We start from the raw sequence: 72,089 nt of genomic DNA, 5'->3' as shown, positions 1-72,089 counted from the left end.
TATAGTTCTTACTCCTCTTCTCCTTATTATCCTCAATACCTTTGGTATGAGAGGAAGAGGAGGGAATACATAAACCGATCGGTACACCCACGGTGTTACCTGAGCGTCCACAGCTATCGCCTGCGGGTCTCTTGACCTGGCGCAATATTTTTCTAGCTTTTTGTTTAGGCGGGACACCATCATGTCCACCTGTGGTTTTTCCCACTGGTTTACAATCATTTGAAAGACTTCTGGATGAAGTCCCCACTCTCCCGGGTGGAGGTCGTGCCTGCTGAGGAAGTCTGCTTCCCAGTTGTCCACTCCCGGAATGAACACTGCTGACAGTGCTAAGACGTGATTTTCCGCCCATCGGAGAATCTTTGTGGCTTCTGCCATTGCCGTCCTGCTTCTCGTGCCGCCCTGTCGATTTACATGGGCGACCGCCGTGATGTTGTCTGACTGGATCAATACCGGCTGGTTTTGAAGCAGGGGTTTTGCCTAGAGATGAGCGCCGGAAATTTTTCGGGTTTTGTGTTTTGGTTTTGGGTTCGGTTCCGCGGCCGTGTTTTGGGTTCGACCGCGTTTTGGCAAAACCTCACCGAATTTTTTTTGTCGGATTCGGGTGTGTTTTGGATTCGGGTGTTTTTTTCAAAAAACCCTAAAAAACAGCTTAAATCATAGAATTTGGGGGTAATTTTGATCCCAAAGTATTATTAACCTCAAAAAACATAATTTACACTCATTTTCAGCCTATTCTGAACACATCACACCTCACAATATTATTTTTAGTCCTAAAATTTGCACCGAGGTCGCTGTGTGAGTAAGATAAGCGACCCTAGTGGCCGACACAAACACCGGGCCCATCTAGGAGTGGCACTGCAGTGTCACGCAGGATGGCCCTTCCAAAAAACCCTCCCCAAACAGCACATGACGCAAAGAAAAAAAGAGGCGCAATGAGGTAGCTGACTGTGTGAGTAAGATTAGCGACCCTAGTGGCCGACACAAACACCGGGCCCATCTAGGAGTGGCACTGCAGTGGCACGCAGGATGTCCCTTCCAAAAAACCCTCCCCAAACAGCACATGACGCAAAGAAAAAAAGAGGCTTTTTACTGATATTTGGTGTTTTGGATTTGACATGCTCTGTACTATGACATTGGGCATCGGCCTTGGCAGACGACGTTGCTGGCATTTCATCGTCTCGGCCATGACTAGTGGCAGCAGCTTCAGCACGAGGTGGAAGTGGATCTTGATCTTTCCCTAATTTTGGAACCTCAACTTTTTTGTTCTCCATATTTTATAGGCAGAACTAAAAGGCACCTCAGGTAAACAATGGAGATGGATGGATTGGATACTAGTATACAATTATGGACGGACTGCCACGGTTAGGTGGTATAAAAAAACCACGGTTAGGTGGTATATATTATAATAATAATACAATTATGGATGGACGGACTGCCTGCCGACTGCCGACACAGAGGTAGCCACAGCCGTGAACTACCGCACTGTACACTGGTTGATAAAGAGATAGTAGTATACTCGTAACAACTAGTATGACACTATGACGACGGTATAAAGAATGAAAAAAAAACCACGGTTAGGTGGTATATATTATAATAATAATACAATTATGGATGGACGGACTGCCTGCCGACTGCCGACACAGAGGTAGCCACAGCCGTGAACTACCGCACTGTACACTGGTTGATAAAGAGATAGTAGTATACTCGTAACAATTAGGATGACACTATGACGGTATAAAGAATGAAAAAAAAACCACGGTTAGGTGGTAGGTATATAATAATAAATAATACAATTCTGGTCGGACGGACTGCCTGCCGTGTGCCGACACAGAGGTAGCCACAGCCGTGAACTACCGCACTGTACACTGGTTGATAAAGAGATAGTAGTATACTCGTAACAATTAGGATGACACTATGACGGTATAAAGAATGAAAAAAAAACCACGGTTAGGTGGTAGGTATATAATAATAAATAATACAATTCTGGTCGGACGGACTGCCTGCCGTGTGCCGACACAGAGGTAGCCACAGCCGTGAACTACCGCACTGTACACTGGTTGATAAAGAGATAGTAGTATACTCGTAACAACTAGTATGACACTATGACGACGGTATAAAGAATGCAAAAAAAACCACAGTTAGGTGGTATATATTATAATAATAATACAATTATGGATGGACGGACTGCCTGCCGACTGCCGACACAGAGGTAGCCACAGCCGTGAACTACCGCACTGTACACTGGTTGATAAAGAGATAGTAGTATACTCGTAACAACTAGTATGACACTATGACGGTATAAAGAATGAAAAAAAAACCACGGTTAGGTGGTATATATTATAATAATAATACAATTATGGATGGACGGACTGCCTGCCGACTGCCGACACAGAGGTAGCCACAGCCGTGAACTACCGCACTGTACACTGGTTGATAAAGAGATAGTAGTATACTCGTAACAATTAGGATGACACTATGACGGTATAAAGAATGAAAAAAAAACCACGGTTAGGTGGTAGGTATATAATAATAAATAATACAATTCTGGTCGGACGGACTGCCTGCCGTGTGCCGACACAGAGGTAGCCACAGCCGTGAACTACCGCACTGTACACTGGTTGATAAAGAGATAGTAGTATACTCGTAACAATTAGGATGACACTATGACGGTATAAAGAATGAAAAAAAAACCACGGTTAGGTGGTAGGTATATAATAATAAATAATACAATTCTGGTCGGACGGACTGCCTGCCGTGTGCCGACACAGAGGTAGCCACAGCCGTGAACTACCGCACTGTACACTGGTTGATAAAGAGATAGTAGTATACTCGTAACAATTAGGATGACACTATGACGGTATAAAGAATGAAAAAAAAACCACGGTTAGGTGGTAGGTATATAATAATAAATAATACAATTCTGGTCGGACGGACTGCCTGCCGTGTGCCGACACAGAGGTAGCCACAGCCGTGAACTACCGCACTGTACACTGGTTGATAAAGAGATAGTAGTATACTCGTAACAATTAGGATGACACTATGACGGTATAAAGAATGAAAAAAAAACCACGGTTAGGTGGTAGGTATATAATAATAAATAATACAATTCTGGTCGGACGGACTGCCTGCCGTGTGCCGACACAGAGGTAGCCACAGCCGTGAACTACCGCACTGTACACTGGTTGATAAAGAGATAGTAGTATACTCGTAACAATTAGGATGACACTATGACGGTATAAAGAATGAAAAAAAAACCACGGTTAGGTGGTAGGTATATAATAATAAATAATACAATTCTGGTCGGACGGACTGCCTGCCGTGTGCCGACACAGAGGTAGCCACAGTCGTGAACTACCGCACTGTACACTGGTTGATAAAGAGATAGTAGTATACTCGTAACAATTAGGATGACACTATGACGGTATAAAGAATGAAAAAAAAACCACGGTTAGGTGGTAGGTATATAATAATAAATAATACAATTCTGGTCGGACGGACTGCCTGCCGTGTGCCGACACAGAGGTAGCCACAGCCGTGAACTACCGCACTGTACACTGGTTGATAAAGAGATAGTAGTATACTCGTAACAATTAGGATGACACTATGACGGTATAAAGAATGAAAAAAAAACCACGGTTAGGTGGTAGGTATATAATAATAAATAATACAATTCTGGTCGGACGGACTGCCTGCCGTGTGCCGACACAGAGGTAGCCACAGCCGTGAACTACCGCACTGTACTGTGTCTGCTGCTAATATAGACTGGTTGATATTTAAAGAGATATTAGTAGTATACAACAATACTATACTGGTGGTCAGGCACTGGTCACCACTCCTGCAGCAAAAGTGTGCACTGTTAATTAATATAATTGTACTCCTGGCTCCTGCTAACAACCTGCAGTGCTCCCCAGTCTCCCCCACAATTAATTATAAGCTTTTAATTTATACATTGATGACTGTGCAGCACACTGGGCTGAGCTGAGTGCACACAGACTGAGTCACACTGTGTGACTGACTGTGCTGTGTATCGTTTTTTTTTTCAGGCAGAGAACGGATATAGCAGAGAGAAGTGAACGGATATTATATTATATTAAATAAAAGTTAACTAGCAACTGCACTGGTCACTGACTGTGGTAAACTAACTCTGTCTGCGACTCTGCACAATCTCTCTCTATCTAATCTATCTATCTCTATTCTAATGGAGAGGACGCCAGACACGTCCTCTCCCTATCAATCTCAATGCACGAGTGAAAATGGCGGCGACGCGCGGCTCCTTATATAGAATCCGAGTCTCGCGATAGAATCCGAGCCTCGCGAGAATCCGACAGCGTCATGATGACGTTCGGGCGCGCTCGGGTTAACCGAGCAAGGCGGGAAGATCCGAGTCGCTCGGACCCGTGGAAAAAAAAAGTGAAGTTCGTGCGGGTTCGGATTCAAAGAAACCGAACCAGCTCATCTCTAGTTTTGCCTGACTTAGGGCATTGTAAATGGCCCTTAGTTCCAGAATATTTATGTGCAGGGAAGTCTCCTGACTTGACCATAGTCCTTGGAAGTTTCTTCCCTGTGTGACTGCTCCCTAGCCTCGAAGGCTGGCATCCGTGGTCAACAGGACCCAGTCCTGTATGCCGAATCTGCGGCCCTCTTGAAGATGAGCACTCTGCAGCCACCACAGCAGAGACACCCTTGTCCTCGGAGACAGGGTTATCAGACGATGCATCTGAAGATGCGATCCGGACCACTTGTCCAACAGGTCCCACTGAAAGGTTCTTGCATGAAACCTGCCGAATGGAATCGCTTCGTAGGAAGCTACCATTTTTCCCAGGATCCGCGTGCAGTGATGCACCGACACCTGTTTTGGTTTTAGGAGGCCTCTGACTAGAGATGACAGCTCCTTGGCCTTCTCCTCCGGGAGAAACACTTTTCTCTGTTCTGTGTCCAGAACCATCCCTAGGAAGGAACAGCAGGCGTGTCGTAGGGACCAGCTGTGACTTTGGAATGTTTAGAATCAAGCCGTGCTGTTGTAGCACTTCCCAAGATAGTGCTACCCCTACCAACAACTGCTCTCTGGACCTCGCCTTTATCAGGAGATCGTCCAAGTACAGGATAATTAAAACTCCCTTCCTTCGAAGGAGTATCATCATTTCCGCCATTACCTTGGTAAAGACCCTCGGAGCCGTGGAGAGACCGAACGGCAACGTCTGGAATTGGTAATGACAATCTTGTACCACAAACCTGAGGTACTCCTGGTGAGGATGGTAAATGGGGACATGTAGGTAAGCATCCTTGATGTCCAGCGATACCATGTAATCTCCCTCGTCCAGGCTCGCAATAACCGCCCTGAGCGATTCCATCTTGAACTTGAATTTTTTGATATATGTGTTCAAGGATTTTTAAATTTAAAATGGGTCTCACCGAACCGTCCGGTTTCGGTACCACAAACATTGTGGAATAGTAACCCCTTCCTTGTTGAAGTAGGGGCACCTTTACTATCACTTGTTGTGAATACAGCTTTTGAATTGCCTGTAACACTGCCTCCCTGCCTGAGGGAGTGGTTGGCAAGGCAGATTTGAGGAAACGGCGGGGGGGAGACGTCTCGAATTCCAGTTTGTACCCCTGAGATACTATTTGAAGGATCCAGGGATCCACCCGTGAGCGAGCCCACTGCTTGCTGAAATGCTTGAGACGGGCCCCCACCGTACCTGGCTCTGCCTGTGGAGCCCCAGCGTCATGCTGTGGACTTAGAGGAAGCGGGGGAGGACTTTTGCTCCTGGGAACTGGCTGTATGCTGCAGCTTTTTCCCTCTACCTCTGCCTCTGGGCAGAAAGGACGCGCCTTTAACCCGCTTGCCCCTATTGGGCCGAAAGGACTGTACCTGATAATACGGTGCTTTCTTAGGTTGTGAGGGAACATGGGGCAAAAATGTAGACTTCCCAGCTGTTGCTGTGGAAACGAGGTCCGAGAGACCATCCCCGAACAATTCCTCACCCTTAAAAGGCAGAACTTCCATGTGTCGTTTGGAAGCTGCATCACCTGTCCACTGCCGAGTCCATAACCCTCTCCTGGCAGAAATGGACATTGCACTAATTTTGGATGCCAGCCGGCAAATATCCCTCTGTGCATCCCTCATGTATAAAAGTGCGTCTTTTATATGCTCTACGTTCAGCAAAATAGTGTCCCTGTCTAGGGTATCTATATTTTCTGACAGGGAATCTGACCACGCAGCAGCAGCGCTGCACATCCAGGCTGAAGCTATAGCCGGTCTCAGTATCACACCTGTGTGTGTATATATAGATTTCAGGATAGCCTCCTGCTTTCTATCAGCAGATTCCTTCAGGGTGGCCGTATCCGGAGACGGTAGTGCCACCTTCTTCGACAAGCGTGTGAGCGCTTTATCCACCCTAGGGGATGTTTCCCAGCGTGACCTATCCTCTGGCGGGAAAGGGTACGCCATTAGTAACCCCTTAGAAATTACCATCTTTTTATCAGCGGAAGCCCACGCTTCTTCACACACTTCATTTAACTCTTCAGATGGAGGAAAAGCTACTGGTAGTTTTTTCTCTCCAAACATTATACCCTTTTTTGTGGTACCGGGGGTAACATCAGAAATGTGCAACACATTTTTCATTGCCTCAATCATGTAACGTGTGGCCCTACTGGAAGTTACATTAGTCTCTTCGTCGTCGACACTGGAGTCAGTATCCGTGTCGACATCTGTGTCAACCATCTGAGGTAGCGGGCGTTTTAGAGCCCCTGATGGTTTTTGAGACGCCTGGGCAGGCACAGGCTGAGAAGCCGGCTGTCCCACATTAGGTATGTCGTCAAACCTTTTATGTAAGGAGTCGACACTATCACGTAATTCCTTCCACAGCACCATCCACTCAGGTGTCGACCATGCAGGGGGTGACATCACATTTACAGGCATCTGCTCCGCCTCCACATAAGCCTCCTCATCAAACATGTCGACACAGCCGCACCGACACACCGCAAACACACAGGGAATGCTCGGACAGAGGACAGGACCCCACAAAGCCCTTTGGGGAGACAGAGAGAGAGTATGCCAGCACACACCAGAGCGCTATATAACACTGGGATCCCACTATCAATGAGTGTTTTCCCTATAGCTGCTTTTTTATATATATTACATATATATATATATCTATACTGCACCTAAATTTAGTGCCCCCCCCCTCTCTTTTTTACCCTTCTGCAGTTTCTCAGACTGCAGGGGAGAGCCAGGGAGCTTCCTTCCAGCGGAACTGTCTTCGTGCTTCTGGCTCTGTAAGGGGGACGGCGGCGCGGCTCCGGGAACGAACACCAAGGTCGGGTCCTGCGGTCGATCCCTCTGGAGCTAATGGTGTCCAGTAGCCTAAGAAGCCCAAACTACCACCTGTTAGGTAGATTCGCTTCTTCTCCCCTTAGTCCCTCGCTGCAGTGAGTCTGTTGCCAGCAGATCTCACTGAAAATAAAAAACCTAAATATACTTTCTTTCTAGGTGCTCAGGAGAGCCCCTAGTGTGCATCCAGCTCGGCCGGGCACAAGAATCTAACTGAGGTCTGGAGAAGGGTCTTAGTGGAAGGAGCCAGTGCACACCAGTAGTCTAAAAGCTTTCTTTGTAGTTGTGCCCAGTCTCCTGCGGAGCCGCTAATCCCCATGGTCCTTACGGAGTCCCCAGCATCCACTTAGGACGTTAGAGAAAAGCAGCTACGTGCGATCAACTCGGAATGACCCCCTATATCTGTTTTATTTTCCCTTTCCTTAATGTCTCACATGTCACCACTGCTCCTCTTTACTTCCTCCTTCCCTTACTTACTCCCTGTACCTCTCGTACCCTCTATCCTTATTTAACCCTTTACCTCTCACTTCCTCCTTCCATCTATCACCCCTGTACCTTTCCTTCCCTCACCCATGCTCCTCTCATTTCCTTCTTCCACCTCTCACCCATGCACCTCTCACTCCCTCTCTCACCCTGTCTCACCCATGCACCTTTCACTCCCTCCTATCATCTATCACTACTACACCTCTCCTTTCCTCTCTCACCTCTGCACCTTACAATTGCTGCTTCACTCTCTCACACCTCACCCCTGCATCTCTCCTTCCCTCTGTCATCCCTGCACCTCTTACTCACTCCCTCCTTCCCTTTGTCACCCCTGTACCTCTCACTACCTACTTCCCTCTCTCACCCTTGCACCTCTCACTTCCTCCTTCCATCTATCACTCATGCACCTCTCCTTCGCTCTCTCACCCCTACACCTCTTCTTCCCTCACTCACCCCTGCACCTCTCACTTCCTCCTTCCCTCTCTCACCCCTGTACCTCTCAGTCCCTCCTTCCATCTATCACCTCTGCACCACTCCTTCCTCTCTCACCACTGCACCTCTCACTCACTCCTTCCATCTATTACCCCTACACATCTCCTTCCCTCACCTCTGCACCTCTCAATTTCTCCTTCCATCTATCACTCCGGCACCTCTCCTTCCCTCTATCACCCCTACACCTCTCCTTCCCTCTCTCACCCCTGCACCTCTCACTTCCTCCTTCCCTCTCTCACCCCTGTACCTCTCAGTCCCTCCTTACATCTCTCACCTCTGCACCACTCCTTCCTCTCTCACCACTGCACCTCTCACTCACTCCTTCCATCTATTACCCCTACACATCTCCTTCCCTCACCCCTGCACCTCTCAATTTCTCCTTCCATCTATCACTCCTGCACCTCTCCTTCCCTCTATCACCCCTACACCTCTCCTTCCCTCTCTCACCCCTGCACCTCTCACTTCCTCCTTCCCTCTCTCACCCCTGTACCTCTCAGTCCCTCCTTACATCTATCACCTCTGCACCACTCCTTCCTCTCTCACCCCTGCACCTCTCACTTCCTCCTTCCCTCTAACACCCCTGTACCTCTCAGTCCCTACTTCCATCTATCACCTCTGCACCACTCCTTCCTCTCTCACCACTGCACCTCTCACTCACTTCTTCCATCTATTACCCTTACACATCTCCTTCCCTCACCCCTGCACCTCTCAATTTCTCCTTCCATCTACTACTCCTGCACCTCTCCTTCCCTCTATCACCCCTACACCTCTCCTTCCCTCTTTCACCCCTGCACCTCTCACTTCCTCCTTCCCTCTCTGACCCCTGTACCTCTCAGTCCCTCCTTACATCTATCACCTCTGCACCACTCCTTCTCTCTCTCACCTCTGCACCTCTTACTTCCTCCTTCCCTCTCTCACCCCTCCTCCTTCCGTCTATCACCTCTGCACCTCTCCTTTCTCTCTCACCACTGCACCTCTCACTCCCTCCTTCCATCCATCTATCACCCCTAGATCTCTCCTACCCTCACCCCTGCACCAGGGGTCATAGGAGCAGCAGGGAGCCCTGATGACCCGCAGCACTAACCATAGCACCGATCACCGGGCCCTGGGTAGGGGAGTACGATTTTTTTTAATTTAACTGTGATCAGCTTGTGTGTCCATCTGAAACACATAGCTGATCACACTGTCCGGGTCCCCACACAGTTTTCTCTGCCTAGGGGTAGAGAAAGCTGTGTAGCAGTACAGTATTCACAGTGAGCCCTGTGATTACAGCAGCTAAAACTGGCAAAATGATCACAGGGCACACTGCTGTATTTGTTTACAGTTTTTTTTAGTATATTTAATAGAGATGAGCGAGTTCGGTTCCTCGGAATCCGAACCCGCCCGAACTTCAGTTTTTTTTACACGGGTCCGAGCGACTCGGATCTTCCCGCCTTGCTCGGTTAACCCGAGCGCGCCCGAACGTCATCATCACGCTGTCGGATTCTCGCGAGGCTCGGATTCTATCGCGAGACTCGGATTCTATATAAGGAGCCGCGCGTCGCCGCCATTTTCACACGTGCATTGAGATTCATAGGGAGAGGACGTGGCTGGCGTCCTCTCCGTTTATAGAGATTCGAGAAGAGAGTGAGACAGAGAGAGACACAGTAGTAATTTTGGGGAGCATTAGGAGGAGTACTACTACTACTAGTACTTGCTGAAGTGATAGAGATAGTGTGACTGTATTATCTGACTTGTGGGGGAGACACTGACAGTGGGGAGCAGTTAGAGTCTGAGAGCAGGACTCAGGAGTCAGGAGTACATATAACGTACAGTGCACACTTTTGCTGCCAGAGTGCCAGCCACACTGCCATTGTTTGTGACCACACTGACCACCAGTATAATATATATTGTGATTGTCTGCTTAGGACTCAGGAGTACTACTTGCAAGTAGAGATGAGCGCCGGAAATTTTTCGGGTTTTGTGTTTTGGTTTTGGGTTCGGGTTCGGTTCCGCGGCCGTGTTTTGGGTTCGACCGCGTTTTGGCAAAACCTCACCGAATTTTTTTTGTCGGATTCGGGTGTGTTTTGGATTCGGGTGTTTTTTTCAAAAAACACTAAAAAACAGCTTAAATCATAGAATTTGGGGGTCATTTTGATCCCAAAGTATTATTAACCTCAAAAACCATAATTTACACTCATTTTCAGTCTATTCTGAATACCTCACACCTCACAATATTATTTTTAGTCCTAAAATTTGCACCTAGGTCGCTGGATGACTAAGCTAAGCGACCCTAGTGGCCGACACAAACACCGGGCCCATCTAGGAGTGTCACTGCAGTGTCACGCAGGATGGCCCTTCCAAAAAACACTCCCCAAACAGCACATGACGCAAAGAAAAAAAGAGGCGCAATGAGGTAGCTGTGTGAGTAAGATAAGCGACCCTAGTGGCCGACACAAACACCGGGCCCATCTAGGAGTGTCACTGCAGTGTCACGCAGGATGTCCCTTCCAAAAAACCCTCCCCAAACAGCACATGACGCAAAGAAAAAAAGAGGCGCAATGAGGTAGCTGTGTGAGTAAGATAAGCGACCCTAGTGGCCGACACAAACACCGGGCCCATCTAGGAGTGTCACTGCAGTGTCACGCAGGATGTCCCTTCCAAAAAACCCTCCCCAAACAGCACATGACGTAAAGAAAAAAAGAGGCGCAATGAGGTAGCTGTGTGAGTAAGATAAGCGACCCTAGTGGCCGACACAAACACCGGGCCCATCTAGGAGTGGCACTGCAGTGTCACGCAGGATGTCCCTTCCAAAAAACCCTCCCCAAACAGCACATGACGCAAAGAAAAAAAGAGGCGCAATGAGGTAGCTGTGTGAGTAAGATAAGCGACCCTAGTGGCCGACACAAACACCGGGCCCATCTAGGAGTGGCACTGCAGTGTCACGCAGGATGTCCCTTCCAAAAAACCCTCCCCAAACAGCACATGACGCAAAGAAAAATTAAAGAAAAAAGAGGTGCAAGATGGAATTGTCCTTGGGCCCTCCCACCCACCCTTATGTTGTATAAACAGGACATGCACACTTTAACCAACCCATCATTTCAGTGACAGGGTCTGCCACACGACTGTGACTGAAATGACGGGTTGGTTTGGACCCCCACCAAAAAAGAAGCAATTAATCTCTCCTTGCACAAACTGGCTCTACAGAGGCAAGATGTCCACCTCATCATCATCCTCCGATATATCACCGTGTACATCCCCCTCCTCACAGATTATCAATTCGTCCCCACTGGAATCCACCATCTCAGCTCCCTGTGTACTTCGTGGAGGCAATTGCTGCTGGTCAATGTCTCCACGGAGGAATTGATTATAATTCATTTTAATGAACATCATCTTCTCCACATTTTCTGGATGTAACCTCGTACGCCGATTGCTGACAAGGTGAGCGGCGGCACTAAACACTCTTTCGGAGTACACACTTGTGGGAGGGCAACTTAGGTAGAATAAAGCCAGTTTGTGCAAGGGCCTCCAAATTGCCTCTTTTTCCTGCCAGTATAAGTACGGACTGTGTGACGTGCCTACTTGGATGCGGTCACTCATATAATCCTCCACCATTCTTTCAATGGTGAGAGAATCATATGCAGTGACAGTAGACGACATGTCCGTAATCGTTGTCAGGTCCTTCAGTCCGGACCAGATGTCAGCATCAGCAGTCGCTCCAGATTGCCCTGCATCACCGCCAGCGGGTGGGCTCGGAATTCTAAACCTTTTCCTCGCACCCCCAGTTGCGGGAGAATGTGAAGGAGGAGATGTTGACAGGTCGCGTTCCGCTTGACTTGACAATTTTGTCACCAGCAGGTCTTTCAACCCCAGCAGACTTGTGTCTGCCGGAAAGAGAGATCCAAGGTAGGCTTTAAATCTAGGATCGAGCACGGTGGCCAAAATGTAGTGCTCTGATTTCAACAGATTGACCACCCGTGAATCCTTGTTAAGCGGATTAAGGGCTCCATCCACAAGTCCCACATGCCTAGCGGAATCGCTCCGTGTTAGCTCCTCCTTCAATGTCTCCAGCTTCTTCTGCAAAAGCCTGATGAGGGGAATGACCTGACTCAGGCTGGCAGTGTCTGAACTGACTTCACATGTGGCAAGTTCAAAGGGCATCAGAACCTTGCACAACGTTGAAATCATTCTCCACTGCACTTGAGACAGGTGCATTCCACCTCCTATATCGTGCTCAATTGTATAGGCTTGAATGGCCTTTTGCTGCTCCTCCAACCTCTGAAGCATATAGAGGGTTGAATTCCACCTCGTTACCACTTCTTGCTTCAGATGATGGCAGGGCAGGTTCAGTAGTTTTTGGTGGTGCTCCAGTCTTCTGTACGTGGTCCCAGTACGCCGAAAGTGTCCCGCAATTCTTCTGGCCACCGACAGCATCTCTTGCACGCCCCTGTCGTTTTTTTAAAAATTCTGCACCACCAAATTCAAGGTATGTGCAAAACATGGGACGTGCTGGAATTTGCCCATATTTAATGCACACACAATATTGCTGGCGTTGTCCGATGCCACAAATCCACAGGAGAGTCCAATTGGGGTAAGCCATTCCGCGATGATCTTCCTCAGTTGCCGTAAGAGGTTTTCAGCTGTGTGCGTATTCTGGAAACCGGTGAAACAAAGCGTAGGCCTGCCTAGGAAAGAGTTGTCATTTGCGAGATGCTGCTACTGGTGCCGCCGCTGCTGTTCTTGCGGCGGGAGTCCATACATCTACCCAGTGGGCTGTCACAGTCATATAGTCCTGACCCTGCCCTGCTCTACTTGTCCACATGTCCGTGGTTAAGTGGACATTGGGTACAGCTGCATTTTTTAGGACACTGGTGACTCTTTTTCTGAGGTCTGTGTACATTTTCGGTATCGCCTGCCTAGAGAAATGGAACCTAGATGGTATTTGGTACCGGGGACACAGTACCTCCAACAAGTCTCTAGTTGGCTCTGCAGTAATGATGGATACTGGAACCACGTTTCTCACCACCCAGGATGCCAAGGCCTCAGTTATCCGCTTTGCAGCAGGATGACTGCTGTGATATTTCATCTTCCTCGCAAAGGACTGTTGGACAGTCAATTGCTTACTGGAAGTAGTACAAGTGGTCTTCCGACTTCCCCTCTGGGATGACCATCGACTCCCAGCAGCAACAACAGCAGCGCCAGCAGCAGTAGGCGTTACACGCAAGGATGCATCGGAGGAATCCCAGGCAGGAGAGGACTCGTCAGAATTGCCAGTGACATGGCCTGCAGGACTATTGGCATTCCTGGGGAAGGAGGAAATTGACACTGAGGGAGTTGGTGGTGGGGTGGTTTGCTGAGCTTGGTTACAAGAGGAAGGGATTTACTGGTCAGTGGACTGCTTCCGCTGTCACCCAAAGTTTTTGAACTTGTCACTGACTTATTATGAATGCGCTGCAGGTGACGTATAAGGGAGGATGTTCCGAGGTGGTTAACGTCCTTACCCCTACTTATTACAGCTTGACAAAGGCAACACACGGCTTGACAAATGTTGTCCGCATTTCTGGTGAAATACTTCCACACCGAAGAGCTGATTTTTTTGGTATTTTCACCAGGCATGTCAACGGCCCTATTCCTCCCACGGACAACAGGTGTCTCCCCGGGTGCCTGACTTAAACAAACCACCTCACCATCAGAATCCTCCTTGTCAATTTCCTCCCCAGCGCCAGCAACACCCATATCCTCCTCATCCTGGTGTACTTCAACACTGACATTTTCAATCTGACTATCAGGAACTGGACTGCGGGTGCTCCTTCCAGCACTTGCAGGGGGCGTGCAAATGGTGGAATGCGCATGCTCTTCACGTCCAGTGTTGGGAAGGTCAGGCATCGCAACCGACACAATTGGACTCTCCTTGTGGATTTGGGATTTCGAAGAACGCACAGTTCTTTGCGGTGCTTTTGCCAGCTTGAGTCTTTTCAGTTTTCTAGCGAGAGGCTGAGTGCTTCCATCCTCCTGTGAAGCTGAACCACTAGCCATGAACATAGGCCAGGGCCTCAGCCGTTCCTTGCCACTCCGTGTGGTAAATGGCATATTGGCAAGTTTACGCTTCTCCTCCGACAATTTTATTTTTGGTTTTGGAGTCCTTTTTTTACTGATATTTGGTGTTTTGGATTTTACATGCTCTGTACTATGACATTGGGCATCGGCCTTGGCAGACGACGTTGCTGGCATTTCATCGTCTCGGCCATGACTAGTGGCAGCAGCTTCAGCATGAGGTGGAAGTGGATCTTGATCTTTCCCTAATTTTGGAACCTCAACATTTTTGTTCTCCATATTTTAATAGGCACAACTAAAAGGCACCTCAGGTAAACAATGGAGATGGATGGATACTAGTATACAATTATGGATGGACTGCCGAGTGCCGACACAGAGGTAGCTACAGCCGTGGACTACCGTACTGTGTCTGCTGCTAATATAGACTGGATGATTGATAATGAGATGAAATCAATATATATATGTATGTATATATAATATCACTAGTACTGCAGCCGGACAGGTAGATAATATATTTATTAGGTATTGGTAATGATGACTGATGACGGACCTGCTGGACACTGTCAGCTCAGCAGCACCGCAGACTGCTACAGTAAGCTACTATACTATAGTAGTATGTACAAAGAAGAAAGAAAAAAAAAACACACGGGTAGGTGGTATACAATATTATATATATATATATATATATATATGTAACACCCCTTTACCTGGGCTTTCTGGGTAATGGTGTGTATTTAAACTCTTCCCGCTTTGCAATGCTTCTCAACTTGTACTTCTCTTGGTATTAGTGCCTCCACCCGAATCTTGACGTGACGTGCTCTTCTGGGAAGTGTTCAATTTTGGAAACACCAGAGGGAGACTCGGGAAACCCTCTGCCCACCACGTGCTTAGACCGACCCCACTACAGGAATATATCACACGGATATGTTGCAAAAGCCACCCTGGCACATTTATTAAAAGTGTCTGGAATAGCAATTGCTTTTATGCATTTATATACAAGGGACTATAGTAGATCAATAAAAGAGGACATATACTAAAGGCATAGGAACATGTTGGTCAGTAATGCACACACATATTTAAAGGGTGTATAATGCAGTAATAAGAAAAATGAACATAACACATGAATCTGCTTTCTCCTGTCTGTCTGTCCCTTCCTGAACTTCCCTTTTGTATGCAGATAACACCCTGGCCTTTGCAATCACTGACTGGGCAATGACAACTTAAAACAGCAGTATCACAAGGAATTTCACACATACCACATACAGCATTAGACAATACATCCCCCACTATAGTGCACTGTTATTTCAGAGTTCCTTATCTTCTGCATGCTATAGCTTGACTGAAAAGGTACTTTAACAGCTCCCCCCTCCCCATGCCCTGTTTCTCCACCCCCCGACAGCCTCTGCGTGTCTCTCTGTATATCCTCTGAAACCCAAGGCTGTCTGGGAGATGTAGTCTCTAAACACAAAATGGCCGGTGTCCAATTTCACATTTGCTGCCTGTCATTAGCGCTGGGCGCTACATATATACAATTATATATATATTAAACTGGTGGTGATTGATTATTAAACTGGTGGTCAGGTCACGTTGCAACTTGCAACTAGTACTCCGAGTCCTAAGCAGACAATCACAAAATATATTATTATACTGGTGGTCAGTGTGGTCACAACAATGGCAGTGTGGCACTGACTCTGGCAGCAAAAGTGTGCACTGTACGTTATATGTACTCCTGAGTCCTGCTCTCAGACTCTAACTGCTCCCCACTGTCAGTGTCTCCCCCACAAGTCAGATAATACACTTACAGTCACACTATCTAATCTATAAATATCACTTCAGCAAGTAGTATAGTAGTATACAGTATAGTAGTACTCCTCCTAATAATGCTCCCCAAAATACTGTGTCTCTCTCTTCTCTAAACGGAGAGGACGCCAGCCACGTCCTCTCCCTATGACTCTATAAATATCACTTCAGCAAGTAGTAGAGTAGTATACAGTATAGTAGTACTCCTCCTAATAATGCTCCCCAAAATACTGTGTCTCTCTCTTCTCTAAACGGAGAGGACGCCAGCCACGTCCTCTCCCTATGACTCTATAAATATCACTTCAGCAAGTAGTAGAGTAGTATACAGTATAGTAGTACTCCTCCTAATAATGCTCCCCAAAATACTGTGTCTCTCTCTTCTCTAAACGGAGAGGACGCCAGCCACGTCCTCTCCCTATGACTCTATAAATATCACTTCAGCAAGTAGTAGAGTAGTATACAGTATAGTAGTACTCCTCCTAATAATGCTCCCCAAAATACTGTGTCTCTCTCTTCTCTAAACGGAGAGGACGCCAGCCACGTCCTCTCCCTATGACTCTATAAATATCACTTCAGCAAGTAGTAGAGTAGTATACAGTATAGTAGTACTCCTCCTAATAATGCTCCCCAAAATACTGTGTCTCTCTCTTCTCTAAACGGAGAGGACGCCAGCCACGTCCTCTCCCTATGACTCTATAAATATCACTTCAGCAAGTAGTAGAGTAGTATACAGTATAGTAGTACTCCTCATAATAATGCTCCCCAAAATACTGTGTCTGAGTAGTATACAGTATAGTAGTACTCCTCCTAATAATGCTCCCCAAAATACTGTGTCTCTCTCTTCTCTAAACGGAGAGGACGCCAGCCACGTCCTCTCCCCCTATGACTCTATAATATCACTTCAGCAAGTAGTATAGTAGTATACAGTATAGTAGTACTCCTCCTAATAATGCTCCCCAAAATACTGTGTCTCTCTCTTCTCTAAACGGAGAGGACGCCAGCCACGTCCTCTCCCTATGACTCTATAAATATCACTTCAGCAAGTAGTAGAGTAGTATACAGTATAGTAGTACTCCTCATAATAATGCTCCCCAAAATAGTATACTGTGTCTCTCTCTTCTCTAAACGGAGAGGACGCCAGCCACGTCCTCTCCCTATGACTCTATAAATATCCCTTCAGCAAGTAGTATAGTAGTATACAGTATAGTAGTACTCCTCCTAATAATGCTCCCCAAAATACTGTGTCTCTCTCTTCTCTAAACGGAGAGGACGCCAGCCACGTCCTCTCCCTATGACTCTATAAATATCACTTCAGCAAGTAGTAGAGTAGTATACAGTATAGTAGTACTCCTCCTAATAATGCTCCCCAAAATACTGTGTCTCTCTCTTCTCTAAACGGAGAGGACGCCAGCCACGTCCTCTCCCTATGACTCTATAAATATCACTTCAGCAAGTAGTAGAGTAGTATACAGTATAGTAGTACTCCTCCTAATAATGCTCCCCAAAATACTGTGTCTGAGTAGTATACAGTATAGTAGTACTCCTCCTAATAATGCTCCCCAAAATACTGTGTCTCTCTCTTCTCTAAACGGAGAGGACACCAGCCACGTCCTCTCCCTATGACTCTATAAATATCACTTCAGCAAGTAGTAGAGTAGTATACAGTATAGTAGTACTCCTCCTAATAATGCACCCCAAAATACTGTGTCTGAGTAGTATACAGTATAGTAGTACTCCTCCTAATAATGCTCCCCCAAATACTGTGTCTCTCTCTTCTCTAAACGGAGAGGACGCCAGCCACGTCCTCTCCCTATGACTCTATAAATATCACTTCAGCAAGTAGTAGAGTAGTATACAGTATAGTAGTACTCCTCCTAATAATGCTCCCCAAAATAGTATACTGTGTCTCTCTCTTCTCTAAACGGAGAGGACGCCAGCCACGTCCTCTCCCTATGACTCTATAAATATCACTTCAGCAAGTAGTATAGTAGTATACAGTATAGTAGTACTCCTCCTAATAATGCTCCCCAAAATACTGTGTCTCTCTCTTCTCTAAACGGAGAGGACGCCAGCCACGTCCTCTCCCTATGACTCTCAATGCACGTGTGAAAATGGCGGCGACGCGCGGCTCCTTATATAGAATCCGAGTCTCGCGAGAATCCGACAGCGGGATGATGACGTTCGGGCGTGCTCGGGTTAACCGAGCAAGGCGGGAGGATCCGAGCCTGCTCGGACCCGTGGAAAAAAGCTGAAGTTCGGGCGGGTTCGGATTCAGAGGAACCGAACCCGCTCATCCCTACTTGCAAGTTGCTGATAGTGTGACCAGTGACCTGACCACCAGTTTAATAATCACCAGCAGTTTATGAGTTTAATATATATATATATATATATAATTGTATATAATATATATATAATATTGTATACCACCTAGCACCTACCCGTGTTTTTTTCTTTTTTCTTTCTTCTTTATACATACTACTATAGTAGCTTACTGTAGCAGTCTGCGGTGCTGCTGAGCTGACAGTGTCCAGCAGTTCCGTCATCAGTCATTACATAATAAATATATATACCTGTCCGGCTGCAGTACTAGTGATATTATATATACATATATATTGATTTCATCTCATTATCATCCAGTCTATATTATCAGCAGACACAGTACGTTAGTCCACGGCTGTAGCTACCTCTGTGTCGGCACTCGGCAGTCCATCCATAATTGTATACCACCTACCCGTGGTTGTTTTTTTTTTCTTTCTTCTTTATACATACTACTATAGTAGCTTACTGTAGCAGTCTGCGGTGCTGCTGAGCTGACAGTGTCCAGCAGGTCCGTCATCAGTCATTACATAATAAATATATAATATATACCTGTCCGGCTGCAGTACTAGTGATATTATATATACATATATATTGATTTCATCTCATTATCATCCAGTCTATATTATCAGCAGACACAGTACGTTAGTCCACGGCTGTAGCTACCTCTGTGTCGGCACTCGGCAGTCCATCCATAATTGTATACCACCTACCCGTGGTTTTTTTTTCTTTCTTCTTTATACATACTACTATAGTAGCTTACTGTAGCAGTCTGCGGTGCTGCTGAGCTGACAGTGTCCAGCAGGTCCGTCATCAGTCATTACATAATAAATATATATACCTGTCCGGCTGCAGTACTAGTGATATTATATATACATATATATTGATTTCATCTCATTATCATCCAGTCTATATTATCAGCAGACACAGTACGTTAGTCCACGGCTGTAGCTACCTCTGTGTCGGCACTCGGCAGTCCATCCATAATTGTATACCACCTACCCGTGGTTGTTTTTTTTTTCTTTCTTCTTTATACATACTACTATAGTAGCTTACTGTAGCAGTCTGCGGTGCTGCTGAGCTGACAGTGTCCAGCAGGTCCGTCATCAGTCATTACATAATAAATATATAATATATACCTGTCCGGCTGCAGTACTAGTGATATTATATATACATATATATTGATTTCATCTCATTATCATCCAGTCTATATTATCAGCAGACACAGTACGGTAGTCCACGGCTGTAGCTACCTCTGTGTCGGCACTCGGCAGTCCATCCATAATTGTATACCACCTACCCGTGTTTTTTTTTTTCTTTCTTCTTTATACATACTACTATAGTAGCTTACTGTAGCAGTCTGCGGTGCTGCTGAGCTGACAGTGTCCAGCAGGTCCGTCATCAGTCATTACATAATAAATATATATACCTGTCCGGCTGCAGTACTAGTGATATTATATATACATATATATTGATTTCATCTCATTATCATCCAGTCTATATTATCAGCAGACACAGTACGGTAGTCCACGGCTGTAGCTACCTCTGTGTCGGCACTCGGCAGTCCATCCATAATTGTATACCACCTACCCGTGTTTTTTTTTTTTCTTTCTTCTTTATACATACTACTATAGTAGCTTACTGTAGCAGTCTGCGGTGCTGCTAAGCTGACAGTGTCCAGCAGGTCCGTCATCAGTCATTACATAATAAATATATATACCTGTCCGGCTGCAGTACTAGTGATATTATATATACATATATATTGATTTCATCTCATTATCATCCATTCTATATTAGCAGCAGACACAGTACGGTAGTCCACGGCTGTAGCTACCTCTGTGTCGGCACTCGGCAGTCCATCCATAAGTATACTAGTATCCATCCATCTCCATTGTTTACCTGAGGTGCCTTTTAGTTGTGCCTATTAAAATATGGAGAACAAAAATGTTGAGGTTCCAAAATTAGGGAAAGATCAAGATCCACTTCCACCTCGTGCTGAAGCTGCTGCCACTAGTCATGGCCGAGACGATGAAATGCCAGCAACGTCGTCTGCCAAGGCCGATGCCCAATGTCATAGTACAGAGCATGTAAAATCCAAAACACAAAATATCAGTAAAAAAAGGACTCCAAAACCTAAAATAAAATTGTCGGAGGAGAAGCGTAAACTTGCCAATATGCCATTTACCACACGGAGTGGCAAGGAACGGCTGAGGCCCTGGCTTATGTTCATGGCTAGTGGTTCAGCTTCACATGAGGATGGAAGCACTCAGCCTCTCGCTAGAAAAATGAAAAGACTCAAGCTGGCAAAAGCACCGCAAAGAACTGTGCGTTCTTCGAAATCCCAAATCCACAAGGAGAGTCCAATTGTGTCGGTTGCGATGCCTGACCTTCCCAACACTAGACGTGAAGAGCATGCGCCTTCCACCATTTGCACGCCCCCTGCAAGTGCTGGAAGGAGCACCCGCAGTCCAGTTCCTGATAGTCAGATTGAAGATGTCAGTGTTGAAGTACACCAGGATGAGGAGGATATGGGTGTTGCTGGCGCTGGGGAGGAAATTGACCAGGAGGATTCTGATGGTGAGGTGGTTTGTTTAAGTCAGGCACCCGGGGAGACACCTGTTGTCCGTGGGAGGAATATGGCCATTGACATGCCTGGTGAAAATACCAAAAAAATCAGCTCTTCGGTGTGGAAGTATTTCAACAGAAATGCGGACAACAGGTGTCAAGCCGTGTGTTGCCTTTGTCAAGCTGTAATAAGTAGGGGTAAGGACGTTAACCACCTCGGAACATCCTCCCTTATACGTCACCTGCAGCGCATTCATAATAAGTCAGTGACAAGTTCAAAAACTTTGGGTGACAGCGGAAGCAGTCCACTGACCAGTAAATCCCTTCCTCTTGTAACCAAGCTCACGCAAACCACCCCACCAACTCCCTCAGTGTCAATTTCCTCCTTACCCAGGAATGCCAATAGTCCTGCAGGCCATGTCACTGGCAATTCTGACGAGTCCTCTCCATCCTGGGATTCCTCTGATGCATCCTTGAGTGTAATGCCTACTGCTGCTGGCGCTGCTGTTGTTGCTGCTGGGAGTCGATCGTCATCCCAGAGGGGAAGTCGTAAGCCCACTTGTACTACTTCCAGTAAGCAATTGACTGTCCAACAGTCCTTTGCGAGGAAGATGAAATATCACAGCAGTCATCCTGCTGCAAAGCGGATAACTGAGGCCTTGACAACTATGTTGGTGTTAGACGTGCGTCCGGTATCCGCCGTTAGTTCACAGGGAACTAGACAATTTCTTGAGGTAGTGTGCCCCCGTTACCAAATACCATCTAGGTTCCACTTCTCTAGGCAGGCGATACCGAGAATGTACACGGACGTCAGAAAAAGACTCTCCAGTGTCCTAAAAAATGCAGTTGTACCCAATGTCCACTTAACCACGGACATGTGGACAAGTGGAGCAGGGCAGGGTCAGGACTATATGACTGTGACAGCCCACTGGGTAGATGTATGGACTCCCGCCGCAAGAACAGCAGCGGCGGCACCAGTAGCAGCATCTCGCAAACGCCAACTCTTTCCTAGGCAGGCTACGCTTTGTATCACCGCTTTCCAGAATACGCACACAGCTGAAAACCTCTTACGGCAACTGAGGAAGATCATCGCGGAATGGCTTACCCCAATTGGACTCTCCTGTGGATTTGTGGCATCGGACAACGCCAGCAATATTGTGTGTGCATTAAATCTGGGCAAATTCCAGCACGTCCCATGTTTTGCACATACCTTGAATTTGGTGGTGCAGAATTTTTTTTAAAACGACAGGGGTGTGCAAGAGATGCTGTCGGTGGCCAGAAGAATTGCGGGACACTTTCGGCGTACAGGCACTACGTACAGAAGACTGGAGCACCACCAAAAACAACTGAACCTGCCCTGCCATCATCTGAAGCAAGAAGTGGTAACGAGGTGGAATTCAACCCTCTATATGCTTCAGAGGTTGGAGGAGCAGCAAAAGGCCATTCAAGCCTATACAATTGAGCACGATATAGGAGGTGGAATGCACCTGTCTCAAGCGCAGTGGAGAATGATTTCAACATTGTGCAAGGTTCTGATGCCCTTTGAACTTGCCACACGTGAAGTCAGTTCAGACACTGCCAGCCTGAGTCAGGTCATTCCCCTCATCAGGCTTTTGCAGAAGAAGCTGGAGACATTGAAGGAGGAGCTAACACAGAGCGATTCCGCTAGGCATGTGGGACTTGTGGATGGAGCCCTTAATTCGCTTAACAAGGATTCACGGGTGGTCAATCTGTTGAAATCAGAGCACTACATTTTGGCCACCATGCTCGATCCTAGATTTAAAGCCTACCTTGGATCTCTCTTTCCGGCAGACACAAGTCTGCTGGGGTTCAAAGACCTGCTGGTGACAAAATTGTCAAGTCAAGCGGAACGCGACCTGTCAACATCTCCTCCTTCACATTCTCCCGCAACTGGGGGTGCGAGGAAAAGGCTCAGAATTCCGAGCCCACCCGCTGGCGGTGATGCAGGGCAGTCTGGAGCGACTGCTGATGCTGACATCTGGTCCGGACTGAAGGACCTGACAACGATTACGGACATGTCGTCTACTGTCACTGCATATGATTCTCTCACCATTGAAAGAATGGTGGAGGATTATATGAGTGACCGCATCCAAGTAGGCACGTCACACAGTCCGTACTTATACTGGCAGGAAAAAGAGGCAATTTGGAGGCCCTTGCACAAACTGGCTTTATTATTATTTATTATTCTACCTAAGTTGCCCTCCCACAAGTGTGTACTCCGAAAGAGTGTTTAGTGCCGCCGCTCACCTTGTCAGCAATCGGCGTACGAGGTTACATCCAGAAAATGTGGAGAAGATGATGTTCATTAAAATGAATTATAATCAATTCCTCCGTGGAGACATTGACCAGCAGCAATTGCCTCCACAAAGTACACAGGGAGCTGAGATGGTGGATTCCAGTGGGGACGAATTGATAATCTGTGAGGAGGGGGATGTACACGGTGATATATCGGAGGATGATGATGAGGTGGACATCTTGCCTCTGTAGAGCCAGTTTGTGCAAGGAGAGATTAATTGCTTCTTTTTTGGTGGGGGTCCAAACCAACCCGTCATTTCAGTCACAGTCGTGTGGCAGACCCTGTCACTGAAATGATGGGTTGGTTAAAGTGTGCATGTCCTGTTTATACAACATAAGGGTGGGTGGGAGGGCCCAAGGACAATTCCATCTTGCACCTCTTTTTTCTTTAATTTTTCTTTGCGTCATGTGCTGTTTGGGGAGTATTTTTTGGAAGGGCCATCCTGCGTGACACTGCAGTGCCACTCCTAGATGGGCCCGGTGTTTGTGTCGGCCACTAGGGTCGCTTATCTTACTCACACAGCTACCTCATTGCGCCTCTTTTTTTCTTTGCGTCATGTGCTGTTTGGGGAGGGTTTTTTGGAAGGGACATCCTGCGTGACACTGCAGTGCCACTCCTAGATGGGCCCGGTGTTTGTGTCGGCCACTAGGGTCGCTTATCTTCCTCACACAGCTACCTCATTGCGCCTCTTTTTTTCTTTGCGTCATGTGCTGTTTGGGGAGGGTTTTTTGGAAGGGCCATCCTGCGTGACACTGCAGTGCCACTCCTAGATGGGCCCGGTGTTTGTGTCGGCCACTAGGGTCGCTTATCTTACTCACACAGCTACCTCATTGCGCCTCTTTTTTTCTTTGCGTCATGTGCTGTTTGGGGAGGGTTTTTTGGAAGGGACATCCTGCGTGACACTGCAGTGCCACTCCTAGATGGGCCCGGTGTTTGTGTCGGCCACTAGGGTCGCTTATCTTACTCACACAGCTACCTCATTGCGCCTCTTTTTTTCTTTGCGTCATGTGCTGTTTGGGGAGGGTTTTTTGGAAGGGACATCCTGCGTGACACTGCAGTGCCACTCCTAGATGGGCCCGGTGTTTGTGTCGGCCACTAGGGTCGCTTATCTTACTCACACAGCTACCTCATTGCGCCTCTTTTTTTCTTTGCGTCATGTGCTGTTTGGGGAGGGTTTTTTGGAAGGGACATCCTGCGTGACACTGCAGTGCCACTCCTAGATGGGCCCGGTGTTTGTGTCGGCCACTAGGGTCGCTTATCTTACTCACACAGCTACCTCATTGCGCCTCTTTTTTTCTTTGCGTCATGTGCTGTTTGGGGAGGGTTTTTTGGAAGGGCCATCCTGCGTGACACTGCTGTGCCACTCCTAGATGGGCCAGGTGTTTGTGTCGGCCACTAGGGTCGCTTAGCTTACTCACACAGCTACCTCATTGCGCCTCTTTTTTTCTTCTTTGCGTCATGTGCTGTTTGGGGAGTGTTTTTTGGAAGGGCCATCCTGCGTGACACTGCAGTGCCACTCCTAGATGGGCCAGGTGTTTGTGTCGGCCACTAGGGTCGCTTATCTTACTCACACAGCTACCTCATTGCGCCTCTTTTTTTCTTCTTTGCGTCATGTGCTGTTTGGGGAGTGTTTTTTGGAAGGGCCATCCTGCGTGACACTGCAGTGCCACTCTTAGATGGGCCAGGTGTTTGTGTCGGCCACTAGGGTCGCTTCTCTTACTCACACAGCTACCTCATTGCGCCTCTTTTTTTCTTCTTTGCGTCATGTGCTGTTTGGGGAGTGTTTTTTGGAAGGGCCATCCTGCGTGACACTGCAGTGCCACTCCTAGATGGGCCAGGTGTTTGTGTCGGCCACTAGGGTCGCTTATCTTACTCACACAGCTACCTCATTGCGCCTCTTTTTTTCTTCTTTGCGTCATGTGCTGTTTGGGGAGTGTTTTTTGGAAGGGCCATCCTGCGTGACACTGCAGTGCCACTCCTAGGTGGGCCAGGTGTTTGTGTCGGCCACTAGGGTCGCTTATCTTACTCACACAGCTACCTCATTGCGCCTCTTTTTTTCTTCTTTGCGTCATGTGCTGTTTGGGGAGTGTTTTTTGGAAGGGCCATCCTGCGTGACACTGCAGTGCCACTCCTAGATGGGCCAGGTGTTTGTGTCGGCCACTAGGGTCGCTTATCTTACTCACACAGCTACCTCATTGCGCCTCTTTTTTTCTTCTTTGCGTCATGTGCTGTTTGGGGAGTGTTTTTTGGAAGGGCCATCCTGCGTGACACTGCAGTGCCACTCCTAGATGGGCCAGGTGTTTGTGTCGGCCACTAGGGTCGCTTATCTTACTCACACAGCTACCTCATTGCGCCTCTTTTTTTCTTCTTTGCGTCATGTGCTGTTTGGGGAGTGTTTTTTGGAAGGGCCATCCTGCGTGACACTGCAGTGCCACTCCTAGATGGGCCAGGTGTTTGTGTCGGCCACTAGGGTCGCTTATCTTACTCACACAGCTACCTCATTGCGCCTCTTTTTATCTTCTTTGCGTCATGTGCTGTTTGGGGTGTGTTTTTTGGAAGGGCCATCCTGCGTGACACTGCAGTGCCACTCCTAGATGGGCCAGGTGTTTGTGTCGGCCACTAGGGTCGCTTATCTTACTCACACAGCTACCTCATTGCGCCTCTTTTTTTCTTCTTTGCGTCATGTGCTGTTTGGGGAGTGTTTTTTGGAAGGGCCATCCTGTGTGACACTGCAGTGCCACTCCTAGATGGGCCAGGTGTTTGTGTCGGCCACTAGGGTCGCTTATCTTACTCACACAGCTACCTCATTGCGCCTCTTTTTTTCTTCTTTGCGTCATGTGCTGTTTGGGGAGTGTTTTTTGGAAGGGCCATCCTGCGTGACACTGCAGTGCCACTCCTAGATGGGCCAGGTGTTTGTGTCGGCCACTAGGGTCGCTTATCTTACTCACACAGCTACCTCATTGCGCCTCTTTTTTTCTTCTTTGCGTCATGTGCTGTTTGGGGAGTGTTTTTTGGAAGGGCCATCCTGCGTGACACTGCAGTGACACTCCTAGATGGGCCAGGTGTTTGTGTCGGCCACTAGGGTCGCTTATCTTACTCACACAGCTACCTCATTGCGCCTCTTTTTTTCTTCTTTGCGTCATGTGCTGTTTGGGGAGTGTTTTTTGGAAGGGCCATCCTGCGTGACACTGCAGTGCCACTCCTAGATGGGCCAGGTGTTTGTGTCGGCCACTAGGGTCGCTTATCTTACTCACACAGCTACCTCATTGCGCCTCTTTTTTTCTTCTTTGCGTCATGTGCTGTTTGGGGAGTGTTTTTTGGAAGGGCCATCCTGCGTGACACTGCAGTGCCACTCCTAGATGGGCCAGGTGTTTGTGTCGGCCACTAGGGTCGCTTATCTTACTCACACAGCTACCTCATTGCGCCTCTTTTTTTCTTCTTTGCGTCATGTGCTGTTTGGGGAGTGTTTTTTGGAAGGGCCATCCTGCGTGACACTGCAGTGCCACTCCTAGATGGGCCAGGTGTTTGTGTCGGCCACTAGGGTCGCTTATCTTACTCACACAGCTACCTCATTGCGCCTCTTTTTTTCTTCTTTGCGTCACGTGCTGTTTGGGGAGTGTTTTTTGGAAGGGCCATCCTGCGTGACACTGCAGTGCCACTCCTAGATGGGCCAGGTGTTTGTGTCGGCCACTAGGGTCGCTTATTTTACTCACACAGCTACCTCATTGCGCCTCTTTTTTTCTTCTTTGCGTCATGTGCTGTTTGGGGAGTGTTTTTTGGAAGGGCCATCCTGCGTGACACTGCAGTGCCACTCCTAGATGGGCCAGGTGTTTGTGTCGGCCACTAGGGTCGCTTATCTTACTCACACAGCTACCTCATTGCGCCTCTTTTTTTCTTCTTTGCGTCATGTGCTGTTTGGGGAGTGTTTTTTGGAAGGGCCATCCTGCGTGACACTGCAGTGCCACTCCTAGATGGGCCAGGTGTTTGTGTCGGCCACTAGGGTCGCTTATCTTACTCACACAGCTACCTCATTGCGCCTCTTTTTTTCTTCTTTGCGTCATGTGCTGTTTGGGGAGTGTTTTTTGGAAGGGCCATCCTGCGTGACACTGCAGTGCCACTCCTAGATGGGCCAGGTGTTTGTGTCGGCCACTAGGGTCGCTTATCTTACTCACACAGCTACCTCATTGCGCCTCTTTTTTTCTTCTTTGCGTCATGTGCTGTTTGGGGAGTGTTTTTTGGAAGGGCCATCCTGCGTGACACTGCAGTGCCACTCCTAGATGGGCCAGGTGTTTGTGTCGGCCACTAGGGTCGCTTAGCTTAGTCATCCAGCAACCTCGGTGCAAATTTTAGGACTAAAAATAATATTGTGAGGTGTGAGGTGTTCAGAATAGACTGAAAATGAGTGGAAATTATGGTTTTTGAGGTTAATAATACTTTGGGATCAAAATGACCCCCAAATTCTATGATTTAAGCTGTTTTTTAGTGTTTTTTGAAAAAAACACCCGAATCCAAAACACACCCGAATCCGACAAAAAAAATTCGGTGAGGTTTTGCCAAAACGCGGTCGAACCCAAAACACGGCCGCGGAACCGAACCCAAAACCAAAACACAAAACCCGAAAAATTTCAAGTGCACATCTCTAACCGTAATGCTATATATTATATACTGGTGGTCATCAAACTGTGCAAAACTGAAATGCACCACAGGTATGGATGGATAGTATACTTGACGACACAGAGGTAGGTACAGCAGTGGCCTACTGTACCGTAATGCTATATATTATATACTGGTGGTCAGCAAACTGTGCAAAACTGAAATGCACCAAAGGTATGGATGGATAGTATACTTGACGACACAGAGGTAGGTACAGCAGTGGCCTACTGTACCGTACTGCTATATATTATATACTGGTGGTCAGCAAACTGTGCAAAACTGAAATGCACCACACGTATGGATGGATAGTTTACTTGACGACACAGAGGTAGGTACAGCAGTGGCCTACTGTACCGTAATGCTATATATTATTATATACTGGTGGTCAGCAAACTGTGCAAAACTGAAATGCACCACAGGTATGGATGGATAGTATACTTGACGACACAGAGGTAGGTACAGCAGTGGCCTACTGTTCCGTAATGCTATATATTATATACTGGTGGTTAGCAAACTGTGCAAAACTGAAATGCACCACAGGTATGGATGGATAGTATACTTGACGACACAGAGGTAGGTACAGCAGTGGCCTACTGTACCGTAATGCTATATATTATATACTGGTGGTCAACAAACTGTGCAAAACTGAAATGCACCACAGGTATGGATGGATAGTATACTTGACGACACAGAGGTAGGTACAGCAGTGGCCTACTGTACCGTACTGCTATATATTATATACTGGTGGTCAGCAAACTGTGCAAAACTGAAATGCACCACAGGTATGGATGGATAGTATACTTGACGACACAGAGGTAGGTACAGCAGTGGCCTACTGTACCGTAATGCTATATATTATATACTGGTGGTCAGCAAACTGTGCAAAACTGAAATGCACCACAGGTATGGATGGATAGTATACTTGACGACACAGAGGTAGGTACAGCAGTGGCCTACTGTACCGTAATGCTATATATTATATACTGGTGGTCAGCAAACTGTGCAAAACTGAAATGCACCACAGGTATGGATGGATAGTATACTTGACGACACAGAGGTAGGTACAGCAGTGGCCTACTGTACCGTAATGCAATATATTATATACTGGTGGTCAGCAAACTGTGCAAAACTGAAATGCACCACAGGTATGGATGGATAGTATACTTGACGACACAGAGGTAGGTACAGAAGTGGCCTTCTGTACCCTACTCCTATATATTATATACTGGTGGTCAGCAAAATTATGCACTGTACTCCTACTATATACTGTCTACAATGCAGCACAGATATGGAGTGTTTTTCAGGCAGACAACGTATACTGGTGGTCACTGGTCAGCAAAACTCTGCACTGTACTCCTCCTATATAATATTATACTGGTGGTCCCCAGTCCCCACAATAAAGCAGCACACTGAGCACAGATATGGAGTGTTTTTCAGGCAGACAACGTATACTGGTGATCACTGTCAGCAAAACTCTGCACTGTACTCCTGCTATATAACATACTTGCCTACTCTCCCGGAATGGCCGGGAGGCTCCCGAAAATTGGGTGACCCTCCCGGCCCCCCGGAAGAGCAGGCAAGTCTCCCGGAATCAGGGGACCCCCTGCACGTCTGCCCACTTAGTGTGTAAAGTGGGCGGTCCGGGCAGTTGATGAAGCGATTCTTCCTGAATCGCGTCATTATAGCCACGCCCCCTGCAGTGTAATGCCGGGGATCGCGGCATTATCCCGCCTCCGGTCCACCTCCTCCCCACGTCACAGCCCTCCCCTGCCCCCTTGCTGTGCCGACCTGGCTGCTCTCTCCCGCAGAGAGCAGCCAGAATGTCGGCAAGTATGCTATATAGCAGGAGTACAGCTGCTCCCCAGTCCCCACAATTAAGCAGTGTGAGCACAGATATATGCAGCACACTGAGGACAGATAAGGAGCATTTTTTTCAGGCAGAGAACGGATAAAACTGGTGGTCACTGATCAGCAAAACTCTGCACTGTACTCCTCCTATATTAATATACAGCTGCTCCCCAGTCCCCACAATTAAGATATAAGCAAGCACAAATATTTGCATCAACAATGAATAAACGGAGAGGACGCCAGCCACGTCCTCTCCCTAACATTTCCAATGCACGAGTGAAAATGGCGGCGACGCGCGGCTGCTTATATAGAATCCGAATCTCGCGAGAATCCGACAGCGGGATGATGACGTTCGGGCGCGCTCGGGTTAACCGAGCCATACGGGAGAATCCGAGTATGCCTCGGACCCGTGTAAAATGGGTGAAGTTCGAGGGGGTTCGGTTTCCGAGGAACCGAACCCGCTCATCACTAGTGATAAGATAGGATTTTTAGTCCCAATTTATCAAACAACCCTTGTTGGGACAGCAGGTCTGATTGGAGCCTGTCCTATGAAGGAATTGGCTATAAAGAGATAGCTATTTCTATGTCTTTCTTTACTGATGGTTCTGACACTGTGAAAGCACACGCAATATTACTTATGTTCACCAACAGGGCTGTTTCTAGCCAATTTGGCTCCCAGTGCGAGATTTAAAAATGCGCCCCCCCCCCCCCCATTGACATAAAAATAATGCCCCCCCATAGATATAAAGCTAACTAATTTGCGCACGCCGCTGTCGCGCACTCCCGGTAAGGGTGTGTGGCCTCGTTAAAATGGGTGTGGCCTCGCTGCAATGGGCGTAGCCCCGACTGAAAAGACTACCTTACGGCAGGCAAGAGTCCCCATTTTACACATTGCGGCAGGCAAGAGTCCCCATTTTACACATTACGGCAGGTAAGAGTCCCCATTTTACACATTACGGCAGGCAAGAAACCCCATTTTACACATTACGGCAGGCAAGAGACCCCATTTTACAAATTACGGCAGGCAATAGACCCCATTTTACACATTACTGCAGGCAAGAGTCCCAATTTTACACATTACAGCAGGCAAAAGTCCCCATTTTACACATTATAGCAGGAAAGAGTCCCCATTTTACACATTATAGCAGGCAGAGTCCCCAATTTACACATTATAGCAGGCAAGAGTCCCCATTTTACACATTATAGCAGGGAGAGTCCCCTTCTACAAAGAGAGAGAGAGAGAGAAAAAAGAGAGAGGGTGTTACACTTACGTTTGCAGCGGCATCCGCCGGCCAGAGGTCCTTTTCCATCCCGCTTCCCGCTCTTCGGCACGCCTCTCCCTCCTCTTGGCTTGCCCGCCTTGTCCTGGCTCCCCTTCCTCCCTGTCATCAGTACTCTGCTCGGGGGCGGAGTTTCGTGTAATGACGCGTTTGCGTCGTGACGTCACGATGCAAATGCGTCATTACATGAAACGCCGCCCCCCAAGCGGAGTAGTAATGATGGGGAGGAGGGGGAGCACAAACTGAGCCACCAAGAGCCGAGGCGGGCGCCCCGTGCGAATGCACGTCTCGCCCGCCACAAGAAACAGCTCTTTTACACACACACACATACACACACACACACACACACACACACACACACACACACATCCAAGAGCGACAGATGGAGAGAGAGAGCCATGAGGAGAGAGATGGGAGCATTGGGAGAGGGAGAAAAAAGGAGGCAAGGGGAGAGATAGGCATTGGGAGGGAGAGAGAGGAGGGCAAGGGGAGTGAGAGAGTGTGGGGGCATGGGGGGAGAGAGAGTCATGGGGAGAGAGAGGGGTGCGTGGAGAGAGAGGGAGAGAGGCATCAGCCAGTTCGTAGTGTCCCTGCACTGTCAGCACTGTCTCCCTGGACTACATTTCCCATGATGCACACACAGGAGGAATCAAGGGCATAGCATTATGGGAAATGTAGTCCACAAACCACACAGTGGAATACAGTGAGTGCTCGCCTCACCGGAAGGTACTGCTAACCCGATCCCCTGCATGCGTGACACATATGCCGAGCACTCCGCTCGTGGGGGCGGAGTTTCGCGCTATGACGCGGTTGCGTCATGATGTCACGACGCAACCGCGTCATTGCGCGAAACTCCGCCCCCCCAAACGGAATACTTGGGAGGAGGGGAAAGCAGGGAGCCAGAGAGCCAGAGAAGTGCCGCGGCGAGCGCCCCGTGCGATTGCACGGCTCGCACGCCGCAAGAAACGGCACTGTTCACCAACTGAGGAGAAGCATGGAGGCTGGAAGGTAGGATCATCACATCCCTCTCAAGCAATGGGGGTCATTCCGAGTTGATCGCTCGCTGACATTTTTCGTAGCGCAGCGAACAGGTTACTTCTGCGCATGCGTATGCACCGCAATGCGCACATGTGTCGTACGGGTACAAAGGGAATCATTGCTGGGCGATAGATTTAATGAAGAATCCATTCGCACAGCCGATCGCAAGGAGATTGACAGGAAGAGGGCGTTTGTGGGTGGCAACTGACCGTTTTCTGGGTGTGTTTTGAAAAACTCAGGCGTGTCCAAGCGTTTGCAGGGCGGGTGTCTGACGTCAAATTTTTTAATGGGGTCAAGCTATGCTTTTCGACACTTGGTAAATTGCCCAGACCAAGTATTATAGAGAATAATGGGGAGTGCAGTTTTAGGGTAAATTTACTAAGATGGGAGTTATATTTAAGATGGGATGTTGCCCATAGCAACCAATCAGATTCCAGGTATTATCTTCTAGAAGGTGCTAGATAAATGAGAAGAAGAATCTGATTGGTTGCTATGGCAACATCCCATCTTAAATAGAACTCCCATCTAAGCAATTAGCTCTGATCATTTAAGAGCTGTTGAATTAGACTCCATGGCTATTCAATTGTGGGCAGTTTTCGCCCATTTTTAAGGCATTTTCGCCAATGCCTTTTCACCTTTTTGTTTTACTGTAAGGGAAAAGGTATTTGCGAAAAATGCCTCAAAATCGTCAAAAACAGCCTGTGCTTTCACTGATGCAGGTGCAAAAACACATGGATCCGGCGGTCCACAAGTTTTTTGCTCCTGCCGAATGTTTCACATAGGCAAAACACCGGCCTTGCTATTGCATATTGCGAATCCCCATTCGCCCTAAAAATAGCGAAAAGCTCTGCTTTTTCACCAAGGGGAAAAAAACGGAGCTAATTGCATACCCCCTAAGTGTTCATTTCCCTAATGCCGGAAATAATTCTGATGTTCCTGCACTACGTAATATGAGGTCTCACACAATGTGACACAAGTGCTTTAAGAGGTTACTGTACAGTTTTTATTTTTATTTATTTTTTTAAATGTTTCTAGAATGATTATCAGTTCAAATACCTATCAAGGGAAAAGCAATTTATCTCAGTGGGATCAATAAAAATATTATCAGAAGTTAGGTCTCTGAAGTGTAGCATTTTATACACATTCAGTGTGTAATTTCCAGTTAAATACAGCTGGTTACTTACACAAGAGAGATCAGTTTTGTTTAGATACTAAAACTGTAGACTTTGTCATTATTTCGTCTCTGCATTTAGGCCCTCATTCCGAGTCGTTCGCTCGGTAATTTTTATCGCATCGCAGTGAAATTCCGCTTAGTACGCATGCGCAATATTCGCACTGCGACTGCGCCAAGTAATTTAACAATGAAGATAGTATTTTTACTCACGGCTTTTTCTTCGCTCCGGCGATCGTAGTGTGATTGACAGGAAATGGGTGTTACTGGGCGGAAACACGGCGTTTTATGGGCGTGTGGATAAAAACGCTACCGTTTCCGGAAAAAACGCAGGAGTGGCCGGAGAAACGGGGGAGTGTCTGAGCGAACGCTGGGTGTGTTTGTGACGTCAAACCAGGAACGACAAGCACTGAACTGATCGCAGATGCCGAGTAAGTCTGAAGCTACTCTGAAACTGCTAAGTAGTTTGTAATCGCAATATTGCGAATACATCGGTCGCAATTTTAAGAAGCTAAGATTCACTCCCAGTAACTCTGTAACAGTGTGTAACTCTGCTAAAATCGCCTTGCGAGCGATCAACTCGGAATGAGGGCCTTAGTCACAATAATAAAGCTCATTTCAGCTGAACATTTTGAAAGGTTTGGACCATTTTGTCTAGTTGACACTACGAATAACACAGAACTCTGAGACATGAAATGAAATAAAACTCATATAGGTGGGATGGGCAGATTGTAATGTACGACGAGCCTGATTCAGGTTGGTAAGCAAAGCGAAAAAGCACACAACTTGGAAAAACCATGTTGCACTGCAGGTGCGGCAGATGTAACATGTGTAGGGAGATGTAGGTTTAGGTGGGTTATATTGTTTCTGTGCAGGGTAAATACTTGCTGCTTTTGCATGTAGCCCACAAATGTTAGCTTTTTTTATACTGCAATTTACATTTCAGTTTGAACACACCCCACCAAAATCTAACTCTCGCTGAACGTGTTACATCTGCCACACTTGCAGTACAAGATTGTTTTGTCCAGCTGTGTGCTATTTTACTTTGCTTACAAACCTGAATCAGGCCGTATATGTGGAATTTTGAATAAAGTCGAAGGGAAAAGCTGAGGATAGTTAATGCCATTAGTATACTTGTTCTCTTTAAGATGTGTTGGACAAGGTTTAGAGCACCCCATTTATGATTAGTCTTCTCCTGCAGGTCCATGTGTCCCCAGTTTTGATAAAACTTTGTACACTGTAGTGGTCATGTGACCGCACCTCTGTTTGTGTTTAGCCAGGGGATGGACTGATTAGTATTAGAACCAGCTAGGCACCTTTGCAGGTTTTCTATTATACAGAGGATGCTTCTCTTCTCCACTGGGCCAGAGCTGCCCCTAGCTATAGGCAAGCTAAGCCGTTGCCAAGGGCATTTGAAATGCATAGGGGGATTCAAGCATGTCTGCAGGGAGTAAGGGACCGTCTGAAAATGATCTGTTACTTTACAAATTTATTCAGTCACTACTTGTATACACTGCTGATTACATTTGTCAAGCATTTTGCAGACTGTCCCTTAAACTCCCTCCCAGCATGAGATCCTGCAGAATGCCCCTGACTTGTGAGACCCCAGAGTCAGCAGAAGCCGATAACTGCAATTCTTGGGCCACACTGTGACAATTTACTGACTATATAAGGTTATACTGGATGGCTCCTTAAAATACTTTAACCATGCCAAATAATGTAAAAAGGGGGGAACACTCCCGGGTCTGGGACTCCAGGTCGACACACCTTAGGTCGATGCCAATTGGTCGACACACCTTAGGTCGACATGGACAAAAGGTCAACAGGAACAAGGTCGACATGGAAAAAGGTCGACGTGAGTTTTTTTATGTTTTTTTGGTGTCGTTTTTTTCGTAGAGTGACCGGGAACCCCAATTAGTGCACCGCGTCCCCTCGCATGGTTTGCTTCGCTCACCATGCTTCGGGCATGGTGCCTTCGCTCCGCTCCGCTCGGCACAGATTACCGTTCCAATCGTAGTCCACGTGGATCATTAGGTATGATAAGGTTCTAAAAAAGAAAAAAATTGTGAAAAACTCATGTCGACCTTTTTCCATGTTGACCTTGTTCCTGTCGACCTTTTGCCCATGTCGACATTTTGTCCATGTCGACCTAAGGTGTGTCGACCAATTGACGTCAACCTAAGGTGTGTCGACCTTTTTGTTGTCGACCTGGAGTGCGGATACCACACTCCCTGTAGGCATGTAAAGGGCATAGGTGCTGCATAGTTTATTAAAACAGGGAAGGTTAGGGTTTATAGCAGTGTACGCTATAATACAGTGGAGGAGGGGGAAGAAGCTGCTGGAATGTCCCCGCAGCAACATTATCCGCATGCCGTAGCCAGGGAGCAGGAGTCATGAGCAGTTGGAGAGGAGGTAATAAAAGGGGCTGCTGGTGCGGCAGTTAGCGTGAGTCGGGAACCCTGTGAGGAGTGTGGAGGCCAGAGCAGTGCGCATCGTTCACTTGTCAGTGAACATAACAGCAGCGAGCAGCGGAACCGAGGAATGGCGGAGGACCGGGGTATCACTTACCAGTGACGGAGGTGATTCCCCTATGACATTGGTGAGGTGTTGAAGTGGCTGGCAGCGGGAGTTTGTGTACAGAGGCAGGAGAGCTGTCAGGTTGTTGTCATGGCAGCCCTGCCCGAGGACCTGTGAGGTAAATCACCGTATAAAAAGGTTCAGCATTAGTGGCCTGAGGGAAGGGAGTTCAGACACCTCACCAAATCAGCTTACACATAGCAGGAGTCTGAGAAGTGTCACAAACCACCAGGTAACAGGCAGCTCAAGGGGGAGGATTAGCTATCAAATGTGAGCACACCCCATGTAAATGAATTAGCCTATTAGAGACTGTGAATCACATAGAAAGCCACTGGCTAATGATAGTACCCAGAGAAGAATACTCCCCTAATTCACACTGAGTAATGTTTCAGTGAGACAAGTGGAATAATATATATATGCTGAAGTATCGTATATGTATACTGAAAGTTAGACGTTATTTAAGGAGACGCCTTAATGCAGCTGAGGTGAAGTAAGTGCAAACAGCACCACATACCCCATAGAGACCAGTGGCATGCGGTGAGGTCAGTGGCTGGTGAGGCACTACCATAATGTCCGCCGAATCCTGCCGATGACCCCTACCGCTGCTGAGCCAATGCCCGTTACTGCCTCTAAGCTGCTGCCCGCTGCCACAGCAATGGCTTACAAACTCGGCCACCATCAATTGACCCAGCCCTCCGCCACTAATTTGCATCTCAGTCCGATGCCGCCAATGCCCGCTACCTGCCTGCTCATCATAAAAAAAATAAAAATTAGTGTTTGGGACTGAGAAGGGAGTGGGAGGAGGACATGAATGCAATGTTGTTGTCCAGGGCTTCCATTAACTTAATGGAGAAGGGTCTGAATGGGTTAAAAAAAATTTAAAAAAAAATGTGTGAGGTCCCCCCTCCTAAGTATAACCAGCCTCGGAACCAAAAGATGACTGTTTTGCTCTAAAATACTAAATGGTGCATATATGAATGAAAACTCCTGTATAATATATAACCATCTGATTTATTTATTCAATAAAAAATATACACTGCTCAAAAAAATAAAAGGAACACTAAAATAACACATCCTAGATCTGAATGAACTATTCTTATTAAATACTTTGTTCTTTACATAGTTGAATGTGCTGACAACAAAATCACACAAAAATTATCAATGGAAATCAAATTTATTAACCCATGGAGGTCTGGATTTGGAGTCACTCAAAATTAAAGTGGAAAAACACACTACAGGCTGATCCAACTTTGATGTAATGTCCTTAAAACAAGTAAAAATGAGGCTCAGTAGTGTGTGTGGCCTCCCCGTGCCTGTATGACCTCCCTACAATGCCTGGGCATGCTCCTGATGAGGTGGCGGATGGTCTCCTGAGGGATCTCCTCCCAGACCTGGACTAAAGCATCTGCCAACTCCTGGACAGTCTGTGGTGCAATGTGGCATTGGTGGATGGAGCGAGACATGATGTCCCAAATGTGCTCAATTGGATTCAGGTCTGGGGACGGGCGGGCCAGTCCATAGCATCAATGCCTTCGTCTTGCAGGAACTGCTGACACTCTCCAGCCACATGAGGTCTAGCATTGTCTTGCATTAGGAGGAACCCAGGGCCAACCACACCAGCATATGGTCTCACAAGGGGTCTGAGGATCTCATCTCGGTACCTATTGGCAGTCAGGCTACCTCTGGTGAGCACATGGAGGGCTGTGCGGCCCCGCAAAGAAATGCCACCCCACACCATTACTGACCCACTGCCAAACCGGTCATGCTGGAGGATGTTGCAGACAGCAGAACATTCTCCTTGGCGTCTCCAGACTCTGTCACATCTGTCACATGTGCTCAGTGAGAACCTGCTTTCATCTGTGAAGAGCACAGGGCGCCAGTGGCGAATTTGCCAATCTTGGTGTTCTCTGGCAAATGCCAAATGTCCTGCACGGTGTTGGGCTGTAACCACAATCCCCACCTGTGGACAGTGGGCTCTCATACCACCCTCATGGAGTCTGTTTCTGATCGTTTGAGTAGACACATGCACATTTGTGGCTTGCTGAAGGTCATTTTGCAGGGCTCTGGCAGTGCTCCTCCTGTTCCTCCTTGCACAAAGGCGGAGGTAGCGGTCCTGCTACTGGGTTGTTGCCCTCCTACGGCCTTCTCCACGTCTCCTGATGTACTGGCCTGTCTCCTGGTAGCGCCTCCATGCTCTGTACACTACGCTCACAGACACAGCAAACCTTCTTCCCACAGCTCGCATTCATGTGCCATCCTGGATAAACTGCACTACCTGAGCAACTTGTGTGGGTTGTAGACTCCGTCTCATGCTACCACTAGAGTGAAAGCACCGCCAGCTTTCAAAAGTGACCAAAACATCAGCCAGAAAACATAGGAGCTGAGAAGTGGTCTGTGGTCACCACCTGCAGAACAACTCCTTTATTGGGGGTGTCTTGCTAATTGCCTATAATTTCCACCTGTTGTCTATTCCATTTGCACAATAGCATGTGAAATTGATTGTCAATCAGTGTTGCTTCCTAAGTGGACAGTTTGATTTCACAGAAGTGTGATTGACTTGGAATTACATTGTGTTGTTTAAGTGTTCCCTTTATTTTTTTGAGCAGTGTATATATAAAAAGATTGGGTAACGTTCTCCTTTTACTATATAGAATTAATTTGTACAAGTCATCAAATACTTTTCCTAATTGCTATAACAATGGAAAACACCTGATATATATTACCACATGTAGTATGAATACTTATGCACACTCTAGATAGTATCCAATCTTAAGTATACATCTTTCATTAAAAAAAGTGCAATTTAACTTTAAAATGTTATCCATATAGATATTGTAGAAACAACTGTGTTTAAAGATGCTGTCCGAAATTGTGGTTACCACTCATATGCTGTATGCACACAGCTTATTGTTCCATGATATATATATGTTTCTTAAAATGGTATGAAAACTTTTGCACATTCGTATGCTTTTCAGTTTTAAGGTGCAGTCTCTTGTATATACAAGCAGTGGCACTAAGTATGGTGTCCCACGTTATGTGCAAACGATCCTGAGAGCACTTGTCCCGTAATGTGATTGCTGCTTATGTGCCGTGTATGGCAGCTTACCACTGCAGCCCAACTGGCTGTTTTGCGGGATCTTGCGCTGCAACTCAGCGGTGTGTGGTGCTGTCTCTCACCCGTCTACGTCTGCTCAACAGAGCACGGGAAGCTGGAGCCGCTTGTATACAGACGGCTGTGCAGATCTGACTCTCCCCGTCAGCTGGTTGGCTGCGTCCTCATTGCAGAAGACCCAGCCGGCGGTTTCTGATTGAAGGAGTCATGTTTGGCCGTCCTTGGTTCCCAGCTTATGGACCAGATCACCATCAGTTGTAGGAATTTGTAGAATGATCAGCAAATTCTCCCTCTAACTAGTTTCGCACCGGGGTGCTTCCTCAAAGAGTAAACCATACTCGTGCATGGTTGTTTAAATACTGTGGAAAAAATTGGACAGGGGTTCCCCATATTTAGACAACCAGCACCGGGCTCTTAGTCCGGTCCTGGTTCCAAAAATATGGGGGACAAAAAATGTAGGGGTCCCCTGTATTTTTAAAACCAGCACCGGGCTCCACTAGCCAGGGACATAATGCCACAGCCGGGGGACACATTTATATAGGTCCCTGTGGCCGTGGCATTACCCCCCCCAACTAGTCACCCCTGGCCGGGGATCCCTGGGGGAGTGGGGACCCCTTAAATCAAGGGGTCCCTACCCTCCAGGCACCCAAGTGCCAGGGGTGAAGACCGAGGCTGTCCCCAGCACCCCTGGGCGGTGGGTGCTGGGCTGGTAGCCATATGTGTGTAAAAAAAGACAAATTTTTGGTGGAACTACAAGGCCCAGCAAGCCTCCCCCGCTTGCTGGTACTTGGAGAACCTCAAGTAGCAGCATGCAGGGAAATAACGGGCCCGCTGGTACCTGTAGTTCTACAACAAAAAAAATACCCAAATAAAAACACAACACACACACCTTGAAAGTAAAAATTTATTTTAACACACTTACACACTCACACATACTTACCTACATCCCACACTGATCACATCCACTTGTCCATGTAGAATCCAATAGGGTTACCTGTAAAAATGAGAGAGAGATTACTTACCTACATCCCACGCCGATCACGTCCACTTGTCCAGTAGAATCTAGAGATGAGCGCCTGAAATTTTTCGGGTTTTGTGTTTTGGTTTTGGGTTCGGTTCCGCGGACGTGTTTTGGGTTCGACCGCGTTTTGGCAAAACCTCACCGAATTTTTTTTGTCGGATTCGGGTGTGTTTTGGATTCGGGTGGTTTTTTCAAAAAACCCTAAAAAACAGCTTAAATCATAGAATTTGGGGGTAATTTTGATCCCAAAGTATTATTATCCTCAAAAAACATAATTTACACTCATTTTCAGCCTATTCTGAACACATCACACCTCACAATATTATTTTTAGTCCTAAAATTTGCACCGAGGTCGCTGTGTGAGTAAGATAAGCGACCCTAGTGGCCGACACAAACACCGGGCCCATCTAGGAGTGGCACTGCAGTGTCACGCAGGATGTCCCTTCCAAAAAACCCTCCCCAAACAGCACATGACGCAAAGAAAAAAAGAGGCGCAATGAGGTAGCTGACTGTGTGAGAAAGATAAGCGACCCTAGTGGCCGACACAAACACCGGGCCCATCTAGGAGTGGCACTGCAGTGTCACGCAGGATGTCCCTTCCAAAAAACCCTCCCCAAACAGCACATGACGCAAAGAAAAAAAGAGGCACAATGAGGTAGCTGTGTGAGAAAGATAAGCGACCCTAGTGGCCGACACAAACACCGGGCCCATCTAGGAGTGGCACTGCAGTGTCACGCAGGATGTCCCTTCCAAAAAACCCTCCCCAAACAGCACATGACGCAAAGAAAAAAAGAGGCGCAATGAGGTAGCTGTGTGAGTAAGATTAGCGACCCTAGTGGCCGACACAAACACCGGGCCCATCTAGGAGTGGCACTGCAGTGTCACGCAGGATGGCCCTTCCAAAAAACCCTCCCCAAACAGCACATGACGCAAAGAAAAATAGAGGCGCAATGAGGTAGCTGACTGTGTGAGTAAGATTAGCGACCCTAGTGGCCGACACAAACACCGGGCACATCTAGGAGTGGCACTGCAGTGTCACGCAGGATGTCCCTTCCAAAAAACCCTCCCCAAACAGCACATGACGCAAAGAAAAAAAGAGGCGCAATGAGGTAGCTGTGTGAGTAAGATTAGCGACCCTAGTGGCCGACACAAACACCGGGCCCATCTAGGAGTGGCACTGCAGTGTCACGCAGGATGTCCCTTCCAAAAAACCCTCCCCAATCAGCACATGATGCAAAGAAAAAGAAAAGAAAAAAGAGGTGCAAGATGGAATTATCCTTGGGCCCTCCCACCCACCCTTATGTTGTATAAACAAAACAGGACATGCACACTTTAACCAACCCATCATTTCAGTGACAGGGTCTGCCACACGACTGTGACTGATATGACGGGTTGGTTTGGACCCCCCCCAAAAAAGAAGCAATTAATCTCTCCTTGCACAAACTGGCTCTACAGAGGCAAGATGTCCACCTCATCTTCACCCTCCGATATATCACCGTGTACATCCCCCTCCTCACAGATTATCAATTCGTCCCCACTGGAATCCACCATCTCAGCTCCCTGTGTACTTTGTGGAGGCAATTGCTGCTGGTCAATGTCTCCGCGGAGGAATTGATTATAATTCATTTTAATGAACATCATCTTCTCCACATTTTCTGGATGTAACCTCGTACGCCGATTGCTGACAAGGTGAGCGGCGGCACTAAACACTCTTTCGGAGTACACACTTGTGGGAGGGCAACTTAGGTAGAATAAAGCCAGTTTGTGCAAGGGCCTCCAAATTGCCTCTTTTTCCTGCCAGTATAAGTACGGACTGTGTGACGTGCCTACTTGGATGCGGTCACTCATATAATCCTCCACCATTCTATCAATGTTGAGAGAATCATATGCAGTGACAGTAGACGACATGTCCGTAATCGTTGTCAGGTCCTTCAGTCCGGACCAGATGTCAGCATCAGCAGTCGCTCCAGACTGCCCTGCATCACCGCCAGCGGGTGGGCTCGGAATTCTGAGCCTTTTCCTCGCACCCCCAGTTGCGGGAGAATGTGAAGGAGGAGATGTTGACAGGTCGCGTTCCGCTTGACTTGACAATTTTGTCACCAGCAGGTCTTTCAACCCCAGCAGACCTGTGTCTGCCGGAAAGAGAGATCCAAGGTAGGCTTTAAATCTAGGATCGAGCACGGTGGCCAAAATGTAGTGCTCTGATTTCAACAGATTGACCACCCGTGAATCCTTGTTAAGCGAATTAAGGGCTGCATCCACAAGTCCCACATGCCTAGCGGAATCGCTCCGTGTTAGCTCCTTCTTCAATGCCTCCAGCTTCTTCTGCAAAAGCCTGATGAGGGGAATGACCTGACTCAGGCTGGCAGTGTCTGAACTGACTTCACGTGTGGCAAGTTCAAAGGGCATCAGAACCTTGCACAACGTTGAAATCATTCTCCACTGCACTTGAGACAGGTGCATTCCATCTCCTATATCGTGCTCAATTGTATAGGCTTGAATGGCCTTTTGCTGCTCCTCCAACCTCTGAAGCATATAGAGGGTTGAATTCCACCTCGTTACCACTTCTTGCTTCAGATGATGGCAGGGCAGGTTCAGTAGTTTTTGGTGGTGCTCCAGTCTTCTGTACGTGGTGCCTGTACGCCGAAAGTGTCCCGCAATTTTTCTGGCCACCGACAGCATCTCTTGCACGCCCCTGTCGTTTTTTAAAAAATTCTGCACCACCAAATTCAAGGTATGTGCAAAACATGGGACGTGCTGGAATTTGCCCATATTTAATGCACACACAATATTGCTGGCGTTGTCCGATGCCACAAATCCACAGGAGAGTCCAATTGGGGTAAGCCATTCCGCGATGATCTTCCTCAGTTGCCGTAAGAGGTTTTCAGCTGTGTGCGTATTCTGGAAAGCGGTGATACAAAGCGTAGCCTGCCTAGGAAAGAGTTGGCGTTTGCGAGATGCTGCTACTGGTGCCGCCGCTGCTGTTCTTGCGGCGGGAGTCCATACATCTACCCAGTGGGCTGTCACAGTCATATAGTCCTGACCCTGCCCTGCTCCACTTGTCCACATGTCCGTGGTTAAGTGGACATTGGGTACAACTGCATTTTTTAGGACACTGGTGAGTCTTTTTCTGACGTCCGTGTACATTCTCGGTATCGCCTGCCTAGAGAAGTGGAACCTAGATGGTATTTGGTAACGGGGGCACACTGCCTCAATAAATTGTCTAGTTCCCTGTGAACTAACGGCGGATACCGGACGCACGTCTAACACCAACATAGTTGTCAAGGACTCAGTTATCCGCTTTGCAGTAGGATGACTGCTGTGATATTTCATCTTCCTCGCAAAGGACTGTTGAACAGTCAATTGCTTACTGGAAGTAGTACAAGTGGGCTTACGACTTCCCCTCTGGGATGACCATCGACTCCCAGCGGCAACAACAGCAGCGCCAGCAGCAGTAGGCGTTACACGCAAGGATGCATCGGAGGAATCCAAGGCAGGAGAGGACTCGTCAGACTTGCCAGTGACATGGCCTGCAGGACTATTGGCATTCCTGGGGAAGGAGGAAATTGACACTGAGGGAGTTGGTGGGGTGGTTTGCGTGAGCTTGGTTACAAGAGGAAGGGATTTACTGGTCAGTGGACTGCTTCCGCTGTCACCCAAAGTTTTTGAACTTGTCACTGACTTATTATGAATGCGCTGCAGGTGACGTATAAGGGAGGATGTTCCGAGGTGGTTAACGTCCTTACCCCTACTTATTACAGCTTGACAAAGGGAACACACGGCTTGACACCTGTTGTCCGCATTTCTGGTAACACACGGCTTGACACCTGTTGTCCGCATTTCTGGTGAAATACCTCCACACCGAAGAGCTGATTTTTTTGGTATTTTCACCTGGCATGTCAACGGCCATATTCCTCCCACGGACAACAGGTGTCTCCCCGGGTGCCTGACTTAAACAAACCACCTCACCATCAGAATCCTCCTGGTCAATTTCCTCCCCAGCGCCAGCAACACCCATATCCTCCTCATCCTGGTGTACTTCAACACTGACATCTTCAATCTGACTATCAGGAACTGGACTGCGGGTGCTCCTTCCAGCACTTGCAGGGGGCATGCAAATAGTGGAAGGCGCATGCTCTTCACGTCCAGTGTTGGGAAGGTCAGGCATCGCAAACGACACAATTGGACTCTCCTTGTGGATTTGGGATTTCAAAGAACGCACAGTTCTTTGCGGTGCTTTTGCCAGCTTGAGTCTTTTCAGTTTTCTAGCGAGAGGCTGAGTGCTTCCATCCTCATGTGAAGCTGAACCACTAGCCATGAACATAGGCCAGGGCCTCAGCCGTTCCTTGCCACTCCGTGTGGTAAATGGCATATTGGCAAGTTTATGCTTCTCCTCCGACAATTTTATTTTAGGTTTTGGAGTCCTTTTTTTTCTGATATTTGGTGTTTTGGATTTGACATGCTCTGTACTATGACATTGGGCATCGGCCTTGGCAGACGACGTTGCTGGCATTTCATCGTCTCGGCCATGACTAGTGGCAGCAGCTTCAGCACGAGGTGGAAGTGGATCTTGATCTTTCCCTAATTTTGGAACCTCAACTTTTTTGTTCTCCATATTTTATAGGCAGAACTAAAAGGCACCTCAGGTAAACAATGGAGATGGATGGATTGGATACTAGTATACAATTATGGACGGACTGCCACGGTTAGGTGGTATAAAAAAACCACGGTTAGGTGGTATATATTATAATAATAATACAATTATGGATGGACGGACTGCCTGCCGACTGCCGACACAGAGGTAGCCACAGCCGTGAACTACCGCACTGTACACTGGTTGATAAAGAGATAGTAGTATACTCGTAACAACTAGTATGACACTATGACGACGGTATAAAGAAAGAAAAAAAAATACCACGGTTAGGTGGTATATATTATAATAATAATACAATTATGGATGGACGGACTGCCTGCCGACTGCCGACACAGAGGTAGCCACAGCCGTGAACTACCGCACTGTACACTGGTTGATAAAGAGATAGTAGTATACTCGTAACAACTAGTATGACACTATGACGACGGTATAAAGAATGAAAAAAAAACCACGGTTAGGTGGTATATATTATAATAATAATACAATTATGGATGGACGGACTGCCTGCCGACTGCCGACACAGAGGTAGCCACAGCCGTGAACTACCGCACTGTACACTGGTTGATAAAGAGATAGTAGTATACTCGTAACAACTAGTATGACACTATGACGACGGTATAAAGAAAGAAAAAAAAATACCACGGTTAGGTGGTATATATTATAATAATAATACAATTATGGATGGACGGACTGCCTGCCGACTGCCGACACAGAGGTAGCCACAGCCGTGAACTACCGCACTGTACACTGGTTGATAAAGAGATAGTAGTATACTCGTAACAACTAGTATGACACTATGACGACGGTATAAAGAATGAAAAAAAAACCACGGTTAGGTGGTATATATTATAATAATAATACAATTATGGATGGACGGACTGCCTGCCGACTGCCGACACAGAGGTAGCCACAGCCGTGAACTACCGCACTGTACACTGGTTGATAAAGAGATAGTAGTATACTCGTAACAACTAGTATGACACTATGACGACGGTATAAAGAATGAAAAAAAAACCACGGTTAGGTGGTATATATTATAATAATAATACAATTATGGATGGACGGACTGCCTGCCGACTGCCGACACAGAGGTAGCCACAGCCGTGAACTACCGCACTGTACACTGGTTGATAAAGAGATAGTAGTATACTCGTAACAACTAGTATGACACTATGACGACGGTATAAAGAATGAAAAAAAAACCACGGTTAGGTGGTATATATTATAATAATAATACAATTATGGATGGACGGACTGCCTGCCGACTGCCGACACAGAGGTAGCCACAGCCGTGAACTACCGCACTGTACACTGGTTGATAAAGAGATAGTAGTATACTCGTAACAACTAGTATGACACTATGACGACGGTATAAAGAATGAAAAAAAAACCACGGTTAGGTGGTATATATTATAATAATAATACAATTATGGATGGACGGACTGCCTGCCGACTGCCGACACAGAGGTAGCCACAGCCGTGAACTACCGCACTGTACACTGGTTGATAAAGAGATAGTAGTATACTCGTAACAACTAGTATGACACTATGACGACGGTATAAAGAATGAAAAAAAAACCACGGTTAGGTGGTATATATTATAATAATAATACAATTATGGATGGACGGACTGCCTGCCGACTGCCGACACAGAGGTAGCCACAGCCGTGAACTACCGCACTGTACACTGGTTGATAAAGAGATAGTAGTATACTCGTAACAACTAGTATGACACTATGACGACGGTATAAAGAATGAAAAAAAAACCACGGTTAGGTGGTATATATTATAATAATAATACAATTATGGATGGACGGACTGCCTGCCGACTGCCGACACAGAGGTAGCCACAGCCGTGAACTACCGCACTGTACACTGGTTGATAAAGAGATAGTAGTATACTCGTAACAACTAGTATGACACTATGACGACGGTATAAAGAATGAAAAAAAAACCACGGTTAGGTGGTATATATTATAATAATAATACAATTATGGATGGACGGACTGCCTGCCGACTGCCGACACAGAGGTAGCCACAGCCGTGAACTACCGCACTGTACACTGGTTGATAAAGAGATAGTAGTATACTCGTAACAACTAGTATGACACTATGACGACGGTATAAAGAATGAAAAAAAAACCACGGTTAGGTGGTATATATTATAATAATAATACAATTATGGATGGACGGACTGCCTGCCGACTGCCGACACAGAGGTAGCCACAGCCGTGAACTACCGCACTGTACACTGGTTGATAAAGAGATAGTAGTATACTCGTAACAACTAGTATGACACTATGACGACGGTATAAAGAATGAAAAAAAAACCACGGTTAGGTGGTATATATTATAATAATAATACAATTATGGATGGACGGACTGCCTGCCGACTGCCGACACAGAGGTAGCCACAGCCGTGAACTACCGCACTGTACACTGGTTGATAAAGAGATAGTAGTATACTCGTAACAACTAGTATGACACTATGACGACGGTATAAAGAAAGAAAAAAAAATACCACGGTTAGGTGGTATATATTGTAATACAATTATGGATGGACGGACTGCCTGCCGAGTTCCGACTGCCGACACAGAGGTAGCCACAGCCGTGAACTACCGCACTGTACTGTGTCTGCTGCTAATATAGACTGGTTGATAAAGAGATAGTATACAATACATACAACAATATACTACTATACTGGTGGTCAGGCACTGGTCACCACTAGTCACACTGGCAGTGGCACTCCTGCAGCAAAAGTGTGCACTGTTTAATTTTAAATTAATATAATATTATGTACTCCTGGGGGCTCCTGCTATAACAACCTGCAGTGCTCCCCAGTCTCCCCCACAATTATTATAAGCTTTGCCTTTTATACATTGATGTGCAGCACACTGGGCTGAGCTGAGTGCACACAGACTGAGTCACACTGTGTGACTGGCTGCTGCTGTGTATCGTTTTTTTTCAGGCAGAGAACGGATATAGCAGAGAACGGATATATTATATTAAAATAAATAAAAGTTAACTAACAACAACTGCACTGGTCACTGTGGTAAACTCTGTCTGACTCTGCACAATCTCTCTCTCTCTTCTAATCTAATTTCTAATGGAGAGGACGCCAGCCACGTCCTCTCCCTATCAATCTCAATGCACGTGTGAAAATGGCGGCGACGCGCGGCTCCTTATATAGAATCCGAGTCTCGCGAGAATCCGACAGCGTCATGATGACGTTCGGGCGCGCTCGGGTTAACCGAGCAAGGCGGGAGGATCCGAGTCTGCTCGGACCCGTGAAAAAAACATGAAGTTCGTGCGGGTTCGGTTTCAGAGAAACCGAACCCGCTCATCTCTAGTAGAATCCAATACTGTAAAAATAGGATTTTAATACCTACCGGTAAATCCTTTCTCATACGTCCTAGAGGATGCTGGGGTCATCATAGAACCATGGGGTATAGATGGGATCCGCAGGAGACATGGCCATTTTAAGACTTTGAAAGGGTGTGAACTGGCTCCTCCCTTTATGCCCCTCCTCCAGACTCCAGTTTTAGAATTGTGCCCAGGCAGACTGGATGCACTCTGAGGAGTTCGACTGAGTTTCTCTGAAAAAGACTTTTGTTAGGTTTTTTATTTTCAGGGAGACTGCTGGCAACAGTCTCCCTGCTTCGTGGGACTAAGGGAAGAGAAGTATGACCTACTTCCAGTGAGTTTAAAGGCTCTGCTTCTGGCTACAGGACACCATTAGCTCCTGAGGGTTTGATCGCTAGGTACGCCTAGATGCTCGTTCCCAGAGCCGGCCATCATCCCCCTTACAGAGCCAGTCAGAAGACAGGTGAGTAGAAGAAGATCAAGAAGACTTCAGTGATGGCATTCTGAGGTACCACACAGCGATCGCACGCTGTGCGCCATGCTCCCACACACACAGCAGCACTACAGGGTGCAGGGTGCAGGGGGGGGGCACCCTGGGCAGCAGAATAGCCTCAAAATAAACTGGCAAGAGGGGACATAAGTGCCTAGGCACTGTCCTAACCCCCACCAGTATAAATATATATTTCAAAAAAGCGGGACTGAAGTGCGCCATTAAGGGGGCAGAGCTTCGTCCTCACAGCTCACACAGCTCAGCACCATTTTCCTCTACACAGGCTGCAGAGACGCTGGTCCTTCCTCATACTTCTGAATAAGTATCAGGGTGCAAAACGGGGGGAGGGGGGGGGCACAGAAATATTTGTGCAATATATGTTTAATATAAAAGCGCTGCAGGTCTGGGGCATTCTTTAGTGTTTCAGAACCGGTGATTAGGCGCTGGGTTGTGAGCTGGCAAACTCCCTCTGTGTGTCTCTGACAGTTTTGACTGTGGGTCTGTCCCCTATATGCCCGGTGTGTCTGTGGGTGTTTGGTACACGTGTGTCGGCATGTCTGAGGCTGAAGGCTCTTCCCAGGAGGAGACTGTATTAGGGACACAAACGGCTGGGGGAGGGACCCTGTCGGCACCACCGACGCCGGATTGGATAAATGTGTTGAACGCCTTGAATGCTAATATGACTCTTATTAGTAAGAGGCTAGATAAGTCTGAGTCTCAGACCCAGGCATGGTAGAAATCTGTAGATATGTTATTGCAAAGTCAGGTCCCCTCGGGGTCACAGAAACGTACATTGGCCCAGTTGGCAGACACTGATAGCGACACGGACTCTGATTCCAGTATCGACTATAGCGATTCCAGATTAGATCCAAAATTGGCAAAGAGCATTCAGTACATGATTGTGGCGGTTAAAGAGGTACTACATATCACTGAGGACCCGGCTGTCCCTGATAAAAGGGTCTGCATGTATAAGGAAAGGAAACCTGAGGTAGCATTTCCTCCCTCTCATGAACTGAACACGCTATTTGAAAAACTCTGAGAAGGTCCTGACAAAAAGTTTCAGATTCACAAAAGAATTACGGTAGCTTATCCATTTCCCTCGGCGGATAGGGAAAAGTGGGAGTCACCACCCACCGTGGACAAGGCCCTGTCACGTTTGTCTAAAAAGGTGGCGCTCCCGTCACCTCACATGGCGGCCCTTAAGGATCCTGCAGATCGTAAACAAGAAACTACATTAAAGTCCATTTATGCAACCACTGGTACGCTACTCAGACCTGTCATTGCGTCTGCGTGGGTAAGTAGTGCTATCGAAAAGTGGACAACTTGTCTTCTGATATAGATACCCTAGATAGGGATAGCGTCCTCTTGACGCTGGGTTATATCAAGGACGCTGCAGCATACCTTAAAGAAGCTGCAAAAGATATTGGTCTTTTGGGATCAAAGGCCAATGCCATGGCAGTCTCAGCTAGACGAGCGTTGTGGATTCACCAATGGAATGCTGATGTTGATTCCAAGAAAAGTATGGAATCTCTACTATATAAAGGTAAGACTTTATTTGGTGACGGCCTTGATGATTTGGTATCTACAGCTACCGCGGGTAAGTCATCCTTTTTGCCTTATGTTCCTCCAAAACAAAAGAAAACACATCACTATCAGATGCAGTCCTTTCTGCCCAATAAATACAGAAAGGGCCGAGGTTCTTCCTTCCTTGCTACTAGAGGAAGGGGAAGAGGTAAACGATCACCAGCCTTGTCAGGCTCCCAGGAGCAGAAGTCCTCCCAGGCTTCTGCCACTTCCACCGCATGACGTTGGGGCTCCTATGTGGGAGTCCGCATCGGTGGGGGCACGTCTCAAACTCTTCAGTCAGTTTTGGGTTCGTTCGGACCTAGACCCATGGTTTTTACAAATATTATCCCAAGGGTACAAGCTGGAGTTTCAAGACGTTCCCCCTCGCCGGTTTTTCAAATCGGCCTTACCAGCTTCTCTTCCGGACAGGGAGGTAGTTTGCGACGCAATACAAAAGTTGTGTCAAAATCAAGTTATCGTCAGAGTTCCCCAGTCACAACAGGGAGAAGGCTTTTATTCGAGCCTGTTTGTGGTCCCGAAGCCGGACGGCTCGGTCAGACCAATCCTAAACCTGAAATCCCTAAATTTCTACCTAAAGAAATTCAAATTCAAGATGGAGTCTCTCTGAGCAGTGATCTCCAGTCTGGAGGAAGGGGATTGTATGGTGTCGGTGGACATAAAGAATGCCTACTTACATGTTCACATTTATCCTCCGCATCAGGCTTACCTGAGGTTTGCAATTCAGGATTGTCTTTACCAATTTCAAACGTTGCCGTTTGGTCTGTCCACGGCTCCGAGGATTTTCACCAAAGTGATGGCGGAGACGATGGTTGTCCTTCGCAAGCAAGGAGTCATGATTATCCCTTACTTGGATGATCTCCTGATAAAGGCGAGATCCAGGGACCAGTTGGTACAAAAAGTTGCACTCTCCCTGACAGTCCTTCAGCAACATGGTTGGCTCCTAAACTTGCCAAAATCACAGTTGATTCTGATGACGCGGTTGTCGTTTTTGGGAATGATACTGGACACAGAACAACAGAGAGTCTTTCTTCCAGTGGAAAAGGCTCTGGAACTTCAGAGTCTGGTCAAACAAATTCTGAATCCAGCAAGAGTGTCAATCCATCAATGCATTCGATTGCTGGGGAAGATGGTTGCAGCCTACGAGGCCATTCAGTTTGGCAGTTTCTATGCCAGAGTGTTCCAGTGGGACCTGTTGGACAAGTGGTCCTGGTCCCACTTACACATGCACTGGAGGATAATCCTGTCTTCCAAAACCAGGGTATCACTCCTGTGGTGGCTGCACAGCTCTCACCTCCTAGAGGGGCGCAGGTTCGGGATACAGGACTGGATCCTAGTGACCACGGATGCAAGCCTCCGAGGCTGGGGAGTAGTCACAATGGGAGAAAACTTCCAAGGAAGATGGTCAAATCAGGAAACTTGTCTCCACATAAATGTTCTGGAGTTAAGGGCCATTTACAACAGCCTTCTGCAAGCAGAATCTTCTTCGAGATCTACCTGTACTGATCCAGTCGGACAATGTAACAGCAGTCGCGTACATAAACCGTCAGGGCGGAACGAAAAACAGAGCGGCAATGGCAGAAGCCACAAGGATTTTCCGCTGGGCGGAAAAGCATGCAAGCGCTCTGTCAGCGATCTTCATTCCATGAGTGGACAACTGGGAAACAGACTTCCTCAGCAGACACGATCTCCATCCAGGAGAGTGGGGCCTCCACCAAGAAGTCTTCGCAGAGGTGACAAGTTATTGGGGAGTTCCTCAAGTAGACATGATGGCATCTCGTCTCAGCAAGAAGCTTCAGAGATATTGTTCCAGGTCAAGGGACCCTCAAGCAATTGCAGTGGATGCACTGGTGACACCGTGTGTGTTTCAGTCGGTGTATGTATTTCCTCCACTTCCTCTCATTCCAAAGGTTCTAAAGATCATAAAAGAGAGGAAAGATCTGGGCGATCCTCATTGTCCCAGACTGGCCAAGGAGGGCTTGGTATCCAGATCTTCAGGAATTACTCATAGGAGATCCCTGGCCTCTTCCTCTGCATGAGGACCTGTTACAACAGGGGCCTTGCGTGTATCAGGACTTACCGCGGCTATGTTTGACGGCATGGCGGTTGAGCGCAAAATCCTAGCCCGTAAGGGTATTCCCAGTGAAGTCATTCCCACACTTATTCAGGCCAGAAAAGGGGTAACGTCTAAACATTACCACCGTATTCGGAGACAATATGTTTTTTGGTGTGAATCCAAGGGGGCTCCTACGGAGGAGTTTCGACTAGGACGTTTTCTCCATTTTCTACAAGCAGGTGTGGATGCGGGCCTAAAATTGGGCTCAATTAAGGTACAGATTTCGGCCTTATCGGTTTTATTTCAGAACAATTGGCCTCCCTTCCAGAAGTTCTGTTAGGCGCCGGGGTCCGCTCGTCGGTGCGGCCCGGCGCCTAGCAACCAGGGACGCCGTGCGCGTACAGCCGCCGGCTCCCTGGCAACGCTAGACGCCGGGCGCACGGAGCCGCTCAGACCCTAGCAACGGGGACGCCACGTTCGGGCCGCGTTCCCCGTTGCTGGGTCTTTTCTAATTGTATAATGGTGTGCTGGCCGTGCAGCATGCAAGCTGCACGGCATTACTTGTGATTACCCAGTCTGGCTCCTGATTGGGGAGCTCACAGTTATAAGCACCCTTTGGACTTCTCACAGACGCCGGTGATAGCTTCCTGTTTGCCTGTGTCGGTTACAGAGAGTTTCCAGTCCTGCTCAATCCGGTTGTTCCTGTCCTCAGTGATCCTGTACTCGGAAGTTGTCATCTGTTCCTGGAGTCTGACCGAGCACCTTTAACATCCTGTGGTGTTCGTGAGTCGCGGCGTAGCCGTGTGTTGCGGCTTGACCGCTTACTGTTTATTATTTTGTATCTTTGTGTTCTGGAGCTTTTGCGGAGGATTCCGCTCCCCCTGATCCACTCTGGTATCCAGCGGTGCTGGATAGGAGTTACGGATCAGTGGATCTTTGGTTGTCCTTTTCCCTGGCGGCTAGTCCGCACATACTTTTTGGTTTAGTTAGTTAGCTTGTAACCCCTGGCCTGGTTGCTTAGTCAGAGGGCCCCTTGTTATCACCCTGTCTCGGATTTCCCTTTGTCTCTCATTAAGACCTGAGGGGGCATCGGGGTTGGGCAGACATAATCCGCCCTTCGAACGCGGCTGCCATGGGCTCAATTCTCGCAGGGGATTTCTGATAACACGGGCGAGACAACGGAGTTAGGGCGCCAGGGGTTACTAGGCTCTCCTGCTCCCACAACCAGTATATCTTTCCAGTACTCAGACCTCTGCCATAAGATCTCCTCTGGTCTGGAGTACGGGAATCATAACATTATCACCGGCCAGACTAAAATTTAAAATTAAACAGGAGTTAATTTTTCCCTTGTTCAGTTGGGAGATTTGTCGGCCTCATGAATCCCACCGGTGTCGGGCAAAATCCTGGCCAGCTTCTAGTTAGCCAGATTCAAGAACTTACTCAGATGGTTCAGGATCTGTCCCTTCGGGTGAGGTCACAGGAAGATCTGTTACGGACTTCCCCGAGGGTCATTCCTGAACCAAAAATGCATCTGCCTGACCGTTTTTCTGGGGATAGAAAACAGTTTTTTAATTTTAAAGAGTCTTGTAAACTTTATTTTCGTTTGAGACCAGTCTCCTCAGGTACGGAGGCTCAGCGGGTTGGAATTATTATTTCTCTGCTTCAGGGGGATCCTCAGACCTGGGCTTTTGGTTTAAAGACAGACGATCCGGCATTATTTTCTGTAGACGCCTTTCTAAAGTCTTTAGGGCTATTGTATGACGACCCTGATAGAGAGGCATCCGCCGAGAGTCAGTTGCGTGCTCTCAGACAGGGTAGGAATCCCGCAGAGATTTATTGTACGGAGTTTCGCCGTTGGTCGAACGACTGTGGATGGAATGACCCAGCCCTGCGCAGTCAGTTTCGCCTCGGCTTATCTGAGTCTATAAAAGACAGTCTCCTTCAGTATCCCGCTCCTGAGACTCTCGATAAACTCATTGAGCTCTCTATTAAGATTGATCGTCGGCTCAGAGAGCGGAGGGCTGAAAAAGGAGCATCTGTCGGGTCAACTCCTTGTGTTTTTTCCATCCCTGTGGACATAGAGGAGCCTATGCAGATAGGTCTCTCCAAACTGTCTCCTGAAGAAAGAACCAGAAGGCAAAATTCTGGTCTTTGTTTATACTGTGGAGGTAAGGGACATTTTGCCCGTAGTTGTCCGAACAAGTCGGGAAACGTCTCGACCAAGTGAATTGTGAGGGGGTTCACTTTGGTCTGCAGCTTATCTCCTCAAATAATTCACTGTTAGTCCCAGCTAAAGTTTCCTTTGGCAGCCTCTGTTCCTCGGTCTCTGTTTTTGTGGACAGTGGAGCTGCAGGGAACTTTATGGATTTAACATGGGCCAAGACCTTAGGTATTCCTCAGTTAGCCTTGGGTAGGTGTATCACCATGCATGGTTTAGATGGGAGTCCCTTGTCCAATGGGGTTATTTCTCTCTGTACACCTCCTGTTCTACTCTCGGTAGGAGCTCTGCATTCTGAAAAAATTGAGTTTTTCCTCACCCATTGCCCAGCAGTTCCAGTGGTTCTGGGTCACCCTTGGCTGGCCTTTCATAATCCCATCATTGATTGGCAGTCGGGGGAGATCTCACAATGGGGTACCATCTGTAATAAGGAATGTATTACGCTTCCCATCAGAATAGCTGCTGCCATTCCCGCACCCATTCCTGTGGAATACCAGGATTTTGTTGATGTTTTTTCCAAGGGCAATGCGGATATTCTGCCTCCCCATAGGCCTTATGATTGTGCTATTGAGCTAATTCCTGGTGCCACTTTGCCTAAGGGAAGGTTATATGCATTGTCCGGACCTGAAACTGTGGCCATGAATGAGTATGTTAAAGAAAGCCTAGGGAAAGGATTTATCAGGCCATCTAAATCCCCTTTAAGTGCAGGCTTCTTCTTCGTAGAGAAGAAGGATGGTTCACTCAGACCCTGCATTGACTTTAGAGCCTTGAATAAAATCTCAGTAAAAAATACTTACCCTCTGCCACTGATCTCTGTCCTCTTTGATCAGCTACGTTCGGCTGTGATTTTTTCTAAGATTGACCTGAGAGGAGCATATAACCTCATCAGAATCAAGTCAGGGGATGAGTGGAAAACGGCATTCAGTACTCAGTCAGGCCACTATGAGTATCTGGTTATGCCATTCGGCCTGTCTAACGCTCCGGCAGTTTTCCAGGATCTCATTAACGATGTGCTCCGTGAATTTCTTGGAAAATTCGTTGTAGTCTACTTAGACGATATTTTGATTTATTCTGACTCTGTAGAACAACATGTTACCCAGTTGCGTCAGGTTCTAAAAAAATTACGTGAAAATCACCTATATGCCAAGCTGGAGAAGTGTGAATTTCATGTCACGGAGGTATCCTTTTTAGGATACATTATTTCCCCTCGGGGATTCCGTATGGAACCAAAGAAGCTCCAAGCCATCCTTAGTTGGGCGCAACCCACCAACTTAAAAGCAATTCAGCGCTTTTTAGGGTTTGTGAACTACTATAGAAGATTTATTCACTCTTTCTCTGACCTAGTTGCTCCCATTGTGGCACTGACTAAGAAGGGAGCGGATCCTACCAATTGGTCACGTGAAGCCGAGCTATCTTTTCAGGCCTTGAAACAAGCCTTTGTCTCAGCCCCTGTCCTCAGACACCCCAACCCAGAATTGCCTTTCATTGTTGAGGTTGATGCCTCAGAGGTTGGAGTAGGGGCTATCCTATCTCAGAAGGATCCGGATTCCCTTGAATTACACCCTTGTGCCTTTATGTCCAGGAAATTCTCTTCTGCTGAATCCAACTACGATGTTGGTAACCGGGAATTGCTGGCTATTAAATGGGCTTTCGAGGAGTGGAGGCATTGGCTTGAGGGAGCGACTCATATCATTTCAGTTTTGACTGATCACAAAAATCTTCAATACATTGAATCAGCTAAACGACTGAATGCCCGGCAGGCTCGTTGGGCTTTATTTTTTACTCGTTTCAAATTCATTATCACCTTCAGGCCAGGTTCCAAGAATACCAAGGCAGATGCCCTGTCACGCAGTTTTCTTCCAGTTCAAGACAACAGTCCTGTTACTCCCATACTTCCGTCTTCAGTCATTCGGGCAGGCCTCACACAGGATTTATTTACCCAGTTAAAGCTGCTTCAACATCAGGCTCCTGGAAATACTCCTGCTGGTCGTCTTTTTGTCCCTGAGTTTTTGAGAGCAACTGTTTTGACGGAGTTTCATGATAGCAAAGTTGCCGGGCATCCGGGAATCGCTAAGACTTTGGAATTAGTCTCCCGCTCAGTATGGTGGCCTGGTCTTTCCAAAGACATTAAGGAGTTTGTTTTTTCGTGTCAGGTCTGTGCACAGCATAAAGTTCCCCGTTCTTTGCCTATCGGTCAGCTTATGCCCTTGAATGTTCCTCTTAGGCCATGGTCTCATATCTCCATGGATTTTGTGGTGGACCTCCCTCTGTCAGCCGGATGCCGAGTCATATGGGTGGTAGTGGACCGTTTTAGTAAAATGGCCCATTTCATTGCTCTTCCCCGATTGCCATCTGCCCAGGGATTGGCAGTCTTGTTCCTCCGCCATGTTTTCAGACTCCATGGGTTACCCACTGATATTGTTTCCGATCGGGGTCCACAATTCATTGCACAGTTTTGGAAATCTTTTTGTGTCTCATTGAAGATGAAATTATCTTTAACGTCAGGCTACCATCCCCAATCCAACGGGCAGACTGAGCGAGTTAATCAATCACTAAAACAATATTTGCGGTTGTACTCGGCCAAACTCCAAAATGACTGGTCTGAGTTTCTTCCATTGGCGGAGTTCGCTTACAATAATGCCTGTCATTCCTCCACCAATGTGTCTCCATTTTTTGCAGTTTTTGGTTTTCACCCCAGAGCTAATTCCTTTTTTCAACATGCCTCTGTCTCCTCACTGACCTTGACCTCTCATCTTAGGCTCATTTGGAGAAAAGTGCACCTGGCTCTCAGAAAAGCGGCATTTCAGGAAAAGAGATTTTCTGACAGGCTCCGGCGGCCGTGCACTTTTAAAGTAGGAGATAGGGTGTGGTTGTCGACTCGCAACATTAAACTTCGACAAACCTCAGCCAGATTGGGTCCTAAATTTATTGGACCATTTCACATTATCAAAAAAGTCAATCCAGTTGCCTTCCGGTTACGTTTACCAAAAACTTTACGGATCGGAAATACTTTCCATTGCTCATTGCTGAAACCATATGTTTCGTCCAGTAGATTTCCTCGTAAGATATCTCAGGAGAGATCACCAATAGTTGTACAGGGTCAGCAGGAGTTCTTGGTGGAGAAGGTTCTCGATTCCAAGTTGTCCCGGGGTCGGCTTTATTTTTTGGTGCATTGGAGAGGTTATGGTCCAGAAGAAAGGTCTTGGGTCCTGGATAAGGATCTCCATGCCCCGAGGCTCAAGAGGGCATTTTTTTGAGAATTTCCTCGGAAACCTGGCTTTAGGGGTTCCTTGACCCCTCCTCAAGGGGGGGGTACTGTTAGGCGCCGGGGTCCGCTCGTCGGTGCGGCCCGGCGCCTAGCAACCAGGGACGCCATGCGCGTACAGCCGCCGGCTCCCTGGCAACGCTAGACGCCGGGCGCACGGAGCCGCTCAGACCCTAGCAACGGGGACGCCACGTTCGGGCCGCGTTCCCCGTTGCTGGGTCTTTTCTAATTGTATAATGGTGTGCTGGCCGTGCAGCATGCAAGCTGCACGGCATTACTTGTGATTACCCAGTCTGGCTCCTGATTGGGGAGCTCACAGTTATAAGCACCCTTTGGACTTCTCACAGACGCCGGTGATAGCTTCCTGTTTGCCTGTGTCGGTTACAGAGAGTTTCCAGTCCTGCTCAATCCGGTTGTTCCTGTCCTCAGTGATCCTGTACTCGGAAGTTGTCATCTGTTCTTGGAGTCTGACCGAGCACCTTTAACATCCTGTGGTGTTCGTGAGTCGCGGCGTAGCCGTGTGTTGCGGCTTGACCGCTTACTGTTTATTATTTTGTATCTTTGTGTTCTGGAGCTTTTGCGGAGGATTCCGCTCCCCCTGATCCACTCTGGTATCCAGCGGTGCTGGATAGGAGTTACGGATCAGTGGATCTTTGGTTGTCCTTTTCCCTGGCGGCTAGTCCGCACATACTTTTTGGTTTAGTTAGTTAGCTTGTAACCCCTGGCCTGGTTGCTTAGTCAGAGGGCCCCTTGTTATCACCCTGTCTCGGATTTCCCTTTGTCTCTCATTAAGACCTGAGGGGGCATCGGGGTTGGGCAGACATAATCCGCCCTTCGAACGCGGCTGCCATGGGCTCAAGCAACCATAGTCTCGCAGGGGATTTCTGATAACACGGGCGAGACAACGGAGTTAGGGCGCCAGGGGTTACTAGGCTCTCCTGCTCCCACAACCAGTATATCTTTCCAGTACTCAGACCTCTGCCATAAGATCTCCTCTGGTCTGGAGTACGGGAATCATAACAAGTTCATACTTTCGTGAAAGGCGTGTTGCACATCCAACCTCCATTTGTGCCTCCAGTGGCACCATGGGATCTTAATGTGGTGTTGCAGTTCCTTCAATCACATTGGTTTGAACCTTTACGGAAGGTGGAGTTGAAATTCCTCACCTGGAAAGTGGTCATCTTGTTGGCCTTGGCATCTGCAAGGCGGGTGTCTAAGTTAGCGGCCTTGTCTCACAAGAGCCCTTATTTTATCTTCCATGAAGATAGAGCTGAATTGAGGACACGTCAACAATTTCTACCGAAGGTGGTTTCCTTTTTCCACATGAACCAACCTATTGTGGTGCCTGTGGCTACTGACGCCTACACCGAGTCAAAATCTCTGGATGTGGTCAGAGCTTTGAAGATTTATGTCGCCAGAACGGCTCAGATTAGGAAAACAGAAGCTCTGTTTGTCCTGTATGCTCCCAACAAGGTTGGGTGTCCTGCTTCCAAGCAGACCATTGCACGCTGGATCTGTAACACGATTCAGCATGCTCATTCCACGGCTGGATTGCCGTTACCGGAATCGGTAAAAGCCCATTCTACTAGAAAGGTGGACTCGTCCTGGGCGGCTGCCCTGGGGGTCTCGGCATTGCAACTTTGCCGAGCAGCTACTTGGTCGGGGTCAAACACATTTGCAAAGTTCTACAAGTTTGACACCTGGGGGGGTAATTCCAAGTTGATCGCAGCAGGATATTTTTTAGCAGTTGGGCAAAACCATGTGCACTGCAGGGGGGGGGCAGATATAACATTTGCAGAGAGAGTTAGATTTGGGTGGCTTATTTTGTTTCTGTGCTGGGTAAATACTGGCTGCTTTATTTTTACACTGCAATTTAGATTGCAGATTGAACTCACCACACCCAAATCTATCTCTCTCTGCACATGTTATATCTGCCCCCCCCTGCAGTGCACACGGGCCCTCATTCCGAGTTGATCGCAGCAGTTCATCGCATCGCAAAACGGCGAAAATCCGCCAACTGCGCATGCGCAACAGCTATACTGCACGTGCGCAAAGGGAGCGATACGACGCTTGAGCAAAATTACTAACTGAAAACCTGCACGTACTACACCACCGAAAACTGGGAGTGACGGAGGCGTGACAGAGGCACGGCTTCGCTATCTAACGAAATTGGCGTGAAAGTGGGCGGCTAGTGTGGGAGTATGCAACCAGCAGTAGGCGTGTTTTGAGCAGAAATGCGTATACGATGGTAAATGTACACAACAAATGTTCGCTATCCTGTCGCAGCCGAGGAGTAAGTCTGCAGTTACTCTGCACTTGTGAAGTACTGTGACTAGTGTGTCTGCCCTAATTAGCAATTGTTATGCCAATGAATTCACCTGTTGTCCAATTACTGAGCAAACACTGCTCAGTCAAAATACTACAGACAGCAATTGTCTGGACACATAAGATTTTTATTGTTAGCACCTACACATCTGACATGCTCCCAATTAATCTTTTTTTTTTTACCCAAAATAAACATTGATGTTAAATACATGTTGAAATTATTTAATAGTAGCAAATGCAATCACGTGTGAATAAACCAACTTAGAAACTACATCAGCTAAATCTTATCGACATAGACATATTCCTTTGTACATACCAAATAACATGAACCACATAATGCAGGCTACACTTAATGTTACTTAATTAAAAAAAAAAAAAAATTTTGGGGGGGAATATATGTCCATATCTAATATTAGGTAATGTTGCCCCTAGTAACCCCAGGTCCTATTTTTAAATTTTTAATTATATGCCCAGTTAAGTGTTATGCAAGGCATACCTGTTTAAATTTTTAATATGCAATGTTTGTCTAAATATTCTGATTGTAACCCTTGTTCCACAAATGTCTATATGCCATGCATCTGTTTACATTACAAATGACACAACATATGATCCTAAATGTCGAAAACTTTGTGACTTTGTGCAGCTGATTGTTATTGACAAATGTGGTGAGTACACAGATTGTAACAATTACTTTTCTTTAAGTGTGTGTGATTTTGAGTGTGTTTGTGTGTGTGTATGTGAGTGTGTGTGAGTGTAATTGTGAGTGTATGTATTGTGTTTCTTGTTCTTCCGCGGCTGCAAATTTCCGCTATTGTGACATGTACCCACTGTCCTTCACGGCAATGAATCAATAAATAAATAATCAATCAATAAAGTTTATTAGATGACACCATAAATTTACAACCAATCACATGCCACCACACACTATAAATATAAGCCCATATATGGAAAACGCCATTGGCACCATGCGCGCAGCAGCATTTAGCCACCGTGAGCTGCGCGTGTTGGTCGCGGTGATGGACCGCCGCGTAGGCCGCACAGGCCGCGCAGGCCCCTTTATCCCCAATAGGATAAAGCACGAGGCCTACGCAGAGTTCCGCCGCATACTCCGCAGCCGCACCCGGACCACACGCTCCATAATCCAGCTAGAAAGGCGCTGGAGCGACCTCCGCCGTCGCACACCGGACCTGTTGGCGGAGCTCCGCCAACAAATCCGCACTAGACGTAGGCGCAGTAAGTTTCATATTACATTAAATAACACTGAGATTATTAGCAGAAACTTGTAATGCAAAACTTGCATATTTTCACTAAATTATATAGTGTGAAAATTAGCACACTTACAATGAACTATTGTAGAACAAACATGACACAGTGTGTGTGGCTAGGGCAAGCAGTACTGACTGTGTAGCAAAGTGCTTCTGAAAAATTGAATGTTGTTGTACTGAGTTGCTACACAGGCTGTCAACTGAACCCAATAACTTGCTCTGTGGGGTAAATTTACTAAGGTGGGAGCTTTTTAGAACTGGTGATGTTGCCTATAGCAACCAATCAGATTAAATCTATTATCTTCTAGAAGCAGCCTAATAAATGTTACGTAGAATCTGATTGGTTGCTATGGGCAACATCACCAGTTTTTTTTAAATAAAAAAATTATCAATTTTACCCCTGTGTCTTTAACATGGGACAGAACAGTGTAATAGAAAAATACTGTTGTTATAATTTTTAAACCAACAACCTAAATATTACCTATGTCATTCAAGGGCGAGCACAACGGCAACCTGCTGCAGAAAGTCCAGACCAATCCCCTTCTCAGCCCCCCTCCCTTTCTGTCGCCCAACCCCCCTCTACTTCCCAATCCCCTTCTCAGCCCCCCTCCCCTTCTGTCGCCCAATCCCCATCTCCTTCCCAATCCCCTTCTCAGCCCCCCTCCCCTTCTGTCGCCCAATCCCCCTCTCCTTCCCAATCCCCTTCTCAGCCCCCCTCCCCTTCTGTCGCCCAATCCCCCTCCCCTTCCCAATCCCCTTCTCAGCCCCCCTCCCCTTCTGTCGCCCAATCCCCCTCTCCTTCCCAATCCCCTTCTCAGCCCCCCTCCCCTTCTGTCGCCCAAACCCCCTCTCCTTCCCAAACCCCTTCTCAGCCCCCCTCCCCTTCTGTCGCCCAAACCCCCTCTCCTTCCCAAACCCCTTCTCAGCCCCCCTCCCCCTCTCTTTACCAATACCCCTCTCTGTCCCCCTCCCCCTCTCTTTACCAATACCCCTCTCTGTCCCCCTCTCCCTCTGTAGGCCAAACCACCACTCCGCCCACCTCCCCCTCTCTTTCCCATTCCCCCTCTCTGGCCCCCTCCCACTCTGTGGCCAAAACACCCTCTCCGCCCCCCTCTCCATCTCAATCAGACCCATCCTCTCTAAACAGCTCCCCATTCCATCCTCCTTCCCCAATCCCTCCTCCTTCCCCAATCCATCCTCCTTCCCCCATCCACCCTCCTTCCCCCATCCACCCTCCTTCCCCCATCCAGCCTCCTTCCCCACCCAGTGAATGGGCAGCAGAAGCCCCTGAGGCTGTTGAGGGTGCTGCACATGTGGCTGATGAGAGTAAGTTTTAACACATTTAAAATTTATTTGTTACCTACTTTAACTTCAAATTCCAATACATGCAGTGTTGTACTGTGGCCAATCTTGGCCCAAGGAAAAATGTTCGTTTTCTTCATCATGGTATGGATGTTGCATTTACATTTGTGTGAGTATCATTAGATGTACAGTGTCTATGTCTGCAATGTTTAGGGTGTCCACTCTAGGTCGACACTCATTAGGTCGACAGGGTTGCCAGGACAACAGGGTTTATATGTGCTAGGTTGTCAGTGAAACAGTTAGACCTGAGTGGAGTTTAGTATGTTGTTGTTCTTTTACACTTGTGCATGGGTATTCCTAATATTTGCACATTCAACTCGCATGCTTCACTTTGTTAGCCAGGCTAAGGACACAATGATTTGTGTTGTGAAAGTTAAACTCAAAAAATTATTTTTTTACTTAAAAAAACATGTTTCACCTTATGTAGTAAGGCAGGCTTTCAGGGAGTGTGGGCATGCTAGGATATGTTGTCCTTCTGAAGATGTTGATATGCAGTGTGATGATGCAGGGCAAACAACAAAAAATACAAGTCTGCTTCACTCCAGATGTGAATGAATCCCAGCATGGGGTTACATTTAATAAGATGGAAGTTTTATTCAAGATGGGATGTTGCCCATAGCAACCAATCAGATTCAACTTCTCATTTATTTAGCACCTTCTAGAAGATATGTGGAATATGAATGGTTGCTATGGGCAACGTCCCATCTTAAATAGAACTCCCATCTTAGTAAATGTACATCATGGTGTGGTACACTTTTTAAAATTGAAAGTTAACAATAACAAACATTGCTGAGCATGCTTGTGTGTTGGTATGCTACTGTTTTAACATTCAAACATCCATGATGTAGTCCCTTTGCCATTAAAGTGTGCTTTGTGGCTTGCTTGTGTAATAGGTAATGTGAGTAAGTTTTTTATTTTTATTTTTGCTCTTCTTTTCAGATGGTGCAGTTGGAGATCCCACAAGCCTGCCTGGCATCATTGCAAGCCTAAAGGCTAATTTGCAGGCCATGCTGGCAAATGTTGAGAGGATGGAAAACATTTTCTAATTTGTTAATTGTAAAATTTGAAAATATTTGTTCTTGGTTATAAAAAAAAAAAAAAAATATGTACAAAAATAAAAAATTTATTATTACAGTTAAGCGGTTGTTGTGTTTTTTAATGCAATAAAGGAACAGCATATTGCCTAGCAGAAATTGGTTACCTTACAAAAAACACACATCAAACTTACGAATATTAATCTTATTATTTACAAACAAACAAACAAATTATGTCAGTAAGTAGCTTATTGTTTAGAAAAACATGTAAACACATATATTCACACACTACACCTTCACACAAAAATATGCTATTTAACATTAGGCCAGCACAGTTTACACATCTATTTCACTTATTTATAAACAAACATGGTAACGGCCAATTATGCCTACAAAGTGTTCTGTAGGTATTCTTTGAAGACTTAATTGGTCATGACCACAATCATTCATTACACTAATTAGATTCGTAATTGAGGAAGGCTTGTTGAGTTTGAATTGAAAGGTGTAATATAACTTGGAAAAAAAACCCATTGCTGTGCGTTTTTCTGCAAAAGCGTGAGCATTTTTAAGAGGAATGTGTAAATCTACGAGGAGTTAGGATTTTTACGATGAGGTTTGTGAAATTGCGATGGGTTCGCATTAGTGCGATGTCATTTGGCATACGCCTACTTTGTACGTACAAAATATCAAAAATACGTTGGGGGCGGTTATTCGCTATTGTGCAACGTGTTCACAAAATTGCGAATATGTTGTGCGAACGAACAAAATAGCGAACAACTCGGAATCACCCCCATGGTTTTGCCCAACTGCTAAAAAATTTCCTTCTGCGATCAACTTGGAATTACCCCCCTTGGCCGATGAAGACCTTAAGTTTTGTCAATCGGTGCTGCAGAGTCATCCGCACTCTACCGCCCATTCTAGAGCTTTGGTATAACCCCATGGTTCTATGATGACCCCAGCATCCTCTAGGACTTATGAGAAAATAGGATTTTAATACCTACCGGTAAATCCTTTTCTCTTAGTCCATAGAGGATGCTGGGCGCCCATCCCAGTGCGTACTGTATCTGCAGTTATTAGTTGTGGTTACACACATGTTGTGTTACGTTATTGTCAGCATGTTGCTGCAATTGTACATGCCGTTGGCTTGTGTTCTGTTGAATGCCACGTTCTGCGGCTTGTTTGAGGTGTGAGCTGGTATGAATCTCACCTTAGTTTAACAATAAATCCTTTCCTCGAAATGTCCGTCTCCCTGGGCACAGTTCCTATAACTGGAGTCTGGAGGAGAGTCATAGAGGGAGGAGCCAGTTCACACCCTTTCAAAGTCTTAAAGTGCCCATGTCTCCTGCGCATCCAGTCTATACCCCATGGTTCTATGATGACCCCAGCATCCTCTATGGACTAAGAGAAAAGGATTTACCGGTAGGTATTAAAATCCTATTTTTCTCCTAGTCCATAGAGGATGCTGAGGTCCACTTCAGTACCATGGGGTATAGACGGTTCCGCAGGAGCCATGGGCACTTTAAGACTTTTCAAGGGTGTGAACTGGCTCCTCCCTCTATGCTCCTCCTCCAGACCTCAGTAATAGGAACTGTGCCCAGGGAGACGGACATTTCGAGGAAAGGATTTACTTTTATACTAATGGTGAGATTCATACCAGCTCACAAATCAACCATGCCGCACAACATGGCATTCAACATGACACACGCCAACAGGCATGAACCATTTACAGCAACATGCTGAAAACAAATGAAACACAACTTGTGTAACTATAAAGAACAAACTGCAGGTAAAGTACGCACTGGGTCGGGTGCCCAGCATCCTCTACGGACTAGGAGAAAAGGACTTACCGGTAGGTATTAAAATCCTATTTTCTCATACGTCCTAGAGGATGCTGGGGTCCACTTCAGTACCATGGGGTTATACCAAAGCTTCAGTATGGGCGGGAGAGTGCGGATGACCCTGCAGTACCGATTGACCAAACTTGAGGTCCTCATCGGCCAAGGTGTCAAACTTATAAAATTTAGCAAATGTGTTTGATCCTGACCATTTAGCTGCTCGGCAAAGTTGTAAAGCTGAGACGCCCCGGGCAGCCGCCCAGGATGAGCCCACTTTCCTAGTAGAATGGGCCTTCACCGACTTCGGTACCGGCAAGCCTGCCGTAGAATGAGCGTGCTGAATTGTCCCTCTGATCCAGCGCGCAATAGTCTGCTCAGAAGCAGGACACCCAATCTTGCTTGGAGCATACAGGACAAACAGAGCCTCTATTTTCCGTAATCGAGCTGTTCTTGCAACATAAATCTTCAAAGCTCTAACCACATCTAGAGACTCTGACTCAGTGAAAGTGTCAGTAGCTACTGGCACCACAATAGGTTGGTTTATGTGGAAGGATGAAACCACCCTTGGAAGAAATTGTTGACGAGTTCTTAACTCTGCCCTATCTTCATGGAAGATCAGGTAAGGGCTCTTGTGAGACAAGGCCCCCAGCTCAGACACCCGCCTTGCGGAAGCCAAGGCCAAAAGTATCACCACTTTCCAAGTGAGAAACTTCAATTCTATCTCCAGCAGAGGTTCAAACCAATCTGATTGAAGGAACTGCAACACCACATTAAGGTCCCATGGTGCCACTGGAGGCACAAATGGAGGCTGGATGTGCAGAACCCCTTTCACGAACGTCTGAACTTCTGGAAAGGAGGCCAATTGTTTTTGAAAGAAAACTGATAAGGCCGAAATATGGACCATGATTGACCCCAATCTAAGGCCCACATCCACACCAGCCTGCAGAAAATGGAGAAAACGTCCCAACTCAAACTCTTCCGTAGGAGCCTTCTTGAATTCACACCAAGACACATATTTTTTCCAAATATGGTGGTAATGTTTAGACGTTACTCCTTTCCTGGCCTGAATAAGAGTGGGGATGACTTCCTTGGGAATACCCTTTCTGGGTAGGATCCGACGCTCAACAGCCATGCCATCAAACATAGCTGCGGTAAGTCTTGATACACACGTGGCCCCTGCTGTAGTAGGTCCTCTCGAAGAGGAAGAGGACGAGGATCTTCTATGAGCAACTCCTGAAGATCTGGATACCAAGCCCTCCTTGGCCAGTCTGGGGCAATGAAGACTGCTCAAACTCTTGTTCATATTATTATTTTGAGAACTTTTGGAATCAGTGGAAGTGGAGGGAAAACATTTACCGACCGAAACACCCACTGGATCACCAGTGCATCCACTGCTATTGCTTGAGGGTCTCTCGACCTGGAACAATATAACTGAAGCTTCTTGTTTAGACGAGATGCCATCATGTCTACTTGAGGAACTCCTCAAAGACTTGTCACCTCTGCGAAGACTTCTTGGTGGAGGCCCCACTCTCCTGGACGGAGATCGTGTCTGCTGAGGAAGTCTGCTTCCAAGTTGTCCACTCCCGGAATGAAAATTGCTGACAGAGCTCTAACATGTCTTTCTGCCCAGAGGAGAATCCTTGTCACTTCTGTCATTGCTGCTATTCTTTTCGTTCCGCCTTGCCTGTTTATGTACGCGACTGCTGTTACATTGTCCGACTGGATCTGCACGGGATCTTGAAGAAGATGTACCGCTTGTAGAAGGCCGTTGTAAATGGCTCTCAATTCCAGAATGTTTATGTAAAGGCAGGCTTCCTGACTTGACCATTTTCCTTGGAAGCTTTCCCCCTGTGTGACAGCTCCCCAGCCTCGGAGACTTGCATCCGTGGTTATTAGGACCCAGTCGTGAATCCCAAACCTGCGTCCCTCTAGTAGGTGAGAACTGTGTAGCCACCACAGGAGCAAAATCCTGGCTTTGGGGGACTATTTTCCGGTGCATGTGTAGGTGGGATACGGACCACTTGTCCAACAGGTCCCACCGGAATACTCTGGCATGAAATCGGCTAAACTGTATGGCCTCGTAGGCCGCTACCATTTTCCCCAACATCCGAATGCATTGATGGATCGACACGCTTGTTGGTTTCAATATTTGCTTGACCATTTTCTGGATTTCCAGAGCCTTTTCCACTGGAAGAAATACTCTCCGTACTTCTGTGTCCAGAATCATCCCTAAAGAGGACAATCTTGTCGTCAGTTCCAACTGTGACTTTGGAAAATTCATGATCCAACCGTGTTGTTGGAGTATTGACAGGGAGAGTGCGATGTTCTGCACCAACTGTTCCCTGGATCTTGCTTTTATCAGGAGATCGTCCAGATAAGGCATTATATTGACTCCTTTTTAATGAAGGAGGACAATCATCTCTGCCATCACCTTGGTGAATACCCTCGGTGCCGTGGAGAGTCCGAACGGCAACGTCTGAAACTGGTAATGGCAATCCTGTACTGCGAATCTCAGATAAGCTTGGTGAGGAGGATAAATGGGAACATGCAAGCAAGCATCTTTAATGTCTACTGACACCATGAAGTCCCCCTCTTCCAGACTGGAAAGCACTACCCTCAGGGATTCCATCTTGAACTTGAACCTTTTCAGGTAGAGATTCAGATTTTTCAGGTTTAAAATCGGTCTGACCGAGCCATCTGGCTTCATAACTACGAAGAGGCTTGAATAAAAAAACTTCTCCTTACTGTGCCAAGGGTACCAGGACAATGAACTGATCCTGACATAATTTTTGAATTGCGGTTGTTACTGCCTCTCTCCCCGGAAGAGAAGCTGGGAAGGTCGATTTGAAAAATCGGCATGGGGGACGTCTTGACACTCTAGTTTGTACCCATGGGACACTATTTGTAAGACCCATTGGTCCAGGCCAGATTGAATCCAGATTTGGCTGAAAAGTTTCAGACGTTCTCCCACTCGAGCGGACTCCCGCAAGGGAGCCCCAGCGTTATGCTGCAGATTTGGCAGAAGCAGGGGTGGACTTCTGCTCCTGCGATCCGGGAGAAGCTGCGGATTTCTTTCCTTTTCCCCTTCCCCTACTTGCAAAAAAGGGGGAACCTTTGGCCTTTTTGTATTTGTTGGGCCGAAAGGACTGTATGTGAGAGTGATGTGTCTTTTTCGCCGGTGTAGGAGCATAAGGAAAGAATGTCGACTTACCTGCGGTAGCTGCCGAGACTAACGCATCCAGCCCATCACCAAACAAGGCCTCACCTTTATATGGGAGAGCCTCCATATTTCTTTTGGAATCTGCATCAGCATTCCACTGGCGAATCCACAACGCCCTCCGAGCCGATACTGCCATGGTAGCGGTTCTTGATCCCAAGAAACCAATATATTTCATGTTTTCTAGTACGTACGCAGCAGCGTCTTTGATATGACCTAACGTTAGGAGTATCTCGTCTCCATCTATTGTGTCAATGTCTAATGACAAGTTTTCTGACCACTTTTCAATAGCACTACTCACCCACTCACAGACAATGGTAGGCCTGAGTAGTGTCCCATTGGCCACATCATTAAACCACCTCACTCACTTGCAGTCTGTCGGCTCCTTAAGTGAAGCCATTCCAGGCGCAGGGAGAAACACCTTTTCTCTTTTATGACAAGGCCCTGTCTAAAATGCGGGGTGACTCTCACCTTTTTTGGAAAAAGGTAATCTGCCTGTATTCCTTTTGGGAATCTGAAATTTCTTTTCAGGTTAAATCAGACTCCCTCCAAGAGACTGTTCAACTCCTGAGGTGGAGGGAAAATTACATTACTTCTTTACTAAAGTAAACCCTCTCCTTGTGGCAATAGAGGGAGCTTCGTAACTTCTAACACCTCCTTTATAGCTAAAACATGTTTTGAATGCTTTTTTGCTAACTTATGACCTATTCCCCTGGAATCACTAGTGTCGACACAGGAATCAGAGTCCTTGTCGGTATTAGTTTGTACTACTTATGCAAATTTGTATGTGACCCAGAAAGGTCCCTGTGGATGAAAGGCAGAACTACTAAAAATCACATCTTCAACAGATTATTTTCATTTTCTGTATGAGATTCAGTCCAACCTCTTACTGATATGATTCACACTATCATGTAACCTTTCACCTAGTCAGGCTCTTGGTGTCATATTACTCCTCTGTGTCCCTAACATGTCTCCACAGAGTTCCCTGCCACAGACATGTCACACACGTGCACAACCACACCACAGACACTCCGGGACTTATAGGGGACAGACCCACAGTAAAATCTGTCAGAGGGACACAGATAGGGTTTGCCAGTTCACAACCCAGCGCCAGTAACACAATGTCTGTGAACACAAAATGCCCACTGACCTGCAGCGCTTTTATAATGTTAATCACACAATTATATAGCACCAAATTCACTGTGCCCCCCCCTGTTTTGCACCCTGATACTTGTTCAATAGTGGAGGAGGACCAGCGTTGTCTCTGCAGCCCGAGAAGTGAGAGAAAATGGTGCTGAGCAGTGTGCTGGCTGACTGAGGAGGAAGCTCCACTCTTCAATGGTGTGTTTCTCCTCAGCTTTTATAAGGTAATTTTTTATACTGGTGGGGGTAGGACTGTGCCTCAGCAACTTATGCCCCTTATTTATGCCAGTTTCCATAGGGTTCATGCTGCCCAGGGCGCCCCCGCGCCCTGAACCCTGCAGTGCCTGTGTATGTGTGGGCAACATGGCACGCTGCGCTCCCGCCAGCCACGCGGTACCTTTAGCCGTCACTTTCTTGATTGAAGATCTGTCTTGTAACACTCACCTGTCTTCTGACTTCTGGCTCTGTGAGGGGGGTGACGGCGTGCTGTGGGAGTGAACATCTAGGCATGGATAGCGTTCAGTTCCCTTCAGGAGCTAATGGTGTCCTGTCAGCCAGAAGCAGAGCCATGAAACTCTTTAGGAAGTTGGTTCCTACTTCTGCCCTCCCAGTCCCACGAAGCAGGGAGACTGTTGCCAGCAGTTCTCCCTGAAGATAAAAAACCTAACATAAGTCTTTTCAGAGAAACTCAGTAGAGCTCCTCTGGAGTGCATCCAGTCTGCTTGGGCACATATCTAAAACTGAGGTCTGGAGGAGGGGCATAGAGGGAGGAGCCAGTTCACACCCTTGAAAAGTCTTAAAGTGCCCATGGCTCCTGCGGAACCGTCTATACCCCATGGTACTGAAGTGGACCCCGGCATCCTCTAGGACGTATGAGAAACATGAAATTTAGACTTACAAACTTCAATCCACAGGAGGGGGGGAAAGGAGGGAAAGGCGATAGAGGAGAGAGAGAGGAGAGACAGAGACCTGCTGCTGCTGGCTGTGAAAGGACAGAGCCGGTAGAGGAGGACAGGGGAGAGCCGCACACTAACCTGCTGCTGCTGGCTGTGGCTGTGAGTGGGAGGGGAGGACGGAGCCGGCGGAGGAGGACAGGGGAGAGCTGCACACTAACCTGCTGCTGGCTGTGGCTAGGAGGGGCGGACAGAGCCGGCGGAGGAGGACAGGGAGAGCAGCACTCACTGCAGGGCCACCACTGCTCCCGGCTACCTCCAATAGACAGTAACCGCCAGGACCCGTCCCAACTTCCGCCTCATGCCGCGTGTGGATGATTGGACAGCAGATCCAGCACTGGATCCGCTGTCCAATCACAGGTTCCTCGCTGACATAGGGGTGGTGTCCCTGTCAGTGAGTCACTTGTTTCAGTGCAGCTTTCCCTATCTTTTTCAATGGGCTTTTACAGCCCAGTGTTTGGCCCCGCCACCACGCACTGTCCCCATTCCTATTATTTATGGGAGGCACTGATATCAGTGCCTCCCAAAGTAATTTAAGCAAAAAAACATATTTGCATTAAACCAAGAAGATACTTATGACACAGAATATGTGTCATAAGTATCTTCTTTGTATTATTTTTAGTGATGAGCGGGTTCGGTTTCTCGGAATCCGAACCCCCCCGAACTTCACCCATTTTACACAGTTCCGGGGCAGATTTGGATCCTCCCGCCTTGCTCGGTAAACCCGAGCGCGCCCGAACCTCATCATCCCGCTGTTGGATTCTCGCGAGATTCGTATTCTATATAAGGAGCCGCGCGTCGCCGCTATTTTCACTCGTGCATTGGAGATGATAGGGAGAGGACGTGCAGCGTTCTCTCAGTTTCTGTGTTCAGTGTGCTGCAAATATCTGTGATCAGTGTGCTGCAAATATCTGTGCTCAGTGTGCTTGCAAATATCTGTGCTCAGTGTGCTGAAAATATCTACATTCTCTGCCTGAAAAACGCTCCATATCTGTGCTGCATTGTAGTATAGGAGGACAGTGCAGAATTTTGCTGACCAGTGACCACCAGTATTATATAGCAGTACAGTACAGTAGTCCACTGCTCTACCTACCTCTGTGACGTCAAGTATGCTATCCATCCATACCTGTGGTGCATTTTAGTTGTGCGCAGTATATATAGTAGGAGGACAGTACAGAATTTTGCTGACTACCAGTATATAATATATAGCAGTACAGTACAGTAGGCCACTGCAGCTCTACCTACCTCTGTGTCATCAAGTATACTATCCATCCATACCTGTGGTG

General features: G+C 47.2%; 1 protein-coding gene across 1 annotated transcript; it reads left to right on the top strand.

Annotated features, from left to right (window-relative positions):
* The first annotated feature begins 34,063 nt into the window (after positions 1-34,063).
* On the top strand, positions 34,064-63,719 carry LOC134934516 (uncharacterized). Its single transcript, XM_063929944.1, has 4 exons — positions 34,064-34,085; positions 35,780-35,908; positions 61,755-62,585; positions 63,561-63,719. The coding sequence occupies exons 1-4, from the start codon at positions 34,064-34,066 to the stop codon at positions 63,665-63,667; spliced, it is 1,089 nt and encodes a 362-aa protein (XP_063786014.1). The 3' UTR covers positions 63,668-63,719.
* Positions 63,720-72,089: the final 8,370 nt, after the last annotated feature.

The sequence above is a fragment of the Pseudophryne corroboree genome, chromosome 6, assembly GCF_028390025.1.
Source record: "Pseudophryne corroboree isolate aPseCor3 chromosome 6, aPseCor3.hap2, whole genome shotgun sequence".
NCBI lineage: Eukaryota > Metazoa > Chordata > Amphibia > Anura > Myobatrachidae > Pseudophryne > Pseudophryne corroboree.
This window is presented reverse-complemented; position numbering and strand designations above follow the sequence as displayed.

Excerpts from the sequence above, each read along its gene's own strand:
- LOC134934516 (XM_063929944.1), top strand. The coding sequence starts at position 34,064 with ATGTACGACGAGCCTGATTCAG. Across the intron at positions 34,086-35,779 it reads GTACGACGAGCCTGATTCAG|TCGGGAACCCTGTGAGGAGT; the intron begins GTTGGTAAGCAA and ends AGTTAGCGTGAG. Across the intron at positions 62,586-63,560 it reads TGCACATGTGGCTGATGAGA|ATGGTGCAGTTGGAGATCCC; the intron begins GTAAGTTTTAAC and ends TCTTCTTTTCAG.